Source organism: Carex rostrata, chromosome 17, assembly GCF_964058835.1.
Source record: "Carex rostrata chromosome 17, lpCarRost1.2, whole genome shotgun sequence".
In the NCBI taxonomy this organism is placed as follows: domain Eukaryota; kingdom Viridiplantae; phylum Streptophyta; class Magnoliopsida; order Poales; family Cyperaceae; genus Carex; species Carex rostrata.
In genome coordinates, this window is record NC_135934.1 from 8151997 (window position 1) to 8224085 (window position 72089).

Below are 72089 nucleotides of genomic sequence, written 5' to 3' on the forward strand. Positions count from 1 at the left end.
TATCTTTAGATCTCTTTAGGTTCAAACCTGTAAACTCTCACAAAGTGGGCATTTTCTTTAGTAATTAGATAAAAGGCTGGTTTTTAAGAGTTTGAAGTAGTAATGTTAGTGAGAAGTTGATAATTATTTCAATTTTTTTAAGTTAGCCTATCAAACGGAAGAAGTAACAATTATGAAATATGAGGAGGAGGGTTCAAATGTCTCTATTTTTTGTGCCTCCATCATGCTTTCATTTTTAAAAACTTAAATAACTCAAAATTTAAAACTTAAAATTCAAAATAAAACAGTTAGATGTGATCTATATTATTTTATCTATGTGCCCATAAAAAAATTATCACATTTTGATTTTTCTTTTATATGAATCAATAAGTTGAAAAATCAACGTTTAGAAATCATCCACATTAGTATACATTTTTACAAATTCAAGATGACAACCAAAACAACATTGAAATGCCATAATTTTTTACATGTGCATAGATAAAATGATGTAGTTCATATCCAACGGTTTTATCTTGAATTTTAAGAACTAACTTTTGAATTATTAAAGTTTTTAAAAATGGAGACATTTGAACCCTCCTCGTGAAATATATATGATAATAATAATTTTGATAGTGATATAATAAATATGATAAATATGGTCATGTTTTCCAAACTTTAATATTCGTAAAAAGTCTTATATCTGAGTTTCCAACTCACAACTTTTTACACGTAACACATTGTCACTTCTATCATACACTGGACAAAATTAAGGCTGTTCCTGAAAGCATGAATAATAATATAATAAACGACAGAAAAGTACGTAGCTGGTGATCATTTATGCTAGAAATTACTTTAGGAACTTTTCTAATTACTTCAATTATTCAGACATGATTAAGAAAATATTCTCACGATGACAAGAAGCAATTAATATATCGACCCGAGGTGATTTTTTTCTTTTCCGTTATGACGCAATTGTTACAAACTCTCTCTGTTTTTCTTTATTTTTTAATTAATAGATAATGAAGGTTTTCTATCTTTTATTTAATGTTCACAAAGAACTTTATTTGAATTTCAAACTTATCTTTCTATACAGAAAGTGTTATTCTTTGTCACTAAATAAAAGATTAATTCTTAAATATAATGATTTTTTAATTCACATCGTTTTTCAGTTATATCAATGTCATAGATTAGATATGGTATATATATATACATCACTAATTAGCTCTACGAGTCATGATGAATGGTACATCAGTCGTAAAGAATTAATTATACTCTTTAAAAAAATATCAAAAGCTTATCATAAATAAAAAAAATCTTATAATTATGAATATTAAAATTTAAAAGATTAAACCTCCATTTTCTATTTATAAAATATATTTCTTGAGTGTAAAAAAAAAATTAAATAAAAATTAGCGAGACTATTTACAATTTAACTTGCCACGTGGGGAAGGCGTATCCATCCACCTCGTTCTTATATAATGCACTATTTTTTTTTATTAATGAAAAAATATAATACCCTTCTATTTGGAATATTTGGAATAGGAATATATTGCCTTGCTCTTGGAATCCTATGCGAAGCGCACGTAGGCAAATGAAAGGGGATTAAATATATATATATATATATATATTTTTTTTTGCAAGGATTGGAAATTTTGATTTGATAATTCAAGAGGGAATTATCAATTTGCATGCTAAAGAGAAGACCAAATTAAAGAATAATTGTCCTTGGGCTAAGGAATAGCATCTCTTGATCTATCATAGATATATAGATATGCTCATAATTATGTCATCTCAGTTTGTAAATTTACATGCAATTTTCATCTATCTATATAAGACAAATAAATTCCATCCTGAAGAACAAATAAAAGGGATAATATATAAATATAAAGGGACTCTACTTTTCATGAGGAGGTGTTAATTAAAGTAGGTACGGATGCTTCTTTGATATCTCTTCTATTTAATCATGCAATAACAGACATCGATTATAGATTATATATAAAACAGATCTAGTTGAAGCATACATGTGTATGCGGTGATCATAACATAAAAGAAAATAAACAACAACTAGACAAATCATACGTGTGTATATATATATGGTTTCCAAAAATGGGGCATATGTATTTTCATTTCCAAGCTAGGTAGCCTCAAGTAGGATTGGATCATTAATTTGGCCTGCTTACTTGGTTACAAAAATCTAACAAAAATCTTGACAAATTGACAGGATGAGCATTTTGGAATATATATATATATCTATATATGTAGAGTGAGGATGCAAGCATTTAATCAAATCCAATGATGATGATGGCAAAAGTAACTTCATGTCTAAAATTAAGTTCAAAGTATTGCTTTCTCAAGTTGGGACCAGTGAGTGACATTCTTAGGTTGCCTAATAGTTGCTTATTTTATTTATATTATAATCTAGTAGTTTGCTAAAGACCAAGCAACTGTGCTTTTCAATATTGTTAAAGGCTTGTTAATTTAGGTAAGTACCTTAAATTTCTTAAAAAAAAAAGGTAAGTACCTTGAATTATATTTTATTCAAAATGGTTTTAATAAAGACCAGAATTAAACCAGGAGCTAATGTTGCTATCTTCATATGAAGATATAATTGGAAACCAAATTAATTATACATTTATTTTATTTTATTTTACTATTTTTTATATGAGTAGAAAAACATGAACTTTTGGGTTCGGAATTTTTAAAAATACCCTCAATCAAAAAATAATGAACTAAAAGACTACAGATTTGTGAGAATTCGAGATTTACCCGGGCTGCAACTTGAAATGGCTGCCACATGCATTCTTTGGATCGAGGACGCCATTTCACGTTTCGGCCCCGTGTAAACCAAAACTTTTCTGCCAAAACAATTAATTTTAATAATTTTTAAAAATAGAAAGAACATCAAACAAAATAGATAAAACATCTTATAATTTAGATATACTAGAAGGACTCCGAAATATTTTTCAGACAAGATTTTTTTCCGGCTGTAAAAGAAATTAAATTATTACTTGGTGTGTTACTGGAAAAAAAAATGCTTTAGACCTGAATTATTGATATTGGTTCAAAAGTCACTTCTAGTAAATAAAGAAATTATCATGATATTTCTAGTACATTCAAATTCTAAGGCCATCTATTTTGAAAAAAAAAATGATTTGCCATCATTACGAAATGTCAAATCAATTTTTTTTCAAAAATAGATGAAGTATCTTATAATTTGAATGTACTAGAAGGATCACGATAATTTCTTTATTACTTAATTAGCCAGTTATCTTAGCTTAGATCGATACACTTGTTCGGCCATTTTAGTTTCACAAGTCTAAGCATAAGCCTCGTCATTATTTGGTTAGTGAAACAGTTCCCACCATTCACGTTGCACATCATCCTTTGATTTCCAATAACAAGCCAAGAAATAGTTTAATTTTTTTTACAACCGAAAAAAATCTTGCCTGAAAAATGTTTCGAAATCCTTCTAGTATATCTAAATTATAAGATATTTTATCTATTTTGTAGTTAGATATTCTTTCTAACTTATTCAAATTATTAATTGTTCTCTCTATTTTTGAAAATTATTAAATTTCACTGTTTTGGCAGAAAATTTTTGGTTTTTGCAGAACCACCATTTCACAATGCGGTCCAGATAAATATCGAATTCTCCAAAAACAGTGGTCTTTTGATTTTTTTTTTTTTTTGGCAGGGATATATTTAAAATTTTCGACTTTTGGGTGGTCCAGAATCTTTAGATCAAATTATTTTTTACCTATAAAAATAGAAAAAAAATCTAAAAGATGTCAAATTTGGCATCAAAATACATTAATTTACATATGAAGATCATATTGAGCGGTTTGAATTGACTGTTTGGACACTGAATATAAAGATATGGATCCATAGTATGGACCGATATGCATTATGCATAGTCTCGTAACCTCACTCCTCTCAATTTTAAATATTCGAACTGAAACAACCTTTCACAAAGAAGACATTGTCTTAAGCACTAGCTAGGGAGCTATAATAGCTAGAATAGAGAAATTTGGGACTAATAAATGAGAATAGAGAAAAAATAATGATTTTAAATTAGTATGAAAATGGTGCTATTCAAATTAGTGAAAAATGTTATTTGGATTGTATATTTGGAATAGTAAATAGATGTAACCGAGAAAGAATAGTGTTAACAAGGTGCTAATTAAGAGGAAAAATAGATAAGTGGGGTCTCAAACGAATTGTCACGGTGTGAAAATAGCAGAAGTGACGTCATTTCAGAACAGTGTTGGCGGAAATCCGAAAACAAAATATATTTTTTTTTCTCTCGTCACATTTCTGAATAGTAATTATTCCAACATTTACAAGAAACAAAAAATAACAGTTACTCTATCTATTTCAATTAACAAAAATATTATTTGAATTCACATTACTATTCTGAATATCATTTATTCTTGAATAGAGAATAGATGCTCAAAGGCTAACTTTTTTTTATTATTATAAAGTTAAGTTCGTTATCCTTCAAATATATCTCTCCATTTTCCTTCGTTAATTTTCTTTTAGTTTCTAAAATTAAAATTCAGAAACGAGATGAATATATTTTCTATCACGTCAATAATTTTGACAATTAGTTCTCAATTAATTAATTTTGTTAATTGATTGAACTTGAAAGCTATACATTTTCTCTCTAATTAACGCCAAGCTATTGGTCCGGATTAAGTAACAAAAGAAAAATATAATAAGTAGTGTTTGGTAAATATGCCCATGCAGAGGGATGTCTTGTCAGGATAAAAATTATTATCATGCAGCATTTGTCGTCTTTAAATATATTTCTCATGCGGCCTCTATTATGACTAGCAGCACTACATGAAGGGATATCCAGCAAATATTCTCTATAGAGCTAACCCTACCATTTCTCACATTTATGTTTCTTTTTTCTCTAATGTCTACTTTGTATATCATATATTTCATGAAATCTTATCTATCCTAAAAGAATTGATTTAGAGAATATTTGCTCCAATGTGTAGTATTATGTTAATCAATTAATTTACCTTTAAGAAATTCTATCTTCTTTACAAAATAAAAAAAATTAATACTTTTTTTTTTTCCTTATCATATGACTCATACCTCAAGTAGCTCTTATACTATTTGTTGTACAACATTATATTACCCCAAGAATCTTATCTTCATTTCCAACAAATGATTTTGGATAGCTAGGTCGACAGTGCAAGTTGCAATCATAATTAAGACTATAAAATCCAGTAGTTCCTTAAACACGCTTCACCACCTTTCAAATGAAATAATAATTATTATTAGAGTAAGGGCACACGCTCGCTTCGCTGCGTGAAATATTGTAATTTATTCATGAAATATATCCATCACAAATCAATAAAATAAACCACACATCGATCCGACAACAAAATATTGAACCCGCCAGGTTTCACGTGCAATATTTGATCAGGAAATAAATCTGCTACGATTTCAAAGAATTGTAGGGATTCTGTTTTTTTTTTCAAATCCAACCACTTATGTGTTTTGAGATTCGTGCATAAAAATCAATTGTTTTTGAAATTCGTGCATTCTAAAATATTAATGATTGGATTTAGAAAAGCAGGATCCTACAATTCTTTGGAATCGTAGCAGATTTATTTCCCTTTGATCATAGATGTAATTAGGAAAAATGATAAAACTTAATTATATAATGAACGATAGAATATATATACAATTAAGTTTGACTCCATCACATAAATTGTAAAACAATAAACAAATTGTGGGATAATAAAGAAATGCAAGTTTTTCTTAGTAATGGGCCATCAATATTAAAATTTGTTGCAATATTTTCTTTAAAATACCGCAAATATCCCAGGCAATCAATAGACAGCTAATTATTGTTATTTTCTAGTCCGAAATTTTTAAATATACCATAATCTCAAAAAAGATAAATCAAACCATCACGTTTTCTGAAAATTTTGAATTTTGACACAACCGCATCATCTAGATGCGGCCACTTTTTTTATTATTTTTTTTTGTTCTTCTCGTGCGGCAGTTCAATCTGAACGAAAAAAAAGGGGTGGCCGCATCTAGGGGATGAGGCCTGAAAAAAGGTGGCCGCACCTACGAGATGTGGCCGTGTCAAAATTCGAATTTTTCAGAAATCGTGGTTGTTTGGTTTATTTTTTTTTTTTGGAGTATGGTATATTTACAAATTTCGGCTTTCTAGTAGCAACAGCAAAAAAAAAAAATTTATATGTAGCAGCAGCAAATTTTTAAATACATAAATTGCAGGAATTTATTTTCCCCCGCTTAGAAGCAATAAGGAATCTTGAAATAGAATACATAAATTTATTTAAGTATCTTGATCAGACACACTGAAATATATAAACAAAATAAAATGAAAAGATCATACAACACAAGGGGCAACAAGAACTGAAACACAGAATAAACTATGCAGCCTATAGCTGAGAATTCGTGATATCTCATAGGATAGAAACAGAGTAGGTCCGATGGGCATCGGACCTACTTTGGTTCTAACGGGTTCACTCATCGTTGAATTGGCTTTAGGATTCACGTCAGAACTTTCGCGTCTGCTTTAATATTCGTGCACACAAATTTTGAAACAAATTGGACGGTGAGTTAATATTCGTGTGCACAAATTCTGTCCATCGGAACCAAACTAGGTCCGATGGGCATCAGACCTACACCTTTCTCTTTGTTACCGGCCGTTGCATGTGTACGTAGTCTAACGAAGCTTGAAGTGACCCGTTGTACTGCTTTTCCTCTTCTTTATTTTAGATTTTTGTCTTTCAAATATTACCTTGTTTACTACCAAAAAAAAAAAAAAAAATCTTCTTCTTGAAACTGCGACCTTTTACTTAGAATATTTTTTTTTTTCACTAAATTAAATATATGCTGATTCTTATTCATTGTACTGTTGATTACACCAACCATGTAATAACAGAGTACGAAAGAAAATCGCAGATCTAATCGGACGGCCTAAGACCACTCTCGTGAACCATACAATTATTGTGAGTTGCATCATAAAATACTTGAGATGTAATACAAATAGGGGTGTCAATAGATACGATACAGAACATGTGAAGACATTTTCACACTCATACAAATTTAAAATTAAGTTTATCCATATTCAATCCTTAATCATTAAATATAGCTTACTCATATCCTATTCTTGTTATCCAATAAGATAACATGTTACAAAATAAATAACAATAATTAACTAACAAATTAATAGCATATATAATTTATCAAAAAATATAACACACAAACACACCTATATTAAATACATTAGTATCACAAAATACAAAAGTTATAACTTCTTATCTCGTTTATAATTTTTTATCCTATATTTTAAAAGATATAAATTATTGGTTAAAAGAAATGATAAAATATTGTATAAATAAAAAAACTATATAAAATGTTAAATAAATTAAATTTATCAAAAATTATTAAATTAAAATATTATATGAAATGTAATATAAATCAATCTTCTAATAATAATAAATATATAGGAGTACGGCTAACGCGCTTCCTCTAGCATATGGGCCGAAATGCTTCCGGTGGAAATTTGAAATTTCAAAATCCAAAAAGTCGATCTGAACCGTTCATCTTCTTCTCCATATTAATATCTGCTTGGAGACCAAATTTTACATTTTTCTGAAATTTTTTACTATTTATTAAGCCACTTTGAAAATCACTGATCCAACGGTGGCTTACCAAACAGTAAAAATCAGAAGCTACCGTTGGATCAGCGATTTTTAAAATGGCTTAATAAATAGTAAAAAATTTCAGAAAAATGTAAAATTTGGTCTCCAAGCAGATATTAATATGGAGAAGAAGATGAACGGTTCAGATCGACTTTTTGGATTTTGAAATTTCAACTTTTCACCAGAAGCATTTCGGCCCATATGCTAGAGGAAGCGCGTTAGCCGTACTCAATATATAGTTATATATATAAATAAAAATATCATATATAATTTATATTTATTAATTATTCTACAGGATAACATGTACGAAATAGTTATTAATTACTGTAATGGAAAAAGTTTCGTACTCATACTCATACGGGACCTATACCTGATAAGTAAAAAAAATAATTATTATACTCGCCTTATCTAATACAATTCGGATCGGGTAAACGGTTAAAAGGGTGTCATTGACACCCCTAAATAAATAAGATTATTCGTTCAATATCATATCTAAATTGTTCGATAAGCGTCGATATATGTGCGGACGTAATTTGTACTAATTCCAGTTGTCTCATAAAGCTTAACCTTAATTGTAGACATCTCAATGTAAACCAGACTGTTTAGACCATATATCTGACGCTCGATTTCAGTCAGATGTCCATTGAAATCCCTTTTCTCCCGGAAGAGGGTGTATGCATGCGTGGTGCCAATGAAGAAGGTGAGTTTTTTTTTGAAGGTCAGTGAGCATGGCTCAACCGACAATTTCAATAATTACAAATTATACAAGTAACTAGAGTCCTCTATGACACCACTGTGTAGAGTCCCTCTCCACGTATCAGTAATCCTACAGATTCCTGTGCCAATTGGCAATCTCCAAAGCAGTTATGCCCACCAGCTCTGGTATGGTCTTAACCTTGGGCGTGAACAACCTCCTGTTACACTCTCGCCATAAAGCCCAACAACCCGATACCCACACTGAGTCCTATAGTTTCTTGGTCGGTTGTTCCATATGTTTCCTTGCTACCCACCAAAAATCCATTACTGTCTCATGATATTGTAGCGGCACCCAAAAGTTATATCTAAATAGAAGCATTCTCCAGAACCCCATTGCATATGTGCATGTATACAATAGGTGATCTAAACTCTCAATCCCGCATCAAAGCATAGATGGCACTCCGGATTCACCTGACATCCCCGCTGCCTCAGCTGTTGCTGAGTAAGGAGACTATCTTGCGATAAGATCCAAATAAATACCTTGACCTTGTGAGGAACCTTTAATTTCGAAATGGCATTACTAAATGGGTTTCGATGTCCTCTATCGTGTATCATTAAGTAAGCCGAAGAGGTTGAGCAGTTCCCATGTGAAGTCTAACGCCAATGCACAATAGGCCGTAATGCCGTATAACAAGGTCAGAGTCTGCGCCCAAACCCCTCTAGAGTCTCTATCGATCTTCCATAACCACTTTGTTAGCAGTGCGTCATTTTCCACTTCTAGATCAAGTATCCCCATACCTCCGTTTTTCTTTAAAGCACATACTGACGGCCAATTGACCAAGTAATTTATCCCCTTGCACGTGTCATTTCCTTTCCACAAAAAAGATCTGTGTGCTCTATCAATTTGATTGATGACACATTTTGGCAATTTCATAGCTTGTATGTAGTGTAGCGGGAGTGCCGTCAGTACCGATTTTAGTAGTGTAACTCGCCCTCCATAAGAAAGGATGGATGAAGACCAGTTTGCCATTTTGGATCTGACCGAGTTAAGCAACGGCTGAAAATCTGCCTTTCTCAACCTTTTACAAGTCAGTGGCAATCCTAAGTATGTTATCGGCAGTTTTGTTGGAGTGCATCCAATGATATCCTGTATTACACTTGTGAGATGTTTTGTTATTGCAATCGGTACAAAGGTGGATTTTCTCATGTTGATTTTGAGCCCTGCTAAGTTCTAAAAAATACGTAGAATATGCACTATTACTCTTAGCGTCACCGGGTGTGCCTCCGTAACAATGATAGTGTCATCTATGTATTGGATTGGTCTCAGTGCTAACAACATCGGTGAGTGCATCGCCGGAAAAGCATTTTGGATAAACCAATATAGTGAACCCGTGACCAATATGAAGAGAAGTGGTGATAGCGGATCTCCTTGTCAGAGACCCCGCTTGTGTGTAAAGTAAGTTGTTGTCGAACCATTGACCTTGACAGACAAGGATGAGGTTATGAGGACATTGGTTATTGCTGAAAGCCATCTCGGCGGGAAACCTCTCTCCACCAGAAGGTTCGTCAAGAAACACCAATCCACCGTGTCAAAAGCTTTGGCAAAGTCTACCTTGTACAGAATCGATGGAATGTTCCTCCTCTGACAGTGGCTTAGGTATTCTCGTGCAACAAGAAAAGATTCCATGATGGATCGACCATTAATGAAAGCTGTTTGCGCATTACTAACCAAAATTTGAAGCAAAGGCTGTAGCCTGTTAGCCATAATTTTTGTAATAATTTTTGCAGACGTGTTAATAACACTAATTGGTCGAAAGTCTATGATATCCACCGCCCCCTCCTAAAGGATTTCATGATGCGGCAAGGCGGTAAAATAAAAAAATTTGACCCTCTTACAAGCATCTACGGATCTACTTTATCATGCTAATTCTATTAAAGCAATTCAGATATATGCAAATGGATATCTACTCATTCATTCATCACAAATCTATCTACTAAAGTTGATTTGGATATACCTTTACCAAATGTCAATTTGGTAAATAAGGAGAAGTTGAATTCTCTTCTAGATCTCTTGGATACCTTCGTTTGTCGAAACGGCCTCCTAGTGTTCACCTTGAACTAAACAAGAATTAGAAATACCTTGCTAGAGGTCTTAATCTAATCTAAGCTTAGAACCTAGTTAATAACCCTTCTTGTTCTTCTAATAATTATTCATTAGAGAAACCAATAATATGAGAGGAAGAGGGGTGGCGGCTAGGAGGGAGAGAAAGAGAAGGAAATAAATTTTCAGAAAATTGCTTGCTTGCTTACTTGAATGCCTTCTCTACCTCTCCTTATATACAAATATAGTATGGTTTCCATTGTGTAACCTTCCTAGTATAATCCTCCTTATTAAAAGAGACAACCCTAGCCGCTGCTACAGTGCGCGCTACAGTAACTGCTACAGTATCAACCTCAACTCATATTAATTTTGCGTTTTAATAAACTTATGTTATAACAATGTTTTGCACATTATTATATTTATGTGTCATGTATATTATACTATATAATATGCACCATATTATACCAAATAATATATATGCACACTTGTCATAAATTTATCTTCGTTCTAAGCAGTCATGATATTTATTTATCACATGTATATTATTTCATGTCATATAAAATAATATACATCATATAAATAAAATATCATTCTTGTTTCTCGTTCAGTTGGTGTGACCTATATGGAGGATCTGTGTTAGCATAAAACATTTTATTACCATAAACTATAAGCGGTATTTTAGCTATACATTATAGTTACCCAAATAACATAGATGTAAAGTATCATTTTTACAATACATGATCATTTAAAGTAATGTTACAAATAACATTACTTGTGTCCATTCCTTGACACATGATATTATGAATAATATACAAAGTCGGACTGTGTCATCTTTGTATTATATTCATTTCTTGGTCTCTTATGTAAATTATAAATATATAACCGCACTTCAGTTAATATTGCATGCATTATAATTCTACTTTACCAAAGAGCCTATAAAATATCATCACTTATTATAAATGAGGGGCAATGATACTGTTGACATACAACTTTCTCCCGCACAAGTTATATACAAGGAACTAATATTTTTATCACCACTTATGGTAAGTAGCTTTTAATACTAATTGCATTGTATACTTCTCATGTGAAAAAGAAATACATCTCATATCTTAGAATTCCGAAACACAATGAAAATATTAATGACACTAACATAACCCATATAATATTTTCATTTGTTAGATCTGTTCAATATATGAAACCTTTCATATACTCATGTTATTAAACGATAAGCCTTTATCAACATTTATAGAACTACAATGTACTTTAATCAACATGACAAACTTATCATGGTATATTAGTGTTCCATGCTAATAACCAAGTTTGTGAACATTTTAGAGATTTATGTTTGTCATCATATAGAGTTCTATGGTTCAAGACTAAGAGCATCTTCTTGAACACTTCTATAGATAAACATAAATTTCATAGAACAAAATGCATGTAACATCCTATTCATAAACATAACATGTAAAAATGATTAACATAAGATAACTTTTAAAACACACATCTAACACCTCCTTCATTGGAATTAATGTTATTGACGCTTTGTTGATGGGTGTCAAGTGACGACCATTGAAAAACGAACGAACAAGATTAATTAAATCCGAACCCACCAATTCCCAAAAGGGCTGATAAAACTCACCGGCAGTCCATCTGGACCGCTAGCTTTCCCCTTAGGCAATTTGAAAACAGCATCTTTTACCTCATCCTTAGTGATGTCGGCATCCAGATGCGATAATTGAGTTGTCAGTTGGGGACCAATCCTGGCCGAGAGGTCAAAAGCTCTATTCTTGATGGGTGCCGAACCAAGGAGATTCTGGTAATGATTGAAAACCGCTTGCTCTATCTGTTGCTGCTCTTTGAATGCGATGTTTGCACACCTAATTTCCGAAATCAAATTTTGGTTCTTTCTACCATTTGCCACCGCATGAAAATAGCGAGTGTTATTGTCACCAAGTTTTAGCCAAGTCGCTCTCGAACGTTGTTTCCACTTTTCCTATTTTTCTTTAGCAAGTTTGAAAATATTCTCTCTCAATCTAATGCGCAGTATGAATTCCAAAGAATTAAGGACCCTTAGCTCTTTAGCTCTGTCTAGCCTCTGGATTACCCACATTGATCTTGTTAAATAAGTATCACTCTTTTTGTAGGTAATTTGGGCCCAGCTATTTAGAGCTGCTGTAGTTTTTTTTTTTAGGTGAAATTTTTTTATTGGGTTAGAGAGAGGATGGAGTACTTCTCCCCACGCATTTTGAACCACTGTATTTATCTCTGGGTGCTTCAACCAATAATTTTCAAATTTGAAATTTCTTCTAGGGTTATTGAGATGAGGTTTTACAATGAGTAGTAGGGGCGTATGATCTGAAGCGGTTGTCGATGCATCATGCATTCCGTAAGAGGCCCCCATGGAGTTCCAATGCGGCGAGATAAATATTCTATCGAGCCTCGAGAATGTTGGCGCCGGCCTCTTATTTGACCATGTGAATTTTCTCCCCACCAAAGGAACATCAAAGAGGTCCAATTCATGAATCATGTTGTTAAATTCGGACACTATTTCGAAATTAATTTGGCCTCCTGTTGTATCCTGTTGTGAGCAATGGATGTTAAAGTCACCCATTAATATCCAAGGCAAGTCATTAAGAATTCTCAGTTCTCTCAATTCACTCATGAATATTATTTTTTCACTCTCCTGTTGAGATCCATAAGTGCCCGATAACATAAAATTAAAATCACCTCTTTGCAAAATAGCAGTAACACTAAAATTCCTTATGTAAGAGTTGATAAGCTTAAAGGATGTACTCCACGCGAGTAATATCCCGCCCCTCGAACCCACCGCATCTAAAGTTAAGTAAGAATTAAATTTTGCCAAGCAAACTTGGCGCAAACGAAAGATGGAATGGTCACTCCACTTCGTTTCTTGGAAACAAAATAAATCGCAATTTGAGTCCAATACCGTATTCTTAACTACCGCACATTTGTTCAAATCTCCGAGCCCTCTCACATTCCAATTCAATAATTTTAAAGGAAACTTAATTGCATTTGGTTCAATTGACATTGAGTTACAAAAGATAGTGCACATCACTAGTTAGAACCTCAAAAAGTTAACAGTAAATAAAACAATAGAAATTAAATTGCTTAGTGTTAAACTAAGCTGAGGCAGAGCCTCGCTCCTCATTGTCATTCATAACTCCACATCGGAGTCATAGTTGATCCCAACAAGAATGGATTCATCGTCTTCATAGCCATGAAGAAGGTGAGTTGCATGCATGGCACTAGCTAATTAAGTAGCTAGTGGATGTCATTCTAGTTTTTTGGTTTTGAGGAAGGGATGTCATTCTAGTTAATTACGTGCCAACGTATGCAAGTAATTAACACCATATATCTTTTACAGAGTTCAATTTTTTTTTTTTGAAACTCTGATAGTGGCTATCAGATGGCTACAGAGTTTAATTTAACATGCTGATTGATTACATAATTCACATCAACCAATTACTGAATTAACTAGCTGTCTAAATATGAGAAGATGTAGATCGACATATAGAGATTGGCTAATATGATCAAAATGTTGTTCTTAGACCGTGAAACAAATACTTCGGTTTTAACCTTTTCAAAGTCTAAATAATTAATCCAAATCGTTCAACATTCAATCTATAATAAAATATGATTGGAGGCAAAAAAAAAAAAAAAAAAAAATTAACTATTTATTAAATCAGTTTTAAAATTGCTATTTTAAAAAATAGTCAATTTTAACAATTTAACTATTTTCGAAATTGTTAAATCAGTTGTCATATCTGAACAAGTTATCCCTCGTTAGATATGATGATAAATTTATCTTTTAGTTACCCTCTCCTAAATAAAGCCTTGGTGATATGTACACCAAATATTGACAGAGCTATTTTTACTTCACGCAAGATATAAGTGATATACTCTTTCATTTTGTCTTTATTAGTCATGCATTGTGTGAAGTCAAAATAGCTCTATAAATATTTTTTTTTACCGGAGCATCTTTATCTTTAGCTAACAACATAAATTGAGGTCAATTATCAGCGAAAAAAAAATGAAATTAATTAATTCAAAAGTTAGTTATATATTCAAATAGGTCAAAAAATTGATACCATCAAAATGTTCTACATCAACATCTCACGAGGCATAATTCTTTAATTTAAAAGTATATACTTAAGATAAAGAATCTCTTAACACGAAGAGAGAATATTTAACTATTCAATGGAATAATTAAATATAAGTAATATACTCATTTCAAAGTAATATACTCATTTTAAAGTATATTACTTAAATTAGAGAATCTTTTAACACGGAGATAGATTTTAATTATTCAATGGCATATATATATAATCATTCTTTTTTTTTAGATTAATTTTGAGCGACGACTTGTCGCCTCCACCTTGCACTTTTTAGGTAACAATGTACTGATAATGATTCTTTTTATTTGAAAAAAATAGATGTTATAGGAAGTAATTTCCAGATTTAAAAAACTATATGCTTGTTTAACCAATATTTAAAAATATAATGAAGGAGAGGCTATATGCTCAATAATGTTCTGAAGAAAAAAAAAGTGGAGACTCAGACAAAATAAAAGAATCATGAAAATTTGTGTATATTACTCGCTTGTCTAAATTATATTTTGAAGATTAAGTTGCACTGTTAGGAGCAATTTTAACTAATTCAGTGCTATATAGTCTTCTTCACGATATAAAAATAATGAGTTATATTAAACGTCCGAATCCTGTGTCCTCTGGGGACAGGAATTTCCTGCCCCTAGAGTCACTGCGTGTGGGTCTGAGGTGGGCCTCCAGTTCAAAAATTAAAAGTGTCTGGTCTCTTTAACAGTGGCCGGTCCCACATGCAGTGACTGAGGGGGCAGGAAATTCCTGCACCCAGAGGAACGGAGGATTCGGAGTCATTAATTTATTGTGGAAGGAATTAGAAAACATATATGCACAATAGCATTCCATATTTAGAAGTAACAAAATCTGATATGATCTAACGAAACCACCTTTTTAATATGGACTCCAATTCAATTCAACCAAATAATTTTGAAAACTCAAATCTGATGCGACTCATCTTGAGATGACCAAATACTTGTGTCGATTCGAAGTAGGATGACTCGAAATTTAACCTAAACATAACAATAAATATTTAATGATTTAAAACCGGATAATCACAAACTTGATCCCACTTGATTGGTTCTGTTATCCGAGGCGCTTAATTAATTATCACCTCTATATATTTTAGAGGTGACAATTGGACACAAAAGGTGATATATAAGAAGTAGGTGTTCAAATCCTTTTTTTTTTTGTGTTTTTAGATTCTGATTTAAGATCTATTTAAATATTCTACTTGATTTATCCTAGAATCAAGAGAAAAATTATCATCATATAAAATTAATGTGGGGGAGAAACTAAATCTAATTCAGGGGTAAGGCTACGGTGCTATGGGTTGCATAGAGGGCTACGGTGCTACTGCTCAATATTCGAGTTTTTAAAATCCTAACGGTCGATCTGAACCGTTTTACATTTTTTGGAAATTTTTTACTATTTGTTTAGATAGGTAGAAAATCAGTTGATCTAAAAAATTCTGCACCATTCAGATATTTGATTTTCTACCTATCTAAAAAAATATTAAATTTTTTTCAAAAAATGTAAAATTTGATCTCCAAACACATATTAATATAGAGAACAAGATGAACGGTTCGGATAGACCATTAGGATTTTGAAAACTCGAATATTGAGCCGTAGCACCGTAACCCTCTATGTAACCCATAGCACCATAGCCTTACCCCTAATTCAGTCTATATTAATCTAGAGCTGCTTCAATATAAGTCTCTATATTCTACATTAATCTCGACCTATTCATATGTAAAAATAAATGCAAATTGATCAATCAAGAGAGGATGATGAAGATGATCAGATGGGCGAGGTTGGTTCATTCAAACAAATCTGTTAACTCAATTTAATGGTTGTACCAGTGTTCTAAATAGCGCGCTATAGCGTTTTTGGACCCAAAACGCTAAGCTATGCATAATAACGCGCTATTTGAGCTATGGACGCTATAGCGGTAATAGCGGTCCGCTATAGCGCATAGCGTATAGCGCAAATAGCGCCCGCTATGCAACATTTGCTGTTTTTTTTTTTCAATTTATATGAGCTTTAAAATAAATAAATGGTGAAGATATTGTTTAATTTTGATGAATATTATATTATATCAAATTCAGGTCCGCTATAATAAATTTTTCATTTTGCTCTTGGTTTTTTTTTAACTGATGATAAATCAAATAAATAATTGCTAAATTATGGAAATTTTAGGGACTAACAAGAATTTCTTCAAGGATCATCTGTTTATTTTACTAGAAGTATGATTTTTTTTTCTTTTCAATTTCTAGGTTATTTTGAAATTTAAATAGAAAAAAGATAAATTATGTTATGATGTTAAAGATATTTTAAATAGAAAAAGATCGATAGTTTATGATATTAGACTTATTAGTATTACTATAGATATTTTGATTCGCAATTTGGACTTTGTATTGGTTCAATATGAATATTATAATTTTTTAATCAATTTGATATTATTTATTGTTCTATGAGACTAAATATTGTTGATATTTAGTACAAATATATAATATATTTTTTATAAAAATAAAAAAATGCTATTTGGGATAGCTTTCGCTATAGCGTCGCTATTCGCTATAGCTTTTTTTGGAGGCTCCCCGCTATGACGCGATAAACGCTATTTAGAATCTTGGGTTGTACACTCCTTGACCACTATTCTCCGCACTGCAAATTAGAGATAGAGTCAAACTTTCAAACTATGTGGATCAAACACATATGAGGATTAATTACATAAAATTTTCATGCAGAGAATGAAGATCAATTTCACAATAATATAATATTTTATTCTAAATTATATTAAAAATCAGACATAAACACACAAAAAATAAAAATAAAATAAAATTACAAAATTTTGAACCAATATCCTTACGAAAAATAAATAAATTAAGGTATTTACATCGGACAAGAAATAAATAAATAACAACAACAATAACGAGAACTAGATCTTGCAACACACAAGACTTAACCACAATTGAGTAAAAATTCCAACAGTTTTCCAATGAACTAACATCCTTCAATAACCCGAGGATATATAATAATAACAATTGCTGATTGCTCTTTTGTGGTGATAAATATGGATTAATTAGACCTAAAGCAAAAAATTTACAGTGTTCAAGGGTAATATATATGCAGAGTGACGTGGTGCATAAATTGCCCTGGATAATAATTAGCATGAATTACCTTTTGATACTTAAAATTATCTTCCTATATTTAAATAAATTTTGTAAACCTCTTATATTATTAAAAATAATATATATTTTACATGATTTAAACAAATTTTATGCTATATTACCCGGACTAATTAATGATTTCGGACTTGGACAAATCATTTTTAAAGCATTTAATTGGCAATATCTTCTGTTGCATTTCACTTCAGAAGACCATAATAAGGCCAAAAATCTGTTATCTCGAACGAGAAGATATTACTTAATTTCCTTCCTTCTTTCTTTCTTTCTTTCTTTCTCTTTTTTAGTTTTTTTTATAAGAAAAGGAGAAAAGAATAATTGAAAGGGAGTAGTAGATGCAGAGTGGCAAATATGTGAAAACTCTAAGATTATCTGTTTCGGACATTTTTAGTAGAGAAGTTGCTATGCCAATTCTAATGATATTCTTATCGATATTATATTATATTATTTACTAGATTACATGCTGAAATTTTTATTTTATTTGTGAACGTATGTGACCAATTAATGGAAGAAATTTTTTCAAAGGAACATATTTTAATTTATTATATAACTAGTTCAAAAATACTTGTAGTTGTTGTATAAAGGTTTTTTAAGAAAAATGGGTAATGCAATAGTTTCTAAAGGGAATATTTTTTTAACATGCTAATAAAACAACAAGAGAAGTGTGGTAAATTGTAAAAAAAAAAAAAAAAAAAAGTACATCGTGTGACAAAAGGGAAGTGTTATAATTAGTCTCTAATTAGTCAAAATATTTTATTTCCTTAACCTATATATATGGGTATGTTTGGTTGGATTGAGAATAAGTTATTCTTGGAATTAGGCTATTCGGAATGGGGAGTGCTATTCTGAAGTCAACTATTACAATATTGAGGGCTAAGAGAAAATTTCCTCTCTAAGTACCAGTTTTACCCTTCAAGTCTTTCTCTCCCTAATATCTATCTTATTAAATAAGAATGTTATTTAAGAAAAAAATAATAAAGGAAAAAAAAATGATTTTTATCTCATATCTCCTTTCCCCTCTCTAGCTACATTCCTGACAACTCTTTTGCTCCAATTTACACAATTGATTGTTTTTTTTTAACCTCATTGCATTTGAAGTTCTCTTCATTATAATGTTCCGCCAAGCTTCTTCTGATTTTTATTTAAATTTCTTTCGGCTATATATATATAGAGTAAGGCTACGCTACTTCGCAAATTAAACATAATATTTTAATTTGCGCTCATATCTCTAGTTTCGAAGTTCAAATAGCTGATCCAAACCGTTAGATGTTTAATCTATATTAAAATGTGCTTGGAGACCAAATTTTACATTTTTTGGAATTTTTTTACTATTTATTAAGATGGTTTGAAAATCGCTGTTTTTATTAAAATTCTGCACCATTAAAAAACAGCGATTTTCAAACCATCTTAATAAATAGTAAAAAAAATTCAAAAATGTAAAATTTGATCTCCAAGCACATTTTAATATAGATTAAACATCTAACAGTTTGGGGAACATCTTTCAATAGTTTCGACCTTCTATAGTTTGTACTCATTTAAACTTTGCGAGTTAATGAAATGTTGGCTTCTACACATAGGAATAGATTTAGGAGCTGGATTTTAACAAGCTGTCATTAACATAAAGTATTTTCTTTTGCACTTTATTATTTTTTTTTCACCTTTATCTCTGAGTATACTCATAATTAAACTTTTCAATTTTCATGCAGTGATGAAGATTCTTTTTTCATTTTAGTAGAAATTCATAGGCTAGTGATGAACTTTTTTTTCTAGAATCATGGTAAATTCAGTTAAAATAACTCGATCATGTAAATATTTCCAATAGTTAATAAATGTGGTTGAAAGAACAAAAAATAAAAACGACTCTTGCATTTGAGTTAACAAATTGTATACCGTGTGTATAATCTAGCAATTGAGATATTATTTGTGTATTATAATCAAATGCAAATAAGAGGAATATTTGATATACATTTGCAATTAGATACAAGAAGAATTTGAGGCGTGGGATTTTGCCTGTAGGAAGGAATTACTTTCCTTTATTAGTTTCTTTCATTAATTAAATACATTTCTTTATTATCTTCTTTCATTAATTAGATACAAAAAAGTGAAAGGGTAATAGAGGTATTTAGCAAAAATAATTGTCTTGGCTCTCAAAATAACAAAAATTGCCCTCAGTATAGTGCTACCCATTTGGAATAGCCTATTCGGTGTTTGGTTGGGTTAGAATAGTTAAAATAGTGGATCCAAACTTTTTGTCTTATTAGAATAGGCTATTCTTATGAGTTTTGAGATTTAACTATTCTAATAAGACAAACAATAGTTATTCTTGATTTGGCTATTCTAGCTATTCTTGTTTTGCAACCAAATATACCCATATAAGAAGGCATCTTTCGAATCAACATGTGACCGGATTTGACTAAATGTTTAATATCAAAATATCATTATACATGTATAGTTAAAAGTTTAAATAACATTTATTGTATCATAGCAGAACAGCTAAAAAGAAACCGCTATAAAGTCATAGATAAAAAAACGTTATTGCATCACTATAGTATCGCTATTCAGAATTTCGATATAAATACTATAGCGTCATTATTTAAAACTTCGATACTATAACATTGCTATTTAGAATATACACTATACATTTCACTCTTATATGAGATACGCCCACTTTTGAAAGCATTTTGAGGCGTAGCAAGCTAGGCAATTCGTATCCTCTGCATTAACTCAAAAAAGAATATTTTGAGATAATGCATATGCATGCACATCTGATTCACTTTAAGATTTGTACAAACTAAATCTATACTAATACTAAAGAATTTCTGAATTATAAATTATAATCGAATTAGCTCTATTTAAAATTAGACAGCCGACATACATAAAATCAAAAGATACTCTTTTGAGTTAATGCTGACTATGCGGACTCGTAGCAAGGGGCACCATGTCATTATTATATCAAATTTTAATGCAATTTTAAGAATCCACATCCACTGTCATTGTTAGCTATGACAGACGGTCGTCATTGTCTCAATGACAAGTGGGACCCACTGCCTACGGGCTTTTCCCCTCAAAAAAAAAAAAGACAAGGGGGACCCACTTAAAATAAGCAACACCCTTTGTAAATTTAATCCAGCACGTAAATCTCAATCAATCCGTTCAAAAACTATGGCAGCCGATGCAGACTCCAATTTTTGCATGATTTCACTATTTAATCAAATATCCTTTTATGTTTACCATAAAAAATTTAGGTAATTTTTTTATCAGAAAAAAATATTGTAATTCAATATATAATGAAATATACATCAAACCTAATTATTCATATATAAATATAACATATAAATCATGCCTTTAAAAATAACTTTCTTATTTTAATGTTATATTTTATGATCCTAAGGTTATATATTGAGTTAAAAGTTTTGTAAAGACTGTAATTATTATTATTATTATTATTATTATTATTATTATTATTATTATTATTATATATATATATATATGAGATGGGCTATGGTGCATTGCAATGCATGAACCCTCTTATGCATTGCACTATAAATCATGGATTTAAAGTCCAAACGACCAATCCGAACCGTTCATCTTGTTCTTCATATTAATATGTGCTTCGGGACCAAATTTTATATTTTTTGGAATTTTTTTACTATTTATTAAGCAATTTTGAAAGTCGCTGATCTGATGGTCCAGAAAAATTTACTGTTTTTTACTGTTCACAGCAAAACAGCAATTTTAAAAAATGCTTAATAAATAGTAAAAAAATTCCAAAAAATGTAAAATTTGGTCTCCAAGCACATTTAAATATGGATTAAACATCTAACGGTTCGGATCGGTCGTTTGGACTTTAAATCCGTGATTATAGTGCAATGCATAAGGGGGTTCATGCATTGCAATGCACCATAGCTCATCTCATATATATATATATATAGAGAGAGAGAGAGAGAGAGAGAGGCTAATATCAAAACGTTTGCACCAACCCCTCCCGTGCAACCAAGTCATTTTCCGATTTGCAAAGTCCAAACGACCGATCCGAACCGTTAGATGTTTAATCCATATTGAAATGTGCTTGGAGACCAAATTTTACATTTTTTGGAATTTTTTTGCTATTTATTAAGATGGTTTGAAAATCGCTGTTTTTATTAAAATTCTGCACCACTGGAAAACAGCGATTTCAAACCATCTTAATAAATAGCAAAAAAAATCCAAAAAATATAAAATTTGGTCTCCAAGCACATTTCAATATGGATTAAACATCTAACGGTTCGGATCGGTCGTTTGGACTTTGCAAATCGGAAAATGACTTGGTTGCACGGGAGGGGTTGGTGCAAACGTTTTGATATTAGCCTATCTCTCTCTCTCTATATATATATATATATAATAGCATCGGTATATAAGAAATTACATTCTAATTATCTGAGAGAAAATAAGCACATATAATTGAAGCTTAGTTATATACTTATATATAATTTTATTGTATTTTACTGAATTAGAGAAACTACTTGATATTCTATAAAGATAGTTAAGATTCAATACTTTTAAACCTAAAAATTATTTAACTTTTTGCTAATAAATGTTCATCTCTTCAATTTATATATTTATATATTTATATATTGTATTTTATCTGATTGTATTTGATTAAATTTAAAATAACTGTTGGCAGCTGTGAAAACTAGGTCACAAGAAATCAAAATGAGGTGACTCCGGGCACCAAAGAAACACAATCCATGACCCCACCTCTCAATCACCCTTTTGTGGGCCCATTCCACTAACCATTCCATTAGTACACTACACAAACTCCACTCTCTCTAACCTCTCTCTTTTTCTCTGAGTGAATGGCACCCTTCTGTTCTGGTTCCCTTCTTTCCTCCACCTTCTGTTCTGGTTCCCTTCTCTCATCCCCTCGGAAGAGAATCAGAAACCACCATGACTCCAACTTGAGAAAAAACATAGAATGCAATAATATAATATGCTTAGTATATAAGCACATGACCTTGTACTAAGTATATCTTAGAATGTGCTGCCTCCCAACACATATCAAAAATTCTGATTCCTATTCCATTTCCATGCAAATTCTCCACCTCATCACTCATCTCCTATTATATATACTCTCTCATGCCTCTCTCTCTTCCACCACCCACTGCCTCACACTCTTAGCTAACAACTGAGAGCACAAAGCAGAGAAATAATTAATCATGGTCAAGTTTTCTAAGCAATTTGAAGCACAACTTGTGCCTGAATGGAAGGATGCATTTGTTGATTATTGTCAGTTAAAAAGGGATCTCAAGAGGATGCAAATAGTTAGTGATAGTAAAACAGAGCCTTCTCTGTTTCATAAGCTCTTTGCAAAGAGAATTCCTTTCTTTGGATACAACGTAAACAGAGACCGGGATGCTATACATGTATACATTTACATATTCCTCTTCTCTCTATTTCCGTTCTTAATCTCATATCTTAACACTTCTACTGGTTTATTACATTTTTTTAGTGTCTTTGTCAACTATTGTTAGCAAATTAAATTTACACATATAAATGCTGTTATTCTTTCTTTATATATATTATGTGTTTTTCATACATGTCTACTTTACGGTGACCTTATTCTTTTTCTTATACATATTTAAAATTTACAACTCCTTAATTGAAAATTCATACTTTTTTAGGTCCACAGGAAGCTTGGAAGCTCAGCTAGTAGAAATGATGTTTATGAGACAGAATTATTCGATCAGTTCGCGGATAGTGAATCAGCAAAGGAGTTCTTTTCTAGGCTTGATCTTCAACTAAACAAGGTGAATCAGTTCTACAAAGGGAAGGAGAAAGAGTACCAAGATAGAAGTGAGTCTCTACACAAGCAAATGGATATATTGCTTGAACTCAAGGCAGCATTGAAGCAACAGCAACAGAGAGACAAGCACAATTTGGGAAACGATTCGAAGGATGATCCGTCTATCAGTTGCTCAATTGTTTCTGGTAAGCAATTCAATTCAATTATGCTTTTGCAAGTGAAAAATTAAATTGTAATATTAAGATTCTTTAATTGTTCCATATTTATTTTGACTAATTTGACATTGAACTTGTGTAAATTTGAAACCAGAGGAGGATTCTACAAGGGGTGCAATTGAGCAAACTGAGCAGACCCAAGAGAATTTCTCAAGGGAACTTGAAAGGCTCAATTCAGACCAAGACCAACTCTCCATGTCACAAAGGCTAGATTCCATTAAGAACAGGAGAGAAGAAGGTACTTTCTTCTTCTTTCCTTCTATTGTAAAAAAAGATTCAATTCCATGCGAGATACAAATAAATAATGCAGGAAATTAAATATATAATTACCCAACTTTGAAGGATATATTTTATTCACATGCCGCTTGCATGAAAACGTCGACCAGTATCGCATATATATGGTACAGTTGCTGTAAAAAGTAGAAACATGGAATTGGATTTGAGAATAAATTAGATATATGGAATTTTTGTGGCATCGAATCGCATATGAAATACGTCACATTTATTCTGTTACTTATTCCATTTCCATCAAGTTGATTTTTTATGTGAATATTTACATTCTGTTTTACTACTTCTGACAACAACAAAATTGACACTAATTCCTGTTACCGCTGTAATTTTTAAAATTGTACTCTGTAAAACAGGTAAAAAATTCAGGAGTCTTTCTGGAAGGGTGGTGAGTTTCCAAGGAAAGAATGTGAAGATTAATATACCCTTAACAAATCCTTCAAGGACGTTTTCGGCATTGACCGACCTCGTTTGGGAGGATTTGGTTAACCAATCAAAAAAAAGTGGCAGTGAAACTAGTATGAACAAGCTCAGTGTTAACAAAACAAAACTTCACCATGCCGAAAAGATGATTCGTGGTGCATTTATTGAGTTGTACAAGGGGTTAGGCTACTTGAGGACCTATCGGTAATTTTAACTACAGAATTTGTATTTTCTTCGATTATAATTTTAACTACAGGAATTTGTATTTTGTTCAATTGTACCATCAGAACTACATGAGCATTTGTAATTTTCAATTTTGTAGGAACCTGAACATGTTGGCATTTGTAAAGATCTTGAAGAAATTTGACAAGGTAATCCTCAATTTTGTTGGAATCTGAACTACATATCAAATATTTCATCTTCTAATATCTCTCTTTTGTTAATACTCATAAATTTTGCTGAAAATTTTCAATTTTGTGTATTTTTTATTATAATTTCAGGTCACACAAAAAGAAGTGAGTTCTACATACCTCAAGGTTGTCGAGAGCTCCTATTTCAATAGCTCGGATAAGGCAAGCCGCTTTCTTCTTCTCCTGTTATGTATTAGAATTTGCAGAACATTTGTTTCTGTCAAGGAATAAAAAACAGAGCACATGGATTAAGTCAAACAATTGTTTCAAAATCGATGAATTAACAAAAAATAGAAAAAACAATAACAGGAAGTAAAGCTAACGGATGATGTCGAAGAGCTGTTTATTAAGAATTTTGCAAAAGACGACAAGCAAAAGGCAATGAAGTACCTCAAACCTCACCAGAGAAAAGAGTCTCATGCTGTCACTTTTTTCATTGGTATAATGCTTTAATCAACTTTATATTAACAATTAATTTTATAATATTGAATTATTCCTTATGCTAATGTTGTATAATTTTCATAATTTAGGGTTATTTGCTGGATGTTTCATGGCATTATTCACTGGTTACTGCATCATGGCACACCTAGCTGGCATGTACACTAGTCACTCAAATTCAATTTACATGGAAACTGCGTATCCTGTCCTTAGGTATACATATATATATATACATGCAATAGAAATTAGTCATGTCTCAATTCGTATGAAAAAATATATGGTACTAACACTCTCATCTCCTTTCTGAAATTGTAGCATGTTTAGTTTGTTGTTTCTTCACCTCTTCCTCTACGGTTGCAACATCTTCATGTGGCGCAAAACGCGCATCAACTACACCTTCATATTTGAATTTTCACCTACAAAAGAACTCAAATATAGAGAGGTGTTTTTGATTTGTACAGCTTGCATGACAGTTGTGGTTGGTGCCATGTTTGCACATTTAGCGCTAGTTCTCAAAGGCAATTCTTCAACTCAAGTCCAAGCTATTCCTGGCATTTTAGTTTTGGTATGTTTCTAAATCGGAATTTCTGCTAAGTTTCACTCCATCTTACATTAAGTCAGGTTTTTGTTATTATAAATTGGTTTCTTTACCTGATCTCATTTATTTTTTCCCCAATAATTTATCTTTTTACTCTGTGAGCAAGCTCAATCTTTTGGATTATATTAGTAAACTTATTGAAGAATTTAGGAATAACATAAAGTTATATTAAAATGTATTGCAGATGTTTTTGCTGTTGCTAGTTTGCCCTTTCAATGTTCTGTACAAGTCAACCCGGTTTCTCTTTCTTCGAATACTAAGGAACACTGTTCTCTCGCCTTTATATAAGGTACGGAATAGATATAACAAAGATTAATAATTTGGTATTCTAATTAGATAAAATGAGATACTTTTCTAACAATAATTTCTCTCAATTTTTTGCTTTTAGGTGGTTATGGTGGATTTCTTCATGGCTGATCAGCTTTGCAGCCAGGTACTGATTACATCTGACTATATATCTGAGATATATTTCATCTGAAATTTTGCTATTTAATACTACATGTCATACTAAAACTACTAAATAAGAATAATAATATAAATATGCTTAGAAGTTCATAAATTTAATTGAAACAGGTGCCACTGCTAAGGAGTTTGGAGTACGTCGCATGCTATTACATAACGGGTAGCTTTAAAACACAAGATTATGGCTATTGCAATAGAGGAAAGCATTTCAGGGACTTGGCCTATGCTATCTCTTTTCTACCTTACTACTGGAGAGCAATGCAGGTTGTTAATTGATCTTTAACTAATTTGAATTAAAAGGTTAATTCACTACATAATTAAAACCTTAACTATGGTACATTTACCTTTTTATGAGAAAGATTGTAATTTCCTTTTTATGGTATAGTGTGCAAAGAGATGGTTCGATGAAGGCGACATGGGACACCTTATAAATTTGGGAAAGTATGTATCGGCCATGCTGGCGGCTGGTGCCAAGGTTGCATACGACAAAGAAAAGAGTCCCGGGTGGCTAGTATTAGTGGTTGCCATGTCAAGCGGTGCCACAATTTACCAGTTGTATTGGGATTTTGTGAAAGATTGGGGCTTACTCCAAGCCAACTCAAAAAACCCTTGGTTGAGAAATGATTTGATTCTTAAGAGGAAATTTGTGTATTACTTATCCATGGTATGTATTGTTACACATAAAAAAAAATATTCATGCTTTAGCAACAAACTCCACTTATTATATAAGACTGGATTAAAAGGTTTTGGGCATCAGGAGCGGACCTAGGAAATGGGCTAGGAGTAGGCAAAAAATCAAGTTGGCCAGGGAAGAAAATTTTGAGGAAGAGAGAAGCGAACTAGTTCACCTGGGGTAGAAAATAGCCGAAATATACTTGGGCTAAAACTTTTTTTTTTTTTCAAAATCCAAAGATAAACAACTGCCAACTCTTGAGTCTTACTGGGTCTGCTCCTATTGGGCCGGGTTATGAACCTATTTTCATAACTTAAAAAACCTAAAACACTCTCCTTATGCACTGCCTTTTCTTTTCTTTTTTCATTTTTCAAATCTTCAAAATTAAGTAAACAAAGGTGGCCCCAAAAAATGTATGTGTGTGCATGAATGGAAACTACCACATATCAAACTAGGAGTTTTAAGTGACAGAAATTCAAAATTTTCTTCACTTGGACTAATCAAGGGTAAAACTGTAATAGGGAAATGATGTTTTGGACTGAATTGAAACTTTGAAATTGTTGCAGGGTTTGAACCTTGTATTAAGGCTAGCATGGCTACAAACTGTAATACACACGAATTTGGGAAACTTGGATTCTAGAGTTTCTAATTTCTTCTTAGCAGCTCTGGAGGTCATCAGGCGTGGCCATTGGAATTTCTATAGGTAACAAAATCCACTAAAAATTTAATTTCACCAGTACTTTATTTACAAATTAGCCCTCAAATAATAAAACTAAAAATGTGTAGAATGTTGGTCAAATGGTATACCTGTTACGGCCTAATCAACTTACTGAGAATATGCTACAGTATGTACCAGCACAATATCAGCATCATAACAACTACCATAAAGTAAATTTAATTTGACCTAAATTGTGATTTCAAGGTTGAATAACAATTAATTTATTCCTAATATATCTTGTATAGATTGGAAAATGAGCACCTCAACAATGCTGGAAAATTTAGGGCAGTGAAGATGGTCCCGCTTCCGTTTCACGAAATAGATCAGGATTGATTGCTTAATCGAATAACCTATGCTAATTTCTGCTTAATTTACAAAGGCCTAAATGCAAAAAAAGAAGGAAGAGCTGATATCTTGTGCTACAAGCTTCGGCAATTAATTTGGTGGATCCAGAGTACAATTTGAAAAAGGGCCACCTACTTACCAGAAATGGCAATATATAGTACATAGGCCATGTTAGTATGTTACAAATCAATACATATCTGTTTGTACACAAATGATTCATTGATGGTGCTATAAAATACAGCAGGGCATCATGTTATCCTATTATTATTATTATCTCTGTTTCTTCTTGTTTTACCCATCGTGAAATATTTATATCCTCCTTTTCTTTATTTTCCTCAAATTTTAAAAGTTGTTCTCAAATAAAATAAAATTCAAACTTGTACCCGTTATGAGATTATTAGTTTCCTTTTCTTTATTATCCTATTATTGTCTCTGTTTCTTCTTGTCTTGTACCCATCATTAGATAATTATTTACTCCTTAGCTTTGTTTTCATCAAATATTAAAAATGGTTCTCAAATAAATGAAATTGAAACTTGTCCCCATTATGAGATTATTGGCATTTTGAAAATCTGTGTTCAGCTTTTGATTTTTTTTCTGACAGCTTTCATGAATATGGAATCACCTTTTATTGCACCAAAGAAAACAATATTGTACAAAATGTATATATATATTCCTGAATTTGTAAAAAAAAAAAAAAAAAAAAAACAATCATAATAAACAAATGTAAAATTAAAATCCCCTCAAATTATTACACTCACAAAAAAATGCATACATCTCAATAAGCAATAGTTGAGATCTCTCTATAAAATTGAAACCAACAAAATGGCAACACAAGCAGTTTGCAATAGACTTCTTATCATCTTTACCAGCTCGTAATTTGCATTGCCTCCACTCTGCACCAAAAATTAAAACACAAAATTTGTCAAACAAAAAATGTTGGTTATCTTAGACAATAGGTTTCAAGTTGCACAATTAGATGATTTGAGTATGATAAGTACTTAGGTTCAGATGAAGTATATATACTTCATTGTCCATAATTCAACTACATGTGGCATTAACAAAATAGTTCATTCAAATATGGATCCGACCTAAATCAGAAAGAAGGCCCAGAAAATGTCAGGCCCATAATTGAATAAACCGCCAATATTTAAACATTTAATTACATATTTACATCTAAAAGAAATGGATGCACAATTGCACAAACTAATCAAATTGATGCAAATTGCTAAAAATGTAATACCAGATCGGATGGAAGGGGTGAGGGGCTTGTAAGATCGGTGCTATCTGCCGGTGTAGGAGCGGCCGGGGCAGGAGGACTGTCAGGGATGGGTGCCGGTTCCGGTGCATGCTTCTTCTTATGCCCTTTCTTCTTCTTGTGTTTTCCTTTCGAAGGACTTGGTGCAGGGGGCAGTGTGGCCGGTGCTGGGGCCACTACAGGTGTCACAGCCGGTGGACTCACTGGTGGCACCACAGGTGGTGATACTGGTGGGGGCAATGGGGGTGGCAATGCCGGTGCCACAGCAGGCGGTGGTGTCACTGGTGCCACTGCTGGTGGTGGTGTTGCTGGTGGTGGTGTTGCTGGGGGTGGTGAAACTGGTGGGGGGACAGCTGGTGGTTGAACTGTCGGTGGAGGAACTACAGGCGGTACGGGTGCTGGGGTAGAAGGTGGTAGAGCGGTTGGGGGAGGGGTGGATGCAGGAGGCGGTTGCACAGCTGGCGCTGCAGCGGGGGTTTGTGCGACGGTTGTGGAGAGGTGGAAGGAGAAGATGATCATGATGGGGAGACAAAGATAGACTAAGGGTTTCATTTTGTTTTAAGTTGAGATGATTGTTTGTTGGTTGTGAATTGTGATATGAGTTTTAGTATATATGGTGTGATTGTGGCATGGTGAAATGATTTTCTTATATATATATAGATAGTTATGATGAAGCTTGGAAATGAAGGGAAATGGTGGTTCGATTATTGGAAAGGTGGTGGTTGAATTGACAGAGGAACTAACAGTTTCAAATATTTGGTTTAATTTCTTAACGCAAAGCATTTCAGTTGTTAGTGGAATTTTGTAAGGTTTATCATCGTTTCTGGAAACCAGAAAAGCTGATTTTTCCTCGCTGAGGTGCTTTTACTGGTTAAACAAGGGAGAAAGTAGCGTTTGTTTGTCTTTATAAAGAACCAGTAATTATTATAATGCAATTTTATATAAACGTGTAGGTTTGAAGAACAATTAATGCCTTGCTGGTCTTTAGTAATTAACACAAAATGTTATCGGCAGTACAGCAACATGTCGTGCTATCTTGTTTTGAAAATTTATCATATATGTTTCAAACAATAAATTTAAATTATTGAAACTGTTCTACTTCACAAGTGGTGTGTTTACATGAAGAGTTTATAAATTTTCAAATTTATTTAGTATAAAATCAAGAAAAAATTAATGTATTAAAATTAACTTATAAATTTTTTTTTTATCGACTAAATTCAAGAATTTGTAACCTTTGAATGTTAATGTTTATTTGTGAATTCGTATTTGAAAGTAATAGATTTTGAGGCAATAGTGCTACCGTTAGATCCAAATTCTAATTATATATATATATATATAGAGTTAGGCTGGGGTGCTATGGATCGCATAGAGGCCTCTATGCTACGGCTCAATATTTGAGTTTTCAAAATCCAAACGGTCGATCCGAACCGTTCATCTTATTCTCCATATTAATATCTGCTTGGAGACCAAATTTTACATTTTTCTGAATTTTTTTACTATTTATTAAGTATTTTACAAAATTGTTGATCCAACAGTGGCTGCACAAAACAGTAAAACCGTTGGATTAGCGATTTTCAAAGTGACTTAATAAATAGTAAAAAACTTCAGAAAATTATAAAATTTGGTCTCCAAGCAGATATTAATATGGAGAATAAGATGAACGGTTCGGATCGACCGTTTGGATTTTGAAAACTTGAATATTGAGCCGTAGCACGGGAGACCACTATGCTATCCATAGCACCCCAGCCTAACTATATATATATATATATATATATATATATATAACAATGTTTGTTTGGAGAAGAAATTACTGATGGAATTACTTGGGGGGTTGGAACATGGGTCAAATATAGTATAGTTGATTGGTGGAATATCACATCTTTGAATTGGGAGGAGAATTGAGGAGAGGAGAGGTTGATTCCAAGCAAATCAATGCCAGCTGGTATTATGCCAACCTTTTGTTTTCCTGGCTTGCTCTACAATAAACTTATGCATCATATAATATATGCATTCAAAATTAGCATGTGAGTTTTATCATTAAAGGTATCAAATGAATAGTTTTTTGCTCTTTTAATTTACCTCTTCAACTCACTTAACTCTAAATATTCCAAATATTATTGTGTATGTGTCACAAATAAAAAAATTAAAGTATTTTTTTTAAAATCATTTAATTAGAAGACTAAATATTTTTATATTACATGAACTACATATTTTTATTTTCTATAAAGGATAAAATGAGAATTTTAAAGACAATAATTTGAGTTAAATTTGTGATTTTTTTTTAAATTTAGAGGGGTAAATATGTTATTATGAATTTTAGAAGATAAAATATGCCAATTTCAAGATTCTTGAGGGGTATAAATGAAATTCATCATTTTAATTTCTTGGCTTGCTGTACAATAAACTTTTGCATCATATAATATATGCATCCAAAATTAGCATGTAACTTTTATCTTTAAAGGAACCAAATAAATAGTCCTTTTGCTCTTTTACCCTCTTAACTCAATTATGTAAAAACATAAGAAAGAACTTTTACATTTTTCATATTGCCAGCGACACAATGATGAGACGAATGGGAATCAGTACTGTAAAATATTAACTAAAACAGAACTAAAACAAATTGTGACTTCAAACTAACGGATCCAAAATAATATATTCATTCCGGTTGGTACAAACTTTTTAGGGATAAATTATGAGCGATGCTATGGTAATATGCATATTAGATCAACTAGTGCTATGGATTTATATCTGTTCAATCAATCCAAACCGTTAAATATAATATTTATATATAAAAAAGTATTTTTTTTTTAAATTATTTTACTAATTAGTTAGATTGGCAAAATCACTGCTTTTTGATGATCTATAATTTTTAGATCAAGTGATTTTCTACCTATCTCAAAAAATAATAAAAAAAAATTTAAAGAGCGTAAAATTTGATTCCAACTATATTTTTATACATATACTATTTAACAATTCAAATTGATTATTTTAATTCTAAAAATAGAAATATAGATTCATATCACGGATATGTAATATGCATATTATTATACTCTCCTCATAAATTATTTTAACTGATCACACCTTAGAAATTACAGAACCTGAATCTTTTTATATGATCGCTAGCTGTATCGCACCTTACAAATTTTAGGAGTAAAATTTTTAATCCGATCGAACATATACTGGCAAGTGGCAAAAAGACAAGACCCTGTCACTTTTTATGCGAGCAGATGTGTTGCTTTTTTTTTCATTTAATTCAAGTTGTATTAGATTTTAAGTCCATATTCAGAGGATATTAACATGAAAGTTAGAAGTTTACATACGCAAAGTTTCTTGTATATTTCATAAACTAAACGAATTACTTTTTGTTCTTATCCTTTTTGTTATCTTTTGTTTTATATGGTTATCCATTATTTTTTAAATTGCATTCTATCCTTCTGGGTTTGCGTGTGTTTGATCTTCTCTATGCAAAGCAACTGATCTGCTTATGGTTCCATTGCAAAACGAGAAAAAACCATAACTAAATACAACTCTGGTTGTAATGAAGTGCAGAAGCATACAAATATAAATGAAGCAAAATATTTTTCATGAAATAAAGTTTGAGCAACTCAAAAGTATTACAGTGTAAAAGTAATATAACTTAGAATACTAATAAAGAATGAATTAGATAAGAGAAAGTTGCTCCGATTTGACAAGTGCACTTTATGAAAAAAAAAAAAAATCAGTTTTTCACATGTAATATCTTAACCTTGTATGCATTATTATTAACTAAAAATTATACAAATTTATTAATAAAAATGAATATATTGAAAACTAAATAATTTTGTCGACCATGATGATAACAAAGAAAATACTTATCAATAAAAATAAAATTTGCAGTGATTTTTTTTTATAGTTTGGTTATGTTGTATATCCAATTTGGTACAAATTAAGTTTGCTTTGATTACCTATCAAATGTCATTATAATTGAACTATTAAGTTTTCAAATTACTTTGACTAAAGATGAATTAGTTTTCAGTTACATCAAATTTCTGTTTTTCAACATCTAGTTATTGATTCATTTTATGAATTGTTATGAATTTATCATGAATAGTTTGTAATTATTTGCATAATTTTAATAATTTTATTTTTTAAAACTTAAATTTTTTATATACTTGTATGTACTACAAAATATAAATCATTATCAAATTATATCCATACTACCTGATACCCAAAATAAATTTTTTTAATCTTATCAATTACTTCCGAATGCCGAATTTGTCAATTATAGAATGATTACCATTTAGCACACAGAAATAGGTACGACTGAGGTTCACAGAGAATCAAAACAAAGCTAAACCAAGAGTTCATTTTTCTTTTCTTTTCTTCATGGCCCCACATGTCAGAATCACGCTGATCTAAATTCCCAGGAGTTCTTCACTGTTCTTCTCTCCTCTTCTCAGAGACTAGAATTTTAGATTTTTGGTAGCTGAACTCTGATTTTCCTGATCTGAAATTGTCTTCGATTTCGTCATATTCTTTCATCGTTTGGTTACCGCCTGAGATTAATCTTCAATTAGCGGTAAGAATTTTTAATTTCTGGTAACGATCATGCCCTCTTTAAATTCGTAAAAAATTGTAATACCATAAATGTCAAACACTTGCATCTTTTGGAAAAGGGGTTTCACTTCATTGCTCAATTATTTACCCATAGCTATGTTTTCATAATATCATTTCAGAATCTCTTTCCATGGCGCATAGTATGTTTTATGAGGACTTGAATCCCAGAGGTAATATACCTTATTTCCAAATTTTAATATTTGGGCTTGAAATTTAGTCCCACTTTTTTCACCTTTTTAATTATTTTTTTATATTTTTTAGATGTATGTATTGCCGGTGTTGCACGCACACCAATTGGTGCATTGCTGGGTTCTCTGTCTTCTCTCTCAGCAACTAAACTTGGCTCGATCGCAATTAGAAGTAAGATAAGTTGTTTATTTCTGGATCAATTGTGATTGCTTTTCACCTATGGAAAATAGAAGTTATGCAAGAAGTGTATATACTTTTATAAAATTGTAACTAATTATACACATATATAGTTCCCAGATTTTATTTTTCTTTTTGTAAATTAGTTAGGTGAAATACCAAGTATTCTCTCATTGGTAATGAAAAAGAGAACAAGGTTTTGGATAAATGAAAGAAAAATAAAGAAAAAATAGGAATATACAAGTATACAACCATAGGCTGCACCGCTGCATAGCCCAAAAAAAAAAAAACTAAAGTGAAGTACCAATCATACCGAATTTGCTGAAATATTCTTTTTCTTATAAGATTTTATTTTGATTTAATATATTACCTTTTCTTTCAGGTGCTCTTGAGAGGGCTAACATTGACCCGACACTGGTACAAGAGGTCTATTTTGGTAACGTGTTGAGTGCTAATTTGGGTCAGGCTCCTGCCAGACAAGCAGCTTTAGGTGCCGGTATACCTAATTCAGTTGTCTGTACTACTGTCAACAAAGTTTGTTCGTCGGGCATGAAGGGTAAGGGTTTTATACGTAATTTTGCACACTGAACCATGAAAACAACTACCGTACCTTTCCTGTACCAGCAATGTTTTGTACCATACCAGTACCAGTTAACCTCCTTGAACGATAGTCAGAGGTAAAAACTCACCACAATTTTTTTTCGCAAGGATTGAGAATATATATTCATGTTTTTTATGTAAATTTTTAGCTGTCATGATTGCGGCACAAAGTATACAACTTGGCACAAATGACATAGTAGTGGCTGGAGGCATGGAGAGCATGTCTAATGCCCCGAAATATGTCGCCGAGGCAAGGTTTGGAAATCAAGATATTATATTTCTGTTACCTTGTTATGAAATTGTTCATCAGTTACTGCAACTCATATTTTTAATTTAATCATTGTAGGAAGGGTTCCAAATTTGGGCACGATACTTTGATCGATGGAATGTTAAAAGACGGTTTATGGGATGTTTATAACAATTTCCCGATGGGAATGTGCGCCGAGTTGTGTTCAAATCAATATTCTTTCTCTAGAGAAGAACAGGTATATTTTTATCAGAAAATTGTCATTTCAGCCCCTTAAAAAATTCAAAATTAATGAGGACAGGAGGGGTATAGATGGTAATTTATCCTCTACAGTGGTATTTTTCTGACAAACCCTTTTGTGAACATACTTAATTATAGGACTTGTATGCAATTCAAACAAACAAGAGAAGTATAGCCGCAAGAGATAGCGGTGCATTTGCATGGGAGATAACTCCGGTTTGAATTTTTCCTCTTCACAATTAGCATTCAAATCTGTATCTAAGATTCCTTTTATTAATATAATAATGATTTTCTAGGTTGAGATTTCTTCTGGGAGAGGGAACTCATCTAAAATTATTGACAAGGATGAAAGTCTCGCAAAAGTAAATTTTCGTTTTTGGACCATTTACCTATATACCCTCAATAATAATCAGATGATATGGTTTTCTCAAATATTTGCTATGCTTTAGTTTGATCCATCAAAGCTAAAGAAGCTCGGTCCAAGTTTTAAAAAAGGTGGCTCTGTGACTGCCGGAAATTCTTCTAGTATTAGGTCAGAATTTTTTTTTAATGTTTGTTTTGAAACTTTAGTCAAGTGTGATACAGGAATTCATAGTTTTTTTATTTGTTTTTGGGACAAGTGATGGTGCAGCAGCACTGGTATTAGTTAGCGGAGCGAAGGCTAAAGAACTAGGTCTACAAATTATCGCAAAAATAAGGGGTTTTGCAGATGCTGCTCAGGTATAGCTTAAGTCAAGTATTAGATAATTTAATTTTAAAATTAAGAAGATATCCTAATAAAATGAAAATTTTAATTCAGGCTCCAGAGTTATTTTCAACAACTCCATCGCTTGCTATCCCAAAAGCGATATCAAATGCTGGCTTAAATGCTTCCCAAATTGACTTGTATGAAATAAACGAAGCTTTTGCGGTTTGCCCCCTCTCTAACTTTTCATTTCACATTTTTATAAAATGCTTTTTTTGCTTGCTTTCCATTTCTAGAAATAGTAATTTTTTTTTCTTTTGTTAGGTTGTCGCTTTGGCCAATCAGAGGCTTCTTGGCATCCCTTCAGTAAGTACAAACATAGCAATTTAACATGATAAATGGGTATATTTGCACTTTTTTTACATTGTAATGTGTTCAAACTCTTGCGTTTTATTTTTCAGGAGAAGTTAAATGTGAATGGTGGGGCTGTCTCTTTGGGCCATCCAATCGGTTGTAGTGGGGCCCGCATCATAGTCACTTTAGTAGGGGTATGATTTTTTTCAAATTTGATCCTATTTTGTACAAATCTTCTTGCAAAGGAAAGTTACAATAAAGCCCTTCACATTTTGATAAATTGCCAATGTTCAGGCGCTTAGACAGAGAAAAGGAAAGTATGGAGTAGCAGGTGTTTGCAATGGTGGAGGCGGTGCATCTGCTATTGTCGTAGAATTCATGTGAGCATATTCTATCCTAAAAACAAAGAACAAAAAAACAAAATGTTTTCAGATAAGACCCTTATTTCTTTTTATATCATGATCCTCAGTACTGGTCTTGCTTGGTATCAGTACTGATATCCTTACTGGTAAAACTTATACAGTAGGTATAAGTAGGCATTTCATGGTTTTCTAGGTTATAATTATTGTTTCTTCTATTTGAATTGTAATAAGAGATGCCTTAGATAACATAAAATACTTTTTTTGTAGGGGCAATTCTGTTGTGAGTCGATCGATGCTGTGACATAATTATAAGGCCTCTATGTCGAGATGCAAATTTTTCCGAGGGCTCTTCTGCAACTTCTATATTTAGAACTCTTAAGCTTTAAAATAAAAATATGGCTGCGTATCAAGAAAATTGTGTTTTGAGAAGCCTTTTCGCGGGTATAGGTGAAAATTTTGCATGTGCAAAATATAAGAATAAAGGATTTGTGTCATGCAAGTATAAATTGGAACCTGTGCTGGTTAATAACAAATATTTGTTCTTAATTATCATGATATATTAAACACATCAGGATAAAGTTGTAAACTTGTAATTGAGTTGAAAGTCTACCTGTAACACATTAAATGTTTATAATGATATTTTAGGTTGGATCTTGTTCATGTAAATTTGTAATCTGGTTGAAGTGTCAATCTGCATATATTGAGTGTTAGTTAATGTGTGTAAAAGTGGTAAACTAGAGATTTAAATTATCCATCGGTAATTAACAAACAAGTATTAAGCAAATATGTTGTGGATATATAGAGGTTAGAGAATCATGTCTAATGTCCGCACGAATAAAAGATTCGACATTTTTTGTGCTATAAAAAATTGTGGATATACATGAATAAAAAAAGAAAAGTGTGATCCGTAGTTACTATGGGCCTTTAATGGGCCTCTTTTTTTATATTAAACGTAAATTTAGGCCCTTCTGTTTCTAAATTTATACACAAATAATGTCAAACAAGTTGTAGTTCAGATGTCCTTATCAATTCTTGAAAATAAATGTAGGTCGGGGCTTGTACATTTTTATTTCCCAAGTGATAACAAAAACTGAGCTGTCCCATGTGAGCTGAGGGCTTGAGGCCATTTCACAGTGACGCTATTAAAATGCTTTTTTTTTTTACTGCGTGATTATCTAATTTATGATTTCCAAGAACTAAATACGAAGAGAGATGGGGGCTTTAGCACAGTTGGCTAGGACTGGCTACCAAAAAATTGAGAGTTTTGAGTTTCGCTCACGGCTTTACAGTTTCTTTAAAGATTTCAAAAAATAAAATAAAAATTATTAAGAGACCGTAAATTTGACAAATTGGAACTAAAATCTAGAGATATAGACTAGAGATTTTTAAAAAAAAAATACACCGTAACCAGATATATCATCATACAATGTGATTATTTTTTTTAAAATCAGCACAACATAGCACGCGAATTGGTCTGATCACTGCACAATATGACACGTGATCACGCAAATCACGTGTAATCAAGATATTTATCTAATGGTAAATTTTAAATGCACTAACTTAAATGACACGACACATATGGTCATAACGTGTCTTAATCATGACGTGATCAACGTATCATGTCCGGCCATTTCAATTTAATCACAATACAACAATACAATATGTACAAATTTAATTGATATCAGCACAACACAGCACTCAGGTCACAACATGACTAGATAAGATGGCACGTATCTACATCCATACTGGAGCTATACGCCTATACCCAATTAAAAGGATGTTTTGAAAAGAATTACATCAAAGCAAAATAATTTGCAAAGAAAGGAAACAAAATTGTATCTTTGTTTTTCTTTCTTTTTATATTTTTCAAGTACAAAGTTATAAAGACGGGTTCCCCCTGGAATTTTTTTGATAAACCATAATTAAGAAAATTATTTTTACTAATCCAGCATGATTGTTTTTTTTTTTTCAAAAACCACAAAGACCGGAGGGCTCCTCCGGTCTCACTTTTTTCCTTTTCTCAAGACCGGAGGATCCATCCGGTCTCAATATATTTTTTTTTTTTTACTTTTTCCACTTTTTTCCGTGCGGCGATATGTGTAGCATCTCTATTTTTTATGTATATATAATATATGTATATGTGTATGTATAATATTTGTATATATAATATATGTTTATGTATATGTATATGTGTATGTGTATGTGTATATATAATATAATATATGTATATAAGTATATAAGTATATATGTATATATAATATATGTGTATATATCAAAATCGCTATATCCAGACTGTTGAATTTTGTACTCATCTTAAAAAATAGTAAAAAAATTTCAAAAAATATAAAATTTTATCTACATGCATATTTTAGCATAAATATTATGTTGAACGGTTCGGATCGACAATTTGAACTTTGAAAGCGAAGATATAAAATATGAGGTATGAAAAAGATGAGGCATTAGAACCCTACTCATTATACATATATTATACATACACATATACATATATTATATATACATAAAATAAGAGATGCTACAAAGATAGCCGCACAGAAAAATGTGAAAAAAGTAAAAAAAAAGTAAAAAAAGTGAAAAAAGTGAAAAAGTAAAAAAAAAAAAAAAAAAAAGGACCGGACCAAGGCTCCGGTCTTGAAGAGTAAAATTTGTTGGATATATTAGTGGGATCTTCTGTGGCTTCCGTTAAATTTTGAAATAAAAATAGGGAGACCGGAGGACTCCTCCGGTCCTTCTGGTTTTTGAAAAAAAAAAAAAGCAATAATGCTGGATTAGTAAAAATAATTTTCTTAATTATGGTTTATCAAAAAAATCCTTCCCCCTGGCATCTCTGATTGTCACTAATAACTGGAGAATATAAAAATTATAGAAAGTCATTAGACCATATCCTTTCCAACTTGGCTCCTTTTAAAATATGTTATTTCTAGAAGATTCCACATTTCTGACTAAACAGCCCCTGCTCTAGCAATACAAACAGCAGTTGAAGGGTAGTTGAAGGGTATTTTAGTAAAAAATAAACAGTATTTTAGGCAGAATATTTGGATTCTTTGACTATCTATCATTCTATCTTATCCTTAATTTTAGGTAGAGTGCAATCTCTCCCCCCCCACACATCATTCATATAAATTCTAGATTATTAGCCCCTCAAGTTTAAACAAAATTGATATCGCATTACTCTAAAATATCCAAATAAAAAAAATCAAAGATTTAATTACACATCACAAATAAAACAAATCAGCTGTCACAGTCTCACAGAGCGTTGTCTTTATTATCTTACTTACGTTACCAGGAAAGAATTGGAATTGTCTATGTACCCCCTTTATTGGGTTGCTCTATTTAGCAGGTGAGTTTTAACAACTCTGCATTAATATTGGATCTATTAAAAGAACATAACAGAAGAAAACAAGTTGAGGATCTGATTTACTTAAATAATGGCTCAACTGTTAAATATAATAGAAGTGATGCTACGCTACTTTGCAAAGTGTGGAACAATCCATATCATAAATCGATATTTCCATTTACAAAGTTCAAACAATCAATTTGAATATTTCAATATGGTCTCCATATAAAAATATTCTTAGAGATTAAATTTTAATTTTGAGAATGTTTTACTATTTTTTAGATAAGTGAAAAATCACCTGATCTAAAGATTTTGAATTATCTAGAAGTAGTCATTTTCTATCTATTTAAAAATGAGTAAAAAATTCAAAAAATAATTTTCAAGTATATTTTGTTGGGAATCATAAAGGCCAAACAATTACGCCTTATCTAGAGAACAAATACTTACATCTCATCTAGGGGTCAAACACTTACACCCCGATAAAGAAGAAACAATCTCCACATTAACCTAAGAACTGTCATAAATAGTAAAAAAAATTGCTAATCCAAGGGTGGCTTAACAAAATAGTAAAACCGTTGGATCAACGATTTTCAAAGTGGCTTAATAAATAGTAAAAAAAATTTAGAAAAATATAAAATTTGGTATCCAAGAACATATTAATATGGAGAACAGGATGAATGGTTCAGATCGACTTTTTGGATTTTAAAATTTCAAATTTGGACCGTGTGTATTTCGGCCCATATGCTACCGAAAGCACATTAGCCTATCTCTCTCTCTCTCTTTATATATATATATATAGAGAGAGAGAGAGAGAGACTAATATACATTCAGTAGCATATGGGTCGATATGCATACGGTCCAAATTTAAAATTTCAAAATCTAAAAAGTCGATTTGAACCTTAAAACATTGTAACGTTTTATAAACATTGTAACATTTTAGGACTGACAGAACTGCTGAAGCACAGCTGTACAGTATCAACTTGAAACGTTGTAACGTTTTAGGAATGCCAGAACGTTAAGTACAGTTGTATCAAATTCAAAATTCAGGTTACAAACATTGTAACGTTTGAAAAACGTTATAACGTTTTTAATTAAATCTGAGCTTCATAAATTCCTGCCTTTGATCAAAGTTTTACAGTAGAAAACGTTACACAACGTTTTACAAACGTTGTAACATTTTACTGAGCTGTCAGAAAATTAAAATCCTAAATCGCATTTTGAACTAAAACGTTGTAACGTTTTATGTCAAATAGCTCATTTTTGAGCTGACTCTATAAATAGGGCATTGGGCTTTCTTCCCAAATTATCTGAGCCGACCCTAAACTTCTAAAAAGTGATTTTCTGAGAGCTTAGCTTACTCCATTGTTGTGAGAGCTTAAAACTTCAAAATCTCTCAAACAACCTCAAACCCACTTCACTAATCTTGAGTTAGATTAGATTATAGTGATCTATTGAGTGTTTCTCTTGAGTAGCTTGAACTAAGAGACCTTGTTCTCATCTCTTTGAGTTGGCCGTTTGACTTCTTGTTTGGTGTATAAGGGCTCAACGGTTCACAAGTTGTAATACTTTCGTATTGGATAATAGAAAGGCGCACCACTTGAGGTTGCGAAGCCCCGGAGACGTAGGTCTTTGTTTTGCCGAACTCCGTTAACATCCCGCATGTCAAATTTCTCTTAACTCATCTAATTACTTTCAATTGCAATTTAATTTCAGTTTTTGAGCAATTAGAGGTGCACTAAGTATAACAATTTGGACTTTGAATCGGTGATTTATAGTCCAATGCACAAGGGTGCCCATGCATTGCAATGCACCATAGCCCATCTCTCTCTCTCTATATATATATATAATAAGGAGGTTTCCATTGCCTCATGTCTTTTATACCTCATCATACCTCATATTTTATATCTTCGTTTTCAAAGTCCAAATTGTCGATTCGAACCGTTCAACATGATAAATATACTAAAATATAGTTAGCGATGAAATTTTATAATTTTTGGAATTATTTTACTATTTGTTAAGATGGGTAGAAAATCACTTTTTTTGAACGGTTACAACGTTTGTATAAAAAAATCTGCGACTTGGGTTATTAAAGTTTTTAATAAAACAAGAAAAAATCTACGACTTGGGTTAGTTAATTAAAAAAGCAAAAAAAAAAAAAAAATCAAGCCGTAGATTTTTTATACAGTTTGGGTTTTTTTTTTAAGAAAAAATTCTAAAACGTGATTATTTTTAATAAAATATTTTAGAAAATAGGTAAAAAGTAAAAATGTCGGGCTATCGCCTCTCTTATCTCATTGTTGTACCAGTTACCAGTTGATGTTGGTTTTGTTGGAAAAATCATTGTGGGGTATGCACTTTGGCATATCCAACTGTTTTGCAACCTTAGCCCTCTTGTTATTTCTCTCTCCTTGTATCAATTGGTAATTATCAACACCTGGCTGGTTATAATTAGCTAGCCAATTGGTATAATGACAGTTCAATAGGTCTAAATAACACTTTATTCCAACTAATAATTTAATTAATGATGGCACACTTAATCAGTAGGCAGCAAATATTTAATTGGTTGAAGAGTTGACATCTGACCCCCAATGTGCTAAAAAATGTCAATAATCTTCAACGGGTGATGTGAGAGCATGCGTTAGCCCTAATTAATATTCATATTATACTTGTATTCTTACAAGCATCCTAGGAAGAGTGTAACCAAAAGCGTAATTTAATTAGTTGTATCAAAATAAAAAATAAAAAATAGTACACAGTAAGATATTTTCTTCTTTTGTTTCGTTTTTTTTTAATGCAAATCTTGTTTGGAATTTTTTTTTAATCGAAACTATGCTTTATAACTTTAGATATTAATTTTAACCAAAATTTACAAAATGTTTAACGACACTTAACGATGGCGGAGTGATCATTTAATGGTTTAAAATTTAAATGTTAATCAGAAAAGCGACCGTTAAATTTTGATACCGGCATAATACAAATATAAATAATAATAATATACTTTCTAATAAGTAATAACAATTATAACGAGATATAATGTAAATTTAACAGTACAATGCTAGGGGTCCAAAAATTGATTATTTAGTTTAATGTCTAATTGATTTTGTTGAAGCTTAATTATTTTAACTTTACAAAACTCAAAATAACACATCTATGCTTAATAACAATAGTTAGTAATAACAATTATAACATAATGTGATACAAATTTTAACAAACAATGCAGTAAACTAGTATCTATATAATACAAGACTTGATTAATTGTTAAATCAAAATAGTACTTATTAAATTGTTTATATTTCTGTTACAATAAAGTGCATTTATATTTACAACAGTTGCATATATATTCTCTGTTCTGAGTTTATTGTCGTTTTATATCAGTATATGACAATAACTTTTTATTTCAAAAACTAAGGTGGAATGGAAATATCTTTGCCCGGGCCACAACATGTCAACATTCAGGCTGATTCAGGCCATTGCTCGTGGATAAATCACAAGATGCCACATGTCAACATATGCTTGGCGGAGAGTTGTCATACATGGATAATGCGACAACGCTATAAGCCTATAAAAGAGGAATTCGAATCCTCTGCATTAACTCGGGCAATCTTTGAGTTAATGCATCTAGACCATCGGATATCCTTTAAAAACGTGCGGATTAAATCTGCACTAATATTTAAGAAATCACGTGTTAAAATCAGACGGTTGAATTGGTTATGTTTAAAATCAGCCGGCCGAAATGTATTAACTCAAAAGAATCTCTTTTGAGTTAATGCAGAGGATACATGTTCATAAACGAGAGCTACAGGCTACAGCTCTTTTTTTTTTTTTAAGAGATGAGCTATGGCATTTTGAAAATTTAAACAACCGATTCGAATTGTTCAACATGATCTCTATATATATTGAAATGTGCTTAGAGACCAAATTTTACATTTTTTGGAATTATTTTACTATTTATTAAGCCACTTTGAAAATCGCCGATCCGGTGATCCAGAAATTTTTACTGTTCACCCGGATTTTCATATTTTCAAAGTGGCTTAATAAATAATAAAAAAATTCCAAAAAAAATAAAATTTAGTTTCCAAGCACATTTCAATATGGAGATCATGTTGAGCGGTTCGGATCGGTTGTTTGGATTTTGAAAATGAAGATATTACGTGGAGTATAAACGTATTTTACTCTATAGCTCACCATAGCTCATCTATTTTTTTGAAATATAAAAAGATAAAAATTAACCAATATAATAAAAGTCTATCAAATTATCGACTATGCAAAAAAGAATGCAATATAATTGATCATAAATCAAATATCATAATAAATCCCATCCTACAGGATGTGACTGAGAGAGATATTTTTTATTAATTATGTTCAATGCATAGTCAGAGAGATTCGCTTTCACTTTCTGATTAGATAGACCTTGGCGTACGTAGGTATATACGTATAATTAGAAAAAAAAAATAGTTTCGTTAACTTATGGATTCTTAATATATATACGAGGACAGTTCAAATGTCTTTATTTTTTGTGTCTTTATTATGCCTTCATTTTTTAAAACTTAAATAACTCAAAATTCAAAACTTAAACGTCAAAATAAAACCGTCAGATGTGGTCTATGTTATTTTCTCTATGTGTCCATAAAAAAATTATCACATTTTGATTTTGTTTTTATATAAATTAATAAGTTGAAAAATCAACATCTAGAAATTATCTACATTAGTATACATTTTTACAAGCTCAAGATGACAACCAAAACAAGTATAAATGCCATAATTTTTTACACGTGCATAGATAAAATAATATAGTTCATATCTAACGGTTTTATTTTGAATTTTAAGATTTAAATTTTGAGTTATTAAAGTTTTTAAAAATGGAGGTATGATGGAGGCACAAAAAATGGAGACATTTGAACCCTCCTCTATCTATATATATATATATGAGTTTGGCTAGTATAACATTAGTGTCATTTCAACCTATATAACACTAACTCTAAAACCTATCAAATCGACTTTAAACGGTGAATCCAAACCGATCTACTTCATTAGTTGTGCGTTTACATGCAAAATTTATAACTTTTCGAATTTATTTAGTATTAAGTCAAGCGGTCAAATGTGTAAGTTTTTAAGTTAATTTTAATACATTCATTTTTTCAATATTTTTACCGCTTGATTTGATACTAAAATAACTTTTAAAAATATATATATATGTAAACGCATCACTCATAATGTAAATCGGTTTGAACGATTTGGATTAGTCGTTCAAAATCAATTTGATAGGTTTTAGAGTTGGTGTTATATAAGCTAAAATGACACTAATGTTATATTAGCCAAACTCTATATATATATAGAGAGAGAGAGAGAGAGAGAGAGAGAGAGAGAGATGGGCTATGGTGCATTGCAATGCATGGAAGGATTTGTGCATTGGACCATAAATTTAAAATTCAAAATTTAAATGACCAATCCAAACCGTTCATCTTGTTCTCCATATTAATATGTCCTTGGAGACCAAATTTTACATTTTTCTGAATTTTTTTACTATTTATTAAGTATTTTACAAAATTGTTGATCCAACGGTGGCTGCTGATTTTACTGTTTTGTTAAGCCACCGTTGGATCAACAATTTTGTAAAATACTTAATAAATAGTAAACAAATTCAGAAAAATGTAAAATTTGGTCTCCAAGTACATATTAATATGGAAAACAAGATGAACGGTTTGGATCGGTCATTTAGATTTTGAATTTTAGATTTATGGTCCAATGCACAAACCCCTCCATGCATTGTAATGCACCATAGCCCATCTCTCTCTCTCTCTCTCTCTCTCTCTCTCTATATATATATATATATATATGAGTACGGCTAACGCACTTCCTCTAGTATATTAACAATATGCTTCCGGTCTCTAAAATCTATCGAATCGGCTTCAAATGACAAATCTAAACCGTTCAAACCAATGTCCTTAACGAGAGCTTCGTTTCTATATAAAAAAATTTAAGTTTTGAATTTATTTACTATCAAGTCAAGCAGTCAAAAAAATGACGAAAATAGTGCATTAAAATGCGCATAAAATCCTTCATCTTTTGACCGCTTGACTTGATAGTAAATAAATTCGAAACTTAAATTTTTTTATATGGAAACAAAGCTCTCGTTAAGGACATTGGTTTGAACGGTTTAGATTTGTCATTTGAAGCCAATTTAATAGATTTTAGAGACCGGAAGCATATTGTTGATATACTAGAGGAAGCGCGTTAGCCGTACTCTATATATATATATATATATATATATATATATATTTTATTATCACATCGAGTAAGTATGAATAACTACTATTGTATATCATTGTTTTATATACTAAAATATATAATTATGAATAATTTTTTTGTATTCATACATTTAACTATATAATATATGAGGTGGGCCAGGGTGCTTTGAAAAATAAAGATATTGTTTACTTGTTTTACTTTCTTTCTATATTTTCATTTTTTAAATTCAAATAGTCGATATGGACAATTCACCATGGTTTTCATATTAAAATGTGGTTGAACACCAAATTTTACATTTTTTTTTAAAATTACTTTTAGAATTTTTGACAATCGTTGTTTTTTCAGAAAATTATGAACCATCAAAAAACAATGTTTTTTAAATATTCTAGAAAAAAAATAGTAAAAAAGTTTAAAAAAAATATATAAATTTTGATCACCAAGCATATTTTAAAATTACAATTTTACATCCATAACTTACCTCATATATAATAGTCCGTACTACTTAAAAGTTGCATAGTTTATACTGTTGATATTTTCAATTTTAAAAAGGAAGATAAATATATGACGTTCAATTATTTGATATGTGGATGTTAATGTAACTCAAATTATATAAAATAAGAATAAAGAAGGAATATTGAAAATTGTAATTCTTAATTATTTTTGGGTGGAGTAGATTCTTAATTACAGCTTGGCATAAGAAAAATTGATTATAAATGCGTCATCAGGGACGATTGTTAGCCGCCTTCCCCAAATAAATTAAAAAAATATATATTTAACGTTCTAGATACGCTAATGGTCTCATTGTGCTCATGTGAGCCACTTAATTCAAATTCAAGACTTCAAGTCAAGGGAATAATAGATACATCGGTTTCAAATCACCATCATAATTCAACACCTCTCATTATAACTTAATCCACCCTTCTAGATAATATAGACAAAATTGTAGAAGAAATGAAGCTTGATTGCTTTATTAATTGGCATATGGTATTTTAAGTAAATAACCCTTTGTTTTTTAGTTATCAAAGATAAACAAAGTAACACATAATTAAATGTGCACTAATTAACACTAATTGCATGCAACAAATATTTGGGAAAAGCTAGTGTGTCACCAGTAGCATAGTGACAAATTGTGTTACCTCTTAAAAATCATATTAAATATATTTTAAATGACGAATTCAAACTATTTAAACCGATCTACTTTACGAGTGATGCATTTACGTATACAATTTTTTATAAATTTTTGCATTCATTTAGTATGAAATCAGGCAATAAAAAAATAATGAAAAATGATTGCATTAATTTTTTTATAAATCTTTATTTTTTGACAAGTTGACTTTATACTAAATGAATTAAAAAAATTATAATCTTTGTATGTAAATGCATCACTCATGAATTAAATCGAATTTAACCGTTTGAATTTGTTATTGAAGCATATCCAATATATTTTAGTAGCATAATATGTCACTATGCTACAACTTAGTCCGCTAGTTTTATTTCAGGTATTTATTGGTCTTTCAATCAGATGAAATTTCAACGGAATTATTGTTTAGAGCATAGACTAAGTTGTGTTGGGTAGTTGAAGGGTGTTGTATTGAAAAGTTATTTTTATGGCATGAAGACTAATTAATTGTGGAGTATGACTTCAAACTTTGAATTTTGGATTAATTTCTCAAGGACCTTTCAAGAGTTCTTCAATTTCTTATTTATCCCTGTACTCTTCATTATATCTAATATATCCCTCAATTATTTCTTTCCTTTCTTATTTGCCCACAAAATTAATTATTCATATTTAATGAGTCATTTAAATCTATTGTTTCCAATAATACCCTCATCTTCATCTCTCCTTCATATTTGCCCACAAAATTAATTTTTCGCTCCATAGAAGTGCCTAACACCTCTGGAACCAGGTTGTGCAACATTCTTAAAAATATGAAATGCAACTGCTTTCGCCTACCATTCACTATTAATTAATCTCCTTATCCCTTTGTTCCTCCCCATTTCCAAAATTTCTCAAATTTCATCAGACAACGTCAAAATGAGAGTTCTTGATCACATTTATCAACTCTTCCATGGTCCAAGCGGAATCTTCTCTTTAGAATCAACCAATATTAGGATTCTCCTAAGAAGCAACCAATGGTGTAAAAGAACGAATCACAGGCAAAAATTTGTAGTATCATAGTACCAATTGGTTGATGCTTTTTTTGAGAGAAAATTGCAATTTTCTTTAGAGAACGATTGTTTGCATATACTTGAATAAGTGAATTTGAGCATGCACTATCTTGATGGAAACACTCGACTGATTATTAAAAAATACGAATAATGACTAGGAAAATAAATTATGCATAGGTATTAGGTGCTTCAATGGAACGAAAAAATAATTGAAAGAGATAGATGGAAATAAGGGTATTATTGGCAACAATAGATTTAAATAACTCATTAAATATGAATAATTAAATTTGTGGGCAAATAAGAAATAAAAGAAATAGTTGAGGAATATATTAGATATAATGAAGAATACAGAAGTAAATAAGAAATTGAAGAACTCTTCAATGGTGCATGAGAAATTAACCCTTGAATTTTAAACAAGGCAGGTACCCCTACTAAATTCTAATAGCACCGGATGTAACTAATTCTGTACATCTAAAGCGACCTCGTATTACATTACAAAAATTGAAACTTCTAACGTGATCATTTCAAACAATTTATTCTAATCTTTTTTACAAACCAATTAAGCATCACCATACAATTTTATAATTTTTATTTAAGCTCGTTTCTTAATAATTTTGGGAATCTAGAAAACAAATAGATATACTTATTCTATGATGGGGAAACTTGGAGAGGATATATAGCTCATATATTGGACCTCTATGTTGACTTTAATTCTAATAAAATATTTATTCAGCAATCTTCTTTGACAAGGTTTGTTAATTTATACTACAAAATTAAGATGCTAGATGGAACCTCACAACTAATGCTTAATTTGTCAATCTCCAAAAACTACAATCATACATGGCTTCTCCATTATTTAGTTATTAGGTTCAAATATTAAATTTGATCAAATTAAACTTCAAAGTTGTTTATATGAAGTATTGAAATTGAATAGATTAATATTTTAATAAATGAAGACAAAAGGACTTTCAAATTGCATCATATTTGAGTTGCAATTTACATTAATGATAGAGAACACACATTTAAGTTGAGTACTTGGTGTAAAGATGAGTAGGATATTAAAATGTATTATTGATTTTGTGTCTCAACTATACTCCACATCTTTATCTTTGTACTCAAAATTCAAATAGTCGATTCGAACCGCTCAACATAATATCCATATTAAAATGTGCTTAGAGACCAAAATTTATATCTTTTAGAAAAAATTACTATTTTGTAGATAGGTACAAAATTATTGTTTTGACGGTACATAAGCAGTGATTTTGTACCTATTTTTTTTTTAATTTCAAAATATATAACTTGGTCTCGAAGCATATTTTAATATGGAGATCATTTAAGCAGTTAAGATTGACTATTTAAATTTTAAAAAACGAAGATAGAGATGTAAAATATGATTAAGATATAAAACCAAAGTTACAATTTAACCCTGGTAAAAATATCATCTGTGAGATATATAATATCATAATTTAATGCAAGGTTTCTTCTTGAAGATCCGTCATTATATCTTGATTACTATATATAGCATAATAATACAAGAGCATTACAGGTACATCGATCACATGCTTCTCATTAATTAGATTGAGCTTCTAGATTAATTAAATGGGAAAGCAAGGAAGCTTTTACTTGTCCAAGGAATTCACAGGATCAATGCATATATGCTCTTTATTTATTAATTAATTAATTAATTAAGTCATACAACATGATTGAAGTTGCCGTATAAGTATCACAAATTTGTCCTTTTATTTGGATTAATTAAAAAAAATTGAGAAATTTTATTTTTGTAAACCACCAAATTATTCTATCGATCATCTTTTTAATTTTATTTTTCTTCGTTATGAATTTCTCTCTCTCTTTACAAATTTAGTCTCTGACAACACGTGTAGTATTAGACCAAATTATGCAACTGACTGGAAATTTCCAGGTTTCCCCGGTTGTGATTCAAATTTGATTCTTTGTTCTAGTCAATTTAGTTTTTAATTTATTTTAATTTTCACGAGAATCCTTCTAGTCAATACAAGTACGCAATTAATGGGGAACTAATTGGAATGAATCTGTAACACATTTAAATGTTGTATACAGAATTAGACATCAAACCCATGAACAAAAATAAATTAATTAGATGGATTCAGATCCAAATATATTTGAGTGCACATGGGATTTAATTTATCTGGGAGGACCTCGACCTAATCCAAATTTGACCCGTGAAGCCTTCAATTGTATTCCCTTCACTATTCACATGCACATCCCACCTTTTGTTGTCTCTCGCTTGAATTTTACACAAAACAAACATGGAATTTTATTAAAAGCATGCTTGTTTTTAACAATGTCACTTTCGAAATTTCTTGCCAATATAATTTTGAAAATAAACAATTGGTACGAAAACTTCTCTCAATGTGGAATTTAGCTGTTGTCATTTGTGTTGCTTATGTACCTATAATTACAAAAACAAACACATACACACTGAGTTTTTTTTCTAATTAACGAAATATATTGTTTAGGTTAGTACTTGTGGTTTAATAATTAAGATATTTTACTAGAAAAAATATTAAAAATTATTTTATGATATAACCAAGATCTGGGAGAAGAAATAACATGATGGAAATTAGAGTGGAGTTAGGTCTGATTTTTTTCAGTTCAATGGGCTATAAAATGTGTATACACGAATATTAAAGTAAATCAAACAGTACTAGAGCTCATCAAACTACAAATATATTTGAGTCTGTGTCTCCCCGGTGCCTGAGGTGCAATTAATAAAAGTGGACGACCCAGATTAATTCCATTCAGGTCAAACTCAGCCCGGACTCCGGTAGCTGTTGAGGTTGTAGGGGGTCTGCCTTGAGATTTGTGTCAAGTGAAATAAAACGGTCCAAATTCACCACTTGCACCTCAGATATTTGGGGTGATCCGGATTCAATATATTTGTGCCCACAGGGGTCAGGACCTACCCTCTCTAGATGGAAATGTCTTTGGTGTCACAGAGGATCCAGTCTTATTCAAAGTCAAAGAAGAAAAAGATAAATTTTTTTATTTTTTGAGCTATTTTTCTTTTGTTTTGAAGTCTTCACGCGATGTGCCGCCTTCTACGACGGATCTCTTCCTCTCTCTCTCTCCGAAACTTGTAAGCTCCATTATATACGAGCACTTTATATGTAATTCTAAAAATCCTTTTTCTCTTAGCGGATAACATATACGGTAGATTTCATCAGAAATAAAATTAGTTTGAAGGTTTTGGGTTTTCCATTACTTGATCCAAATCTCACGCCTTGTCATTTTTTAATTGATTACCTTGCTCCTCTGTTCTGGGTTTTCTTTGTTGTAGCATTTCTCTCCTATTCTTTGCTTTGCTTCATCGTTGCACCTTTTTTCACTCAAGTAAATCCATTATTGCCCAAAGTTGGGTTTCTTTCTCTCCTCTTATTCCTTCCTATTCTATTCTATTCTTGCTTGTTAATTCCCAACATATCATATCCTGGAATTAATAAGAACCAGCAGCCATGCCAGAACCTGGGAGGAGAAAACAAAGAAAAATTCGCCTGAGTAAACTCTACAGCTTTGGTTGTGGCCGGTCCAGTTTCAACCCGGCGGAGCAGTCTCAGCTTGGTGGGCCCGGTTTCTCCCGGGTTGTACTTACAAATAATGAACCAATTCCTGATAACCCGTTAAGCTACTTCCCGTCAAACTCCATTTCTACAACCAAGTACAATGTCTTCACATTCTTACCGAAATCTCTGTTCGAGCAATTTAGAAGGGTTGCAAATCTGTACTTTTTAGTGACAGCATGTTTGTCATTCTTCACTGATCTGGCGCCATATAGTAGCCTCTCGGCGGTGCTTCCTTTGGCGTTGGTTATATTAGCTACCATGATCAAAGAACTCGTAGAAGATTTGAGGAGAAAGCAACAGGTAAATAAAATCCTCATTTTTTTTTTCATTTTTGTGCATTTATGTATTCTTGTTTAACTGGGAATCAATGCAAATAAGAAGTACAAATGTAATTCTAGTTTTTTTGCTACTAAAAATTATTCTAGTTTCTACCGAGGACATATATGCCATTACCTTTTAATTTTTTTTTTTTAAACTACAAAACTAAATATGTTTAAATTAGTAAGTTTTATGTTATTTTCCGTACCATATTTAATTGTATAGCGAAGATTCGAAATTCAAAGAACATTCCAGGTACATTTGATCGAGTATAAAAAAAATATTAGAAGCATTTAATTTAGAAGTAATTATATTCTCTGAAGCTGAGGCTGTCAAAAGAGTATGTGCATTTAATTTAATTTTCAAATAGAAGTGTATTTGCATTTTTGAAAAATAGTATATTATTTCATTAGTGTCGGTGGTTGCATCAATCATTTAAATGGTTTTGGTAAATATGTTGAGTGCTCTGCAAGATTTGATTAGTCAAGTAACCATATGTAGCATATAGTTTCAAATTTTTGTTAGGTCATTCTCCACTTTCAACCAGTGGCACTTGCCCCAATAGAAATATTTGGAAAAAAACCTATAATTTCATATTATACTTACAATATAAAATAATTATAAAAAAGATGCTTGTAAATTAAAAAAATATTTCTAAAATTAATCTGACTCTGTCCTACATGTCTCCTGCCCCGTTAATATATGAACTTAATTATGTCAATAGAGCTAATGTCCCTATGCAAACAAATATATATTTATCATTGGTTTTTCTATTTTAATGTTTGCAAACAAATATATTATTTTTCTAGCATTTTCTTCTTTCATGAATGCTAGTCAATTCTTTCCTTCAAATATATATAATTATTTCTCATTCATGCCATTAACCAAATTTGAACTGTTTTCTGGTGTAGGATGATGAAGTAAATAGTCGGAAAACGCTGGTTTTAACTGCTGATGGAAAATTTGAGCAGACTAAGTGGAGCAATTTACGAGTCGGCGACATAGTAAGAGTACAAAAAGATGAATATTTCCCGGCTGATTTACTATTGCTCTCGTCAAGTTATGACGATTCAATTTGCTATGTGGAAACCATGAACCTAGATGGAGAGACAAATTTGAAACTGAAACAGTCCATCGAAAAAACATCTTTTTTACAAGAGGAAGGAGATTTTGTAGAGTTTAGACCAAGAATTAGATGTGAGGACCCGAATGCAGATTTGTACGCTTTTGTGGGTACCATAGAAGTCGAAGAAGAAGGTCATCCTCTCTCAATTCAACAACTCCTCTTGAGAGATTCAAAATTGCGAAATACCGATTACATTTACGGCGTGGTAGTTTTTACCGGGCATGACACTAAAGTCATGCAAAATTCGACAAGTGCTCCTTCAAAGAGATCCACAATCGAACGAAAAATGGATAAATGTATTTACCTCCTCCTAGCTCTACTTGTTTTTATATCATCCGTTGGGTCGGTTTTTTTCGGCATTTGGACGAAAGAAGATCTCAAAAATGGGAAAATGAAAAGGTGGTACCTTCGACCAGACGATACCACTATATTCTTTGACCCGAAGAAGGCCGGTATTTCGGCACTTCTCCATTTTCTAACTGCTATGATGCTTTACGGTTACTTCATACCAATTTCTCTTTACATCTCTATTGAAATAGTGAAGTTGCTTCAAGCACAGTTCATCAACCGGGACATACACATGTACCATGATGAATCTGATACACCGGCACACGCACGTACCTCTAATCTGAACGAAGAACTTGGTCAAGTCGACACGATACTCTCTGACAAAACCGGTACGTTAACATGCAATTCGATGGAGTTTTTAAAGTGTACAATTGCGGGTGTTGCATATGGCCGTGGAATTACAGAGGTTGAAAAGGCCATGGCCAGGCGACAAGGGTCACCTCTGATAATTGCCGAAAGAGAAAATGAAATACCAGATGGTACCAAAATTAAAGGGTTTAATTTTACTGATGAGAGAATTATGGGAGGAAATTGGATTAGGGAGGAAAGCAGGGGTATCATTGAAAACTTCTTTCGTCTGTTGGCCGTCTGTCACACGTGCATACCGGATGTGAACGAGTTATCAGGTCAGGTTTCGTATGAAGCGGAGTCACCTGATGAGGCAGCCTTTGTTGTGGCTGCCAGAGAAATCGGTTTTGAGTTTTGTCAGAGAACTCAGAACACTGTCTCTCTTAATGAACTCGACTACTTGTCTGGTACAATAAAAAAGAGGTATGTACCGATTTCACTACTGTATCATTTTTATTTGTACCAGTAATGGGGTTTTGTGTGTCTACGTGCATGTACTACTCAAGTCTAAACCTTCTGATACTGCACTGTTTTATGAACAAGATGTTATTATGCCATTGTGAGATTAAAAAAAAAAACCACAACAGATGGATACAGTTTTTTCATGAAACAGTTATTAACAGTTACAATTATCCTCTTTTTTTTTGCAGAACATATGATCTTTTAAATATATTAGAATTTAATAGCACAAGAAAGCGCATGTCAGTTATTGTCAGAGATGAGAATGGCAAATTATTACTCCTCAGCAAAGGCGCCGACAGGTAAATAACTGTTTTCGATATTTTTCTTTACCTTTATTATTTCTTTCCTTTGACAAATATTAAACTAACCATTGATTTCATCTCAAACAGTGTAATGTTTGAAAGATTATTGAAAGAAAAAACCGACTATGAAGAAATAACAAAAGAGCACGTAAACATGTACGCCGATGCGGGTTTGCGTACTCTCGTTCTTGCATACAGAGAAATCGATGAAAACGAATATGCTTATTTCAACAAACAATTTACCGCCGCTAAAAACTCAGTAAGTGCTGATCGAGATGAAAAAATCGAAGAGGCAGCTGATTTGATAGAGAAGGATTTGATTCTCTTAGGTGCCACCGCAGTCGAAGATAAATTGCAACAAGGGGTATGTTCATAAATATCTCTGTTCTCCCGAAAGTTAGCTTGTATTTTATGTTTTTCTTTCATTATCTTAATTTCTCGGTGATTATTTTAGGTACCTGAATGCATAGACAAGCTTGCAAAAGCTGGAATAAAGATATGGGTACTTACCGGGGACAAAATGGAGACCGCTATCAATATCGGGTACGTGTGAATGATACATAAGTTGGTTTTTCTGATACAAAATTATTAATCATATTTCCTTGACATATTCATTGATGAATGTTAATTATTTACTTTCTTTTTTGTATGATTTCAGATATGCATGTAGTTTATTGAGGCAAGGAATGAAGCAAATATCAATTACTTTGGATGCACCTGAAATTGTTTCCGTGGAGAAATCTGGAGACAAAAATGCAATTGCTAAGGTAAAGAAAAATTTAATACTTCATTTATTTTGCTTATATATGTTCAAACTTCACATTAAAAAATAGCAAAAGAAACAAATCTCAAACATGGAACATTTCTTGTCTTTTTTCTTTTCAGGAATCAAAGCAGAGTGTGGTGAAACAAATAAATGACGGGAAAAGACTTGCAAATGAATTCCCAAATGAATCTTTCGCTTTGATAATTGATGGAAAATCACTGGCATACGCATTACACGATGACACACAACAAATATTCTTGAATCTAGCTATCGGGTGCGACTCAGTTATTTGCTGTCGCTCCTCGCCAAAACAAAAGGCCCTCGTAAGATCACTTCTAAGCATTATGTCTTGTCATGTTTGAATTATGTATGTAATGAACATTTAAATTAATTTTGTGAAAAATGGTAATCAGGTTACCAGATTGGTGAAAACCGGTACCAAAAAGGTGACATTAGCAATTGGTGATGGTGCAAATGATGTTGGCATGATTCAAGAGGCTGATATCGGAATCGGTATCAGTGGTGCCGAGGGAATGCAGGTTAGTTAATCCAATGATAATAGATATTATACCTATTTCAGAGACTGATAAATTAAGGTCTAATTCATGTAATCCGATGATGTTAATATTTATTTCATTAAATGAACCAGGCTGTCATGGCGAGTGACGTGTCGATTGCACAATTCCGTTTCTTGGAGCGCTTGCTTCTCGTGCATGGCCACTGGTGCTACCGAAGAATTTCCTCCATGGTAATTAATTTTTAATTTACTTTTTTTAAGTGTTTTTGCGACTTTAAACACATATATATAAAATATCATTCTCATATTATGATATGATAACGAGAGAAATATATGAGTACATAAACCGGTCATTCCAAATTAACAACCCAAAGAATATAATATGCATGATTAAGGTTGGACGCCTTAAATCTTTATCTCTGTTTTCAAAGTCTAAACAATCAATTCGAAACACTCAACATGATCTCCATATTAAAATGTGCTTGGAGACCAAATTGTGTTTTATTTTTGAAACTTTTTTTACTATTTTCTTAGATAGGTACAAAATCACTGTCTTGTTTAATTCTAATTCTCTCTCTATATATATGTAATTAATTAACTTCATCTGTTATTGTTTCGCTAATCAGTATGTTTTCTCATAACTTATGCAGATATGTTATTTCTTCTACAAAAACATAGTATTCGGGATGACGATGTTCATATACGAGGCACACACATCATTCTCAGGCCTGGCGGCATACAATGACTGGGCCATGGCAGGTTACAACGTTATCTTCACCTCCCTCCCCGTCATAGCCCTTGGTGTCCTCGACCAAGACGTCTCCGCCCGCTTTTGCCTCAAGTTCCCCATGCTCTACCAAGAGGGCCCACGCAACGACCTCTTTCGCTGGTCCCGCATCCTCAGCTGGATGTCAAACGGCGTCATCACAGCTGTCATAATTTTCTTCTTGGTGACTTTCTCTTTCGGACCCCAACCATTTCGCAATGACGGGCAACTTGCCGACCTGGCCCCACTCAGTGCTGCCATGTACACATGCTGTGTCTGGGTCGTCAACTCTCAAATGGCGCTTTCGATTTCCTATTTTACCCTCATTCAACACATACTCATCTGGGGCAGTGCCGGTCTCTGGTACCTCTTCCTAGTCATTTATGGCGCCATAACACCGTCATTTTCGTCCACCTATTATATGGTATTTGTACAAGAGCTTGCATCGGCGCCTTCATACTGGGTCGTCACGCTCTGTGTATCGGTCGCGGCGCTTGTACCGTACTTTGCATTCAACGCGGTGAAAACGAGCTTCTTCCCGGGGTTGCATGATTTTATACAATGGATGCGGTACAAAGGAAGGGCCGATGACCCGGAGGTCGGACAAGTTATTAGGCAGGCTTCGGTACGGGCCACGGTCGGCGTGTCGGCGAGATATGATGCGAGGACTAACCAGCTGACAGGGAGAGTGCACCATGTAGTTCAGACACCATAAATGCATGCATGCACGCGCGTATATACATCCTAGTTTTGTGTATATAATCATTGATTAGATTAGGAATAAATATCTGTAGGGAAAGATATATTTCTTTGTTTTTTCATCAGTATTGTTTAATTTCTTTTGTTTCTCCATTTTAATGTTTTGCACATATCTTGCAAATAGAAAGCCATTTTTGCTCTCCTTGTACAAAGCATGTATGGGTTTACCCCTATCTAATTATAATCTTCTTAAATAATGCACCAAGTTACTAATTAAAATTAAAATGCTGATCGTTTATCTAAACAAAACTTAAATCATTTAAATAAAGCATATCAAAAGCAATTTGTTGTCAGTTGATCCAGCTTGACCCGGCTAACACCAAGGTACTAACAAATGGATCATCAACAGGCCGAGTACAAATTCGGTTTTTATTAATCAATAAATGGGCTAAATGTAAATTTTCATGAAGTACAACAAAAGTATATTCAGAGTATATTTTAGGAAAAATTACTAATTAAACCAATATTACCCAAAAATAAAATAGATCCGCAATGCTTGTTCACAGCCTACAAATTAGTTGGGTCAGTGTTCAACAATTTATTTTGTGTTTGGTTCCAGCTTTAATTTTGATTCATTAATTGAAATTTAGGTTCCTTGAGGGTCATGATTTTATAACATAGCTTGCAGAAACAACTTAATTACCAAGAAGTTTCGCATCATTTATTGCCACTGCCAAAGTTGGCATCAATTGACCTTGCATGTATAGATATTGACTATGCATTAATTGATCATGCATATATAGATTTGAAATATTGACTTTGCATGCATGACTTGACGAATGGCGAGTCATTGTCTCCGCCTTGTTAAACATTTATTTGACCATTAATTCTCTTCTAAACTCCTTCAACTCTTAGTGCCACGACAGGCTTCTCTCCAATCAAAAAGTTATACCTTATTTATTTTTAATTTTTTTTCTGTCGAGTCAGGAAAAGTAATTACCAAATTAAAATAGAATATGTCTTGTTTCGAAGTACTATTCATTACATGCTTAGATGCTATCGAAACTCGTGTAATCCACCATTTTCTCTTATGAATAAATATCAAAAGAATTGGAATTTAAAATTGCAAATGAAATAAATTTAGCACCATCCACATTCATTTTGGAACGTCATTTTATTTTTAATTAAAGGGCCAAAAGTTCAACATCCGTATATACTTATGTTATGCTTATATATTTATATCAAAAAAAATTTAAATAAAAAACACACGATTAAACGAATTTGAAACCCCCCCCCCCCCCCCCCCCCCCCAGAGGATTAAGCACAAGTATAGCAAAAAAGGATTTAAAAGATTAACCAATCTTGATGTTTATAGCTATTAAATTGTTGTTGTAATGCTTTGTTTAGGGATCTTGCAGTACTAGTCAATTTAAGCGCTATATTGTTCTGAAAAAAAAAAATTGTAGTGCCCAAGTACAAATTTACTGCATTATAAAATTAAAATTTATATCTTTAAAAATGTAAAATATATTTGTTATATATTAAGTTGAGACATGCATTATTCATGAGAGTACTATTATCATGATTTATGGATCACATGATCTTAATCATTAAACCGTTAAATAACCATCCACAATCAAACCATACTAAATTATTTAGAAACTTGCTTAATCTAGAAGACTGTAACTAAATAATTTGATGTTCCAATTTTAACAATATTTAATTATTGTTGTAGATTGCTTTTCGTGATTTAGGATTCATCCCTAGTCTTATAAAATGTAAAGCTCTTTTTGTTATGTATAAAAGAGGTAAAAGTTTGAAACAGAGAAAAATAAATAGATCCAAGGAGAATAAGTTGGTAGGAAAGAGACAATGGAGAGGGGGCACATGACAACACCTTTCAAGCATGCATTATTATCTTACAAGTCATTACATCACTTTTATAATTATATGTACATGTGCTTCATAACTATTATTCCCCTTTGTCTACTACCATCCTCACTCACACCACAGAAATATGCTAACAATAATGGCGAGACAACACGTTTCTTCTGTGAAAATTAAAGTCAGATGCCATTGCAGCCAGACCATGAGAAAAAGAGAATTTTTTTATTTATAGAAATTAATATAAATATTATAGGGTATTTGATTGAGTGTCTTAGGTTTTAGATGCCATAGACGGACCGTAAAAAAAATAGCTCCATATTTTTGGCCCAATTTTTTTATTCAAATCCATTAAATTCATCACCCACCACAAAACATAGAGAATGCAAACATTGGAGCCGAAAAAATTAGATCTATTGTTTAGAGCTGAATTTTTTTACAGTTCCATCTGTGCATCAAAATATTTGGACAATCATTCTAATACCCTATATTCTTTTATATTAATTTCTACAAATAAAAAATTATGTGAGGAAAATATGATAAACCATTATTTTATTTTTTTGGTAGTTTTCAAAAGAAAACAATGAATAAAAGAAGATAATAGACATCGCAATTTCCATATATTGAGCATAATAACTACACAAAGTTAAAAGAAATTGCGACAAAAACTAAAAAATAAATAAATAAAAAAATTAGATAAGATCCATAAAACCTGAGTACCTATATATCAACTATAGTAGATTATGGTAATCTCTCCTGGTATTTGAATTCAAATTCACAGTCGAACTGGTGCTCATCTGGCTAAATTCCGAGCTATAATCGTAGTCGTGACTACCAAATGCCATCTTTTGAAACAACCTTATTTCCGCCGAGTTTGCAATGTTAAATAATTCGCTTTTACCGGGTTGAATTCCATTTGTTAAATCCACATCTGATAGGCTATCCAGCACTCTCACCACCTAAATAAATTATTGTAAGGTTAAATGGTACATTATGGAGTTTCAAGCCACCAATTGAATATGAGTTTTCTTTTACAAACTTTAAATATATAAAAACAAGAGTGAGGCTATGGTACTATGCACAGCATTTATTGGTCGATACTATTGAAATATACTTGTAGATCTGAACCGTTCAACATGATTTATATATGAAAATATTCTTGTAGAACTAATTTTACATTTTTTTAGAATTTTTTTACTATTTCTTTAGATAGGTAGAAAATCACTTGATCTAAAGGATTCTAGACCATTCAAAAGTAGTAATGTTCTACCTATTTAAAAAATAGTTAAAAAAATATAAAATTTAGTTTGCAAGTACATTTTCATATGAAAATCATGTTGAACAGTTCACATCAACTATTTGGATTTTGAAAACAAAAATATTGATCCATAGTACGAACCATTCTGCGCTATGCATAGTACCAAAGCCTCACTCTAAAACCAATACCAATTATGACATTATAAAGTTCCACAGCAAAAATAACCCATATTCTTTTGGAAAATAAAAAAGGTGCTTTTGGAGGAAAAAAGAAAAGGTAGTTGGCAGTTGTTGCTTTTTTTTAAAATGACCACACCTGGCTCATGCGGGGTCGTCTTGAGGCGGAATGGCGTACACATGCGGCCGCCGCTTCTATCATGCGAAGCATTTCTACTTCATTATAATTTTTTTCAAGTCTCGGATCGATTACTTCTTCCAATTTTCCCGTCTCAAGTGCTTGAGTCAGCAATGGTCTTGCCTAAAATGAAACAAATATTGTGTGTACAAGGAATTAAGTATTAGTTATATAAATTAAGAAATAATGAAAGAGCCGAGAGCTTACCCATTCAACAAGACTCTCATCGCCTAACGGGCGTGAGGTGTCAACGGGTCTGCGCCCCGTAATAAGCTCCAATAAAACCACCCCGAAAGAGAACACATCAGACCGTTCTGTCAACTTTCCACTCGATGCATATTCTGGTGCAAGATAACTATATAACAAAGAAAAATCACATTATTTGACTTTTCCCAGATGATAATCATAACAATAAATAACAACAAACTAAGAATATGTTATTTGAAAGATTTCTAATAACACAAGTACCCAAATGTCCCCATGACACGTGTAGTGACATGTGTGACGGCATCCAGTGCTAGCCTCGCAAGACCAAAATCAGCGACCTGTTTAATTAAGTCGATGATTTAAAATTAGGTGAGATTTTTCAAGTAGTACCAAAACATTTTGTAGGCCATAATATGAAAAGGAATGTATCTATATAAATGAATATATTACCAGAGCCTCGAAATCATTATCCAATAAAATATTCGATGATTTGATATCTCTATGTATTATTCTTGGGTGACCTACAAAAATTAAATAGATAAGAAAAAGAACGAAAAAGTAAAAAGTATAGATAATATTCATGAAAAAACATGCTTTAAAAAAAAACTTACAATCCTCGTGTAAATATGCAATGCCACGAGCAGCACCAGCTGCAACTTTTACCCTAATTGCCCACTCCATAACGGGTCTGTCATGCCCTGCAAATCCAAAAACCGTTCGCAAGTAAATTTAGCATTCATCGAAATTATAAAAGTAAAGAAGCAAAAGAAGAGATGCATACTAGAATACAACTATAACCATCTCGCTAAATAATAGTAACATTTAGGTACTTTTAACTACATTTTTATTGTTCACATGTACAGAACACCCCTCAAAAATAATCCCTAGTAAATTCTGTCTCTTATACACAGACTTATGAGTAGGTAATATATAAAACAAGTGCAGAACACCCCTGAAAAAAAATCCCTAGTAAATTCCGTGTCTTATACACAAACTTATGAGTAGGTAATATATAAAAGAAGTACAGAACACCCCTGAAAAATAATCCCTAGTACATTCTGTGTCTTATACACAAAATTATGAGCACCTCTTTCTAATATTCTTACCATAGAGAGCATTGAACCAAGAAGGAAACATAAGTGAGGAAAAAAAAAATACAGAGATTGATATGACGTACCATGGAGATGATAATGAAGCGTATTATTTGCGACATAATCATAAACAAGCACTCTCTGCTCATTTTCTATGCAATACCCAACAAGAGACACCAAGTGCCTATGATGTACCCGACTTATGATCTCTACCTCAGCCTGAAACTCTCTCTCACCTTGACCACCACCACTCGTAAGTCGTTTTACTGCAACTTCCCTCCCGTCTTGCAACTGTCCCTTGTACACGCATCCGAAACCTCCCTCACCCAACACATTATTTGCCGAAAAACCATTGGTGATTTCATGTAACTCCTCATATGTGAAGTATTTTGAGTTGCCAATGCTCATGTCAGTTAATGCGCCTTTTGGGCCTAGACTACCCGAAGTGTAATTCGAGTTGTATGTAAATGGGGTTGTAGGGCCCCGCTCTAGAGGAGATAGAGTACCGCCTGAGTAGAATGAGGCGAGGAAATAAAATATTAGGGTTTTATGAGACATAATTTTGGATTAAACAATATATATATATATAATATTTCTCTTTTTTGGCCTATATTCTCTACAATTGGTAAAATACTCCATGGCTTAAAATTCAAAGACAGCATACACACAGTATAAGCTTTGCTAAAAGAGTTAAAGACAACAGATGTAAAAGTACTATTTACGGCTAAAGATTTACAGTAGCAAAGCACACGCCTAAAAGAGATTTACAACTATTATAATCATTTCTAATACTAAGTTTCTTTAATTATAGAAGAAATGTCAAGGGGTATTTATTTTATAAGTGCATTTCTAATTTTAAGTGCAAAAAAGGGGAAAAAAAAACAGAGAGAGAGATTACCTGATTTTGGTGAGGTCATAATAGGAGAAGGCACGACAAATACTGAATTGTATCCATCAACCGGCCTTCTCTTCTTCTTCACATACCACACACCAGCCACAATAAAACTCGCCACAAGAAACACAATTACAATGGCTATAGAGGCGGCAGCCCCCGCACTCAGACCTTGCGCGCCAGCTTGCCCGGAACTATTATTACTTCCTTGGTTGGCACCCAAGTTTGTATTACTATTTATGCCGGGTGCATTTGGGGAACCAATGGTTCCATTCTGGGGAGACGAATCAGGAGTTGCACTGGTGGGGGTTGCCAATGGAAATTGACTTACAGGAGGTGAAGCAGTTGTAGTACTTGGAGTTGGTGGGGATTTGGCAACTGAGGAGTTTGTGCTTGGAGATGGCAATGGAGGGGAGGTAGACTGAGAAGGGGTAGAAGGTGGCGGCGAGGAGACGGAAGGGGAATCAGGGGCTCTTGTTTTAGGAGGGGGAGATGAAGATGGCCGTGAAGGGGGCGGTGATGACTGTGCCGGTGTGTCAGGAACCGGTGCGGGCGGGGATTTGGTTGTTGGTTGAGAAGGTGGTGGTGAAGAGAGAATAGGTGGGGGAGGAGAGGGAACAGTTGATGAGGGAGGTGGTGAGGTGGTTAATGGTGGCGAAGGGGTAGTTAACTGGGGTGGTGGGGCCGACGCGACAGGTGCAGTCGGTACAGGTGGCGGTGGGGACAGTGTGATGGTCGGAGGTGGAGATGACAATGGTGGTGAGGGTGGTGGAGAGGAGGGAGGTGGAGAAGAGAGAACTGGAGAAGAGAGAGGTGGTGAGGCCGAGGCGGGAGGTGGGGCCGGGAGGTCAGGGGTAGCATTGGGTTGAGAAATGGGGGGTTGCGGGGGTGGAGAGGAGAGAGAGACAGGTGGTGGTGCTGAGCCTTGTGAAGCGGTTGGTGACACCACCGCCGAGTCCTTCGCTGGAGAAGGAGCTGAAGGAGCTGAGGCCATTTCTTTCAATTCCTTTTTGTGAATTTGATTTTTCTCTGAATTGGTTTTGTTGATTCTTTTGGAATTAAAAAAAATTGGTGGAAATGGCGAGGCAAGATCACACAGTAGTAACAATGGCTTGAAGGGCTTATTTCCTACCCGAAATAGCTTAAAAATTAGCTCAATTTCAAGTAAAGAACCCAACTTTACCAAAGAGAGAAGCTAAAAAAAAGCACCTTAATTACAGAAGATATTTTGATGATAACCACATTGCAGTAGTAACAACCCAAAACAAAATTTGGAAAAGGGGTTGAATTGTAGCGGAAATTAGACAGCAGAAAAGTGTAAAATTGAAGAGGTGGTAGAAGAGAAGTTAAGTCAGATCCAGCACAATTGTTAGTGTAGCAGAGAGCACCGGTCGAGTGAAAGAGAAGGAAAGCGAGAAAGAGAAAACAAACACCACACCAGCGAAGAAAAAAGTGAAAGCAAACCAACGACGCAGAGATCGATGGAATGAAATGGGACCCACCACTCTGCAAATTCTCTCTCTACTGTAGTTTGTGGTTGCCTCCAAAGTCCTACCTTTTCCACTTGTGAAGTTGTGAGTTGTGATCACTTGAGAGAGAGAAACGTGCCTCTTGCACGAATCATGGGTTTCATTTTCTAGAGTTAAAAGGATAAAGAGAGAGATGCTATTGCTAACTTCTCGCTCTCGCTCGCTGTAATGCTGGGTGAAATCCGGAGAAGGTACAGGCTAGAAGGTGGTGTTATCAATTAGTTTCTGCATGCACATGGTTTACACGCATATTCTTAGTCGTTGCAAGTCTTATGGAAAGGAATGGTAGTCGTAGACCACGTGTTGGTAAGGAATGATATAAAGGTTTATCAATTATATTTTATAATGGAATCCAGATAATATTAGATGAGATCAAATCAAGTGAAATGCTGCAGTGTGTGTGTGAGTGTGAGATAAGTTGAGATGACAGAATTGGGGGCCCACCACACCGCACCCTAGCTGGTAGCTACTGTTTTACTGTCCCTGCAACAACAATTTTCACAATAAAAAAAAAACAAAAACAGCAACAATTTTCTCTTTCTCTCTCTTTCTATTTTTAATTTTTAATTAAAAGTGCTCAATATTACTTCACAACGGTTGTTTTGACTTGAATCAAAAAAATATTAAAATTAAATTTAAAAAATTAAGAAGTAAATATAAGTTTGTTATTGGACATTGTATATATAATCTAAGAATAAAATTTCATAAAATTTAAATATTATTCACTGATATATCAAGTAGGGGTGGCAACGAACCGAACCGAATCGAACTTACCTTAGGTTTGGGTTTGGCTTGAATTAATTTCGAACCGAACCTGGTTTGATTCGTTTCGAACCGAATCCATTTCGAATCGAATTAATTGCGAACTACACATTTTTCGAATCGAACCACGAACTAAATTATTTTTAGCAGCCCTAGTTATACCGGTAGTTTATACATTAATTTTTTCTCGCGAGACAAAATTCACATGGCTTCCTTTTACCGATATGAACAATGAAATGAGTGTTTTTAAGTTGAAAAATTATTCATGAAACAATACATTAGAGACGGCTTTCCTGGTATGAACTATGAGAGACGACCGAAGAGAGAGGAGAGACAGTCATCTAGGCCGAAAAGAGGAGTGACAGCCGGAGAGACAGCTAGTCGCCGAGAGTGTCGACTAGATTTTAGAGCTAGAGGGAGAGTGAGTTAGGGAGAGGTGGAGAGAGAACTAGGTTAGATTTGAGAGTGAGGGAGTATCGGCTAAGTTAAATTATGACACTCTATCTTGGATTTTAATTTCATCAGGTAAATGGATGGCTGGTGATTTTATGAGATTCGAACCACAAAAAAATCACGAACCTATTTCGATCGAACCAGGCTAGGTTTGAGTTTGGTTTGAATAAATTCCGAACCGAACCTGGTTTGGTTCGTTTCAATTCGAACCTATTTCGAATCGAATTAAATTCGAATCAAACCCGAATCAAACCCGAATCAAATCACGAACCTCGAATTTTTTTGCCAGCCCTAATATCAAGAACGGTTTCCTGTAAAACAAATACTAAATCTCAACATTTTTATGAACATGATATGTGGATAATATAATTATGTCTATAATATTATATTTCAAATTTATATTTTAGTTAGTAAGATTTTATAAAACATCAAAATAAAATAACATCAAGTGATTTTTCCCCTTTTTTTAATAGGAATTATTGGAGAGGTAAAATTTATCAGCTACCAGCCTACCACCATATCAAATGAATGTTTTCTATGCAGAAGCAAATGAAACAACATTTTTTTTATTCATTCTAATGGGTATCAAGGTCATGATAAAATAATATGTACAAATTGTCAAAGTCAGCTGAAATGCAAAAATATTTAAAACTCAATTCCCAACGCATTTTAGTCCAGCTCATGTTTTAATAATATCACGGAGAGCTGATAATTGGCTTTTTGAATGAAAGAGCTTAAATTCAAAACTCAGATAACTATCATTTATAAATATCTATGCTAGTCCGATACTTCATCTAAGATTATGTATTCGTATTAAGTGCGTATCGGATCTTACGTAAGCTGGTGTATCGGTTTATGTGGCATATTCTTAACATATATGGTGGTTGATACGAATTGGCACTGCACCGATACGGCTATGTTTGAACTGGGGGAGCAGATTACCTGCCCGGGGTGCAGGATTTTCCTGCCCCCTCTGTCACTGTGGGGTGGGGTCGGGTTTAAGATGGGTGGGGCCGGGTTTAGGGTTTAGAGTTTAGGGGGCCCACTAACAATGACTCTGGGGGCAGGAAATTCCTGCCCCCAGGGGGGCAGGAGATTCGATTCCTTGAACTGGATTGCATCCGGATACGGAGCAGTGCACAAGCGCCAGACCCATAAACCACGCGTGGACCAGCGCCATAACCCAGATTCGTGAACCGCAATGCACCAGCGTCAAAAAATCAATTTTTTTGCACTCGGCAAGAATCAAACCCGCCATGATATTTAATTTATAAGGCCCTGTTCGGCGCGCTGATGGAAATGGGTGTGGGCATAGAAAAAGTGAAAATTTAAACTGTTTTTTTATTGTTCACGTAGGAAAAAATAAATTCAGTTGAACTGAATTTATTTTTTCCACGGGAACAGTAATGTGGCCGAAAAGGATCTAATTGAGTTATTGTATGATCCCTATCTAATATTTTTGATATTATTTAAGTATTAGAATAATATTATAATTATAATAATAAAAAAAATATTATATTTAATAGGTGTATCGTATTTAGAATTTTTGAAAATTATCGTATCGCCGTATTCGTATAGTATCCGATACTTCAATGCAACATAGATAAATATTAATATTATAATTGAATCTTGATCTTTAGTCTTTCTAAAAATAACACAGAGAGCTTATTTAGTTGGTAAATATATGTGTTTTTTTTGGTAAGCGCTCGCCAGTGACCACCAAACAAGGGAATGTGGGACCACACTATTTGTATATACTGATTGTATTAAACAGGTTGACTCATTCAACTGATTAATTTGATTTGCACGTTTGTATCAATACAAATAAAACAATAAAAGCAGACATGAGAATTGATTTCTTTTTTGAACAAAAGGTGGAAGAAACTATTTTTGACATTGCAATATCAAAGGATCTCAATTCTCAATTCATCAAATACGTAAATTAACTATCTAAGCGATCTCATTAGAGTATATCTGCCTGTTTATCTATTAATTCCTTATGTGGGATAATTGTGAGAAGGTGTGATGATATTAACGCAATTAATTTTATTAAACATAACAACTTCAAATATTATTATTATTATATGTATCATCCGAACAAATTTGTCTATCATTCATTCAACCTCTTGCCAATGTTATATCAGCAAGGCTTTTCGGTAATTAGATGGATCAAAATCATGCATTGATTTTAATAAAGAAAGCTAATTTTTCACTTAATTTTAAAAATAATAACTCTTCGGTCTCCTTCATACTAATTCAGTGTGCATATTCAACAAAATAGAGAACTTCAATTTTACAAAAATACCAAGCATCCAAATTAACTGAACATAAAAAATCCGCATTTTATTTTTATTCAATTTAATTTTAATCTTTATATAGTTACTAACAAAGGAAATCTAAAAATCAGAAGAAAAAAAGTATATAATCATAATCTGCCGAATTTTTTAAATATACCATACTTTCAAAACAAATAAACCAAACAACCACAACTTCTGAAAAATTCAATTTTTGACATGGCCGCATCCCCTAGATGCGGCCACCTTTTTTCGGATGCGGCCACCCCTTTTTTTTTCCCGTTCAAATTGAACTGCACGAAGAAAAAGAAGAAGAAAAAAAAAAAAGGTGGCCGCATCCCCTAGATGCGGCCCGCAGAAAAGTGGCCGCATTTTGGAAATGCGGCCATGTCAAAATTCGAATTTTTGAGAGAAAGTGGTGGTTTGGTTTTTTTTTTTTTTGTATAATGGTATATTTAAAAATTTCGGCATAATCTGTCCACCAATAACAACATAATTAGATTTTTAATATCTCTGATATGTATTCCACAAAATCATACAATCACTGCAATAAGAGAATTTTTTTTTATAAACCATAATTAATAAATGGAAATTTACTAAACCAGCATGATTACTTTTTTTTTCAAAAACCACAAAAACCGAATGGCCATTTCGGTGTCCACATTAATTTTTTCCCCAGACCGAATTGGCCACTCGGTCTCACCAATTTTTCCACTTTTCCACAACTGCGGCCACAGAAGATCCCTTTTTTCTGCAGATCGAAATGAGGACTCAGTTTTACCCCAGACCGAAATGAGCATTCGGTCTCCAGAATTCCTTTTTACCCAGACCGAATGCTCATTTTGGTCTCCATGTTTTTTTTACCTTCTCCCAGATGCGTCCCTCTTCTCCATTCTCTGCGTGGCTCCTTCCTCGTTTTCTTCTTCCTTCCTTCTTCCTCTTCCTTTCTTCCTTCATCCATTTTTTGTTTAAACTCTCAAAGTTCGTGTAATTTTTATTCTAATCACATAGGTTTATACAATTTTGAAAGGAAAACAAGAAGAACTTCAGATCTACAAATTTCATTAGGTATGTGTTTAATTATTTTATTTTTGATAAATAATCCGAAATTATGAATAAATGGTTTATGTAGTAATTATAAATAAATAATTTATGTGTAATATTTTCTTTTTGTAGTATAAATGGTTTATGTGTATTTTTTTTAGTACTATAAATGGTTTGTGTAGATGCATGTACTAATTGTTGAATGAATTATTTATTTGCATGGTTTATGCGCATGTAGTTTTTTTAGTGTGGATGCATGTAGTAATTGTTGAATGATTTATTTATTTGCATGGTTTATGTAGATGCATGGTTTATATGCATGTAGTTTTTTTAGTGTAGATGCATGTAGTAATTTTTGAATTATTTATTAATTTGCATGGTTTATGTACATGTATTTTTTTTAGTGTAGATGCATGTAGTAATTTTTGAATTATTTATTTATTTGCATGGTTTATGTGCATGTAGTTTTTTTTAGTGTAGATGCATGTAGTAATTTTTGAATTTTTTATTTATTTGCATGGTTTATGCGCATGTATTTTTTTTAGTGTACATGCATGTACTAATTGTTGAATGATTTATGTAGTAATTTATTTCCATGTAGTATAAATAAATTTTTTATGTGTATTTTTATTTTTAGTAGTATAAGTGGTTTATGTAGTATAAATGAACAGTTTATGTAGTTTGTTAGTATAAATAAATGGTTTATGTAGTAATTGTAGTATAAATAAATGGTTTATGTGTAATTTTTTCTTTTTGTAAAATAAACGGTTTATGTGTGTATTTTTTTTTGTAAAGTAATAGATTGCATGTTAATATTGAATCGGATTTGCATGTTAATATTTTTTTTTATGTATTTATTTATATTGTAGTGAAAAATGAAAGGTGAAATGCAAGGTGAACAACGTTTATTGAAGTTGCTTCCACATCAACATAAAATATATGTGGCTAATACGAGGATATTTGTTTAATATCGGTTTGGATTTAAATTTACTTATTAAATTTTTGAATTCGAAATTTAATTTTTTGTTGAACTTTTTTTGCATTGCAATTATCGTTCCAACCTAATTTCCAACTGCGTACTGGTAGTTGCCAAATGGGAGTTAACTACCAAGAAAAGATGAAAAAAGGTTTGAAGAATTTAGGCTTGTATTAGATGAAAGATGTCCATCATTGTCTGATTGATAAAGGGTTGATCACTGCTCTCGTTGAGAGGTGAAGGCCCGAGATGAATAGTTTTCATCTTCCGGTGGGTGAGTGCACAATGACATTGGAAGATGTTAGCTGTTTGTGGAGCTTCTCTGTTACTGGTAAAATATTTTTTGTTGCTAATTTTTACTTTAGTTATTAATTGAAATTTTGTATTTAGGTTATTTATATTTAACATATATGTTTACAGGGAAGACTATCTCTGGAAGTACCGATGATCATTATTCACAATTGATCTTAGATTGTCTAGGACATGAAGTGTATGATGGTTATGAATGTGATGATGATAATGCTTTTTATTATAAAAAGGTGGAGAATTTTAGTAAACCCAATGAGAAAATATCAATCTTACAAAACTATATGCATCTTGCATGGTTGATTTTTTTTTAACAACACGAATTTGCAACAAGTGGATAACCAGGAGACAATCAACCGGCACACACAAGCATGTGCAATGGACTTGTTCGGGTCTACAATGTTTTCGGATTCAAATTCAAGTTTTGTCTCGTTAATGTACTTGCAATTCGTGGAAGATTTGAGACTTCAATGTGAGAATTACTACAACTGGGGAGGTGTTGTGCTCGCTTGCCTGTATCGCGAGTTATCACGGGTATGTAGATAAACCAACTTGAATTAATGGTCCATTACTACTGCTTCAAATGTGGTATTGGACTCAGTTTGCTATAGGCCGGCCCATACCACATGATAGTCCATTTGGCGGCGATATCATAGACGAGAGACTGGCATATGGAGCAAAGTGGACTATTCCACATCAATGTGATGGTAATCCTGTGAGAGGTACATTTTAATAATAAATATTATGTTTTTTCATATAAGTTTGTGTTAATTCAATATGTAATTGTCATGTGTTTACAACTTAGGCACATCGCAATTTCAGGATCAGTTTGAGCGTTTGAAGTCCAATGTTGTCAATTGGAGGCTGTACAGAGGTTACTATGACAATCTACCTTGGGTCGGGATAACAGACCAGGTGTTTTTTGCATGTCACATGCGGTGCATCCATTTCTGAGAGGTAGAATATCACCTTCCCGAGAGGGTTTTTCGGCAGTTCGGATTATTTCAAGAAGTTCCTCCGCCGGCTCTGCCACCCTTCAGCTATCTTGAAGAGATTCGCAAATGGCAACGAGCGAACGGGTTGTATGATGACAGACTCTCTGCGAACTGGAGTGAACATTTTTGTGAATATATCGTGGCAGCTCCCAGTCTTTTGCACAGCTTTCTGAAAATGAA

At 32.5% G+C, this 72089-nt stretch overlaps 6 protein-coding genes across 8 annotated transcripts; 3 read left to right on the forward strand and 3 right to left on the reverse strand.

Moving 5' to 3' along the window:
• Window positions 1-8973: 8973 nt before the first annotated feature.
• On the reverse strand, window positions 8974-13000 carry LOC144568092 (uncharacterized). Its single transcript, XM_078318320.1, has 4 exons — window positions 12704-13000; window positions 12084-12466; window positions 9853-10126; window positions 8974-9603 (listed from the first exon to the last, which is right to left on the reverse strand). The coding sequence occupies exons 1-4, from the start codon at window positions 12998-13000 to the stop codon at window positions 8974-8976; spliced, it is 1584 nt and encodes a 527-aa protein (XP_078174446.1).
• A 9903-nt stretch (window positions 13001-22903) lies between these two features.
• On the forward strand, window positions 22904-28185 carry PHO1;H1 (EXS (ERD1/XPR1/SYG1) family protein). Its single transcript, XM_078318556.1, has 15 exons — window positions 22904-23181; window positions 23440-23746; window positions 23871-24014; window positions 24421-24691; window positions 24810-24858; window positions 24988-25059; window positions 25207-25336; window positions 25428-25548; window positions 25651-25900; window positions 26118-26222; window positions 26322-26366; window positions 26507-26659; window positions 26781-27059; window positions 27635-27771; window positions 28032-28185. The coding sequence occupies exons 1-15, from the start codon at window positions 22975-22977 to the stop codon at window positions 28117-28119; spliced, it is 2358 nt and encodes a 785-aa protein (XP_078174682.1). The 5' UTR covers window positions 22904-22974; the 3' UTR covers window positions 28120-28185.
• Window positions 28186-28741: 556 nt separating this feature from the next.
• LOC144568267 (uncharacterized) lies at window positions 28742-30082 on the reverse strand. The gene is made up of 2 exons (XM_078318557.1): window positions 29373-30082; window positions 28742-29025 (listed from the first exon to the last, which is right to left on the reverse strand). Exons 1-2 carry the CDS (start codon window positions 29937-29939, stop codon window positions 28933-28935), a joined length of 660 nt encoding a protein of 219 aa, XP_078174683.1. The 5' UTR covers window positions 29940-30082; the 3' UTR covers window positions 28742-28932.
• A 3708-nt stretch (window positions 30083-33790) lies between these two features.
• On the forward strand, window positions 33791-37497 carry LOC144568746 (acetyl-CoA acetyltransferase 2-like). Of its 2 annotated transcripts, XM_078319125.1 has the most exons (15): window positions 33791-33945; window positions 34103-34153; window positions 34245-34343; window positions 34732-34905; window positions 35099-35204; window positions 35296-35434; window positions 35575-35652; window positions 35733-35798; window positions 35886-35968; window positions 36057-36156; window positions 36236-36346; window positions 36446-36487; window positions 36583-36669; window positions 36770-36855; window positions 37105-37497. In XM_078319125.1, the coding sequence occupies exons 2-15, from the start codon at window positions 34114-34116 to the stop codon at window positions 37136-37138; spliced, it is 1245 nt and encodes a 414-aa protein (XP_078175251.1). In that variant the 5' UTR covers window positions 33791-33945; window positions 34103-34113; the 3' UTR covers window positions 37139-37497. The 2 variants fall into 2 exon arrangements, with proteins under 2 accessions (XP_078175251.1, XP_078175253.1); XM_078319127.1 differs by lacking the exon at window positions 37105-37497 and having other exon boundaries at window positions 33792-33945; window positions 36770-36859.
• A 14177-nt stretch (window positions 37498-51674) lies between these two features.
• On the forward strand, window positions 51675-58076 carry LOC144568161 (phospholipid-transporting ATPase 10-like). Its single transcript, XM_078318406.1, has 10 exons — window positions 51675-52512; window positions 53442-54775; window positions 55003-55113; window positions 55204-55480; window positions 55571-55659; window positions 55775-55883; window positions 56002-56205; window positions 56296-56421; window positions 56532-56630; window positions 57050-58076. The coding sequence occupies exons 1-10, from the start codon at window positions 52105-52107 to the stop codon at window positions 57878-57880; spliced, it is 3588 nt and encodes a 1195-aa protein (XP_078174532.1). The 5' UTR covers window positions 51675-52104; the 3' UTR covers window positions 57881-58076.
• A 2275-nt stretch (window positions 58077-60351) lies between these two features.
• LOC144568262 (proline-rich receptor-like protein kinase PERK8) lies at window positions 60352-65246 on the reverse strand. Of its 2 annotated transcripts, XM_078318550.1 has the most exons (8): window positions 63557-65246; window positions 62745-63167; window positions 62179-62265; window positions 62018-62088; window positions 61829-61905; window positions 61568-61715; window positions 61322-61483; window positions 60352-60707 (listed from the first exon to the last, which is right to left on the reverse strand). In XM_078318550.1, exons 1-8 carry the CDS (start codon window positions 64542-64544, stop codon window positions 60480-60482), a joined length of 2184 nt encoding a protein of 727 aa, XP_078174676.1. In that variant the 5' UTR covers window positions 64545-65246; the 3' UTR covers window positions 60352-60479. The 2 variants fall into 2 exon arrangements, with proteins under 2 accessions (XP_078174676.1, XP_078174675.1); XM_078318549.1 differs by having other exon boundaries at window positions 62018-62265; window positions 63557-64749.
• Window positions 65247-72089: the final 6843 nt, after the last annotated feature.

Bases quoted from the DNA above. Each gene is read 5' to 3' on its own strand.
- LOC144568267 (XM_078318557.1), bottom strand. From the start codon at position 29,939: ATGAAACCCTTAGTCTATCTTTGTCTCCCCATCATGATCATCTTCTCC. The intron at 29,026-29,372 runs GTATTACATTTT...TTTTTGGTGCAG, and splicing joins CACCCCTTCCATCCGATCTG to AGTGGAGGCAATGCAAATTA.
- LOC144568746 (XM_078319125.1), top strand. From the start codon at position 34,114: ATGGCGCATAGTATGTTTTATGAGGACTTGAATCCCAGAG. The intron at 34,344-34,731 runs GTAAGATAAGTT...CTTTTCTTTCAG, and splicing joins TGGCTCGATCGCAATTAGAA to GTGCTCTTGAGAGGGCTAAC. The intron at 36,157-36,235 runs GTATAGCTTAAG...ATTTTAATTCAG, and splicing joins GTTTTGCAGATGCTGCTCAG to GCTCCAGAGTTATTTTCAAC.
- LOC144568262 (XM_078318549.1), bottom strand. From the start codon at position 64,544: ATGGCCTCAGCTCCTTCAGCTCCTTCTCCAGCGAAGGACTCGGCGGTG. The intron at 61,906-62,017 runs GTAATATATTCA...TTAATTAAACAG, and splicing joins ATAATGATTTCGAGGCTCTG to GTCGCTGATTTTGGTCTTGC. The intron at 61,716-61,828 runs GTACTTGTGTTA...TTTGTTATATAG, and splicing joins CGTGTCATGGGGACATTTGG to TTATCTTGCACCAGAATATG.
- LOC144568092 (XM_078318320.1), bottom strand. From the start codon at position 13,000: ATGATTCATGAATTGGACCTCTTTGATGTTCCTTTGGTGGGGAGAAAA. The intron at 12,467-12,703 runs GTACTCCATCCT...AAAGAAAAATAG, and splicing joins TTCAAAATGCGTGGGGAGAA to GAAAAGTGGAAACAACGTTC. The intron at 10,127-12,083 runs GTGGGTTCGGAT...TATGGCTAACAG, and splicing joins ATCAGCCCTTTTGGGAATTG to GCTACAGCCTTTGCTTCAAA.
- LOC144568161 (XM_078318406.1), top strand. From the start codon at position 52,105: ATGCCAGAACCTGGGAGGAGAAAACAAAGAAAAATTCGCCTGAGTAAA. The intron at 55,114-55,203 runs GTAAATAACTGT...CATCTCAAACAG, and splicing joins CTCAGCAAAGGCGCCGACAG to TGTAATGTTTGAAAGATTAT. The intron at 56,422-56,531 runs GTTAGTTAATCC...TAAATGAACCAG, and splicing joins GTGGTGCCGAGGGAATGCAG to GCTGTCATGGCGAGTGACGT.